Genomic DNA, 72,089 nt, shown 5'->3' on the forward strand with positions numbered 1-72,089 from the left:
CAAGTTGGGTCTGTACAAGGAGGACGGGTTCCAACTTGATTCTCTTCTTGAACCACAGGCAAGCAAACTCTTAAGCAGAGAAAGGTACACATTCCTGCCTAAGAATCTCTTACCCAGATAGAGGGTCATAGTAATGGACTGAGAAACAGATGCCAAGCCAATACAACAGGGAGCTCTACCATACACACATATGTGTGGCCAAGCTAATCAAGTGCTGGGTCTTTGAAGGAAGAGTCTTTTTACTGGTAGTGGAGGCAACCAGCTGGCATGGTAAAGAGCATGCAGAAGCAGCAGAGTCAATTCAGGGGAAGGAGGGAGCTCTCTACTGAAGTTCCCATGAAAGGGGAACTATGAAAAGCCAAAAGTGTAGGATTCCTCCAAGATCCCCCCTATTAGAAAGTAGACATTTGTGTTTTGTTAACTCCAGAAAAGTTCTCCTTCACAAGAAGAAAATTCCCTTTTTGAAGGATGCCAGTATACTTTAGATATTTATGTGTTAGTGTCTCTAGTAATTATTGCACATCTTTTGTGTCAGTCTGCATTGTGCATGGAGAGAGAAAAAGAAAATATTTGCATCTCTATAACTTATTAATAACCCTTTCCCCCCACCCCCCCACCCCCAAAGCAATCTGGTATGGTGAATTAGAGAACTTGAAAAGCAAACTATTCCCGAAATGCACTCTAGCTTCCTACATATGTTGATGACAATGAACAAATCACCCACATTCAGTTAGTGAAACTTAACATGCATCACATGTCAATATCTGTCAGGAAAGGAATGAGTTTGAATATCAACTAATGAGTTTGAATATCCACTAATACAATTTTTTTAAATTAAAGAATTAAATTGTGCAATTACATAATATATCCTAGAGAGGTCGATGTGGTATTGACCATTGATTAAATAACAACCACAATCCAGTTGCAGACTGCATAAAGCAATCATTCTTGATGGGCTTTGGTAGCTTGACATTACTGGGTTGCATTGGGGCCATGACCAAAGCTGCTCTTAGGATTTGCTTAAAAGATAGAGTGGTTATTAGAGCTGAGAGTTTCTATAGATTTCTGAACTAAATTATACAGGTAGGGTCAGAAAACTATTGGTATTGATTGAGAAGCATGTTGCATTTTCCATCAAAATATTGCTTTTTCTTGAATAGACCTGTCATAAGAATTGTGGGTGTTGTTGGTGTGTTGTGTTACTTTCTAAGGCAGAAAATAAACTAGAGGAAAGGTGTTAATGTTGAAACGTACACATCTGTAATCACATATCTTCCTCTCCCTGCTCACCTCTAATGCTTCAACCCATGCAACAATCAGATGTTTCAGTGTTCCTGCCTTTTTGGCCTTTCTTCCAACCAGATATATGTGAATGTCAGAGCTTCTACAAATCAAGTCTCTCTAGGCTAGTAAAACTGTTCTCTGGAACCTTGTATTGGACAGTTTTCCAGTTGACTTTTATCCAAAATTATTGTAACCTACTGTGATATAGATGGATGCTTCATGAAAACAGATTGTTCAAAATTAAAGTTTTAATTAAAAAAAACAGAATCCTCTAGAAAATAACCCTTAAATAGTATTGTGTACTAGTATTATAGTACTAAGTCTCTACTGTATAAATTGCAGCATTTCTTGGTTGTAAGGTTGGAGAAACTCAGATTTAAGTTTCTGGCAGGGCTGGTCTTGTGGTGCTTTTGGCACCAGAAGATCTATGCTATCCTGCCTGGTGGGTGTCATCATCTGGACTAGGGCTGGATTCTGGCCTTTGGCCTCCTCTTGGTACTTATGGTCTATCATCTCAGACTTGTTATGTCTTGTTCCCCTTTGGAACAGCTGGAGAGGACTTGGGTTGACAGGGTATCTGTGCCATCCCCCCCCCCAAAAAAAAAACCTGTTGAGTGCCATGAAATAGATACAAGCTGAGGTGAGGTCCAAGGACTGCTGCAAGGGCCAGGGGTAAATGGGGTGTGTTTGGTTATATGTTTGGGGTGAATGTATGAGTTGATGGGACCAATAAGTGAGTGGGGGAGGAGAGCACAGAATGGGAGTGAGATGGGAAGAGGAGGGAGGACACTCTGTTGCTGGCCTGCCCTCAACAAGAACAAGATCCACCCCTTTCCTATTCCCTGCCCTCAGATAAGCTTAATTGACCCTCCTTCCCTTCCTTCCTCTCACCGTGTGCTATTTATATATAAAATATTTGTTTCATATTTAAAGTATGTTGTCTTTTATAAAATTGTAATTATACATTGTTTTAATGTTACAGCTTTGCTCTGCAACTACAACTGGCTCCAATTTGCTTCTGGGTGCAATTCAAGGGGCTGGTTATTACCTATAAAGCCCTACATGGCATGGAGCCAGACTTTCTGAGGGAACTGCCTTATTGCTATTGTTCCTAGTTGACCCATTAGATTGGGCAGCATGCCATTGCTCTACATACCACCAATTGTTTTGTTTTTTTTAATCTAATGCTTTTTCCTTTGGAATATAAAATAGCCCAAGATCTGAACGACCCCAACTCTGCTCACCTCTCAGAAACCTTGAAGACTTGGCATTTTACAATATTTGTGGGATTCCTACCTTCACACTGGATCAGATATTCCTTTAATGTTCCTTGAATACATTTAGGACTCTGTCTAATGTATCTCAGTGCTTACATTAGTATGGTGGACTGTTGTGGATGGCTTACTGTATTAATCTTACTATTGGGAACAAAATCTCCACATCAAGGTACAGTCAAATGATCTGTCCCATTGGAAACAGCAAATCGGTCTTTTAAAAGCCGACTGTGAAATAGCTAGGTAAGAAATTCTGTGCAGTATTAAAGTAATTCCATAAGTAAAATAGATCAATATCTAAACCTTTAGATTGCTGGCTCCAGAGTTTTCTTCTCACTTGTAAGTGTATGGATTGCACTTACAGAAAATGGCAGTTGATCTAACTGATTGTTCAGCCAGAGTTTTCAAACAGACACAAGGCTGGAGGTTGCTAAGCCTCCTGCAGTCCTTTAGAAATTGGTATGAACAGTTGCTGGGGGAGTTCAGGTTGGCTGCTAATTATTGAGTCATTTACAATGCACACACGCTGTTCAGTGTTCCTATCTCTCTCTTATCCCAGATTATTTTCTGTAGTTGCTATTTTCTAAAATGTAATTTTATTACAGATTTTTTTTAAAAGGAAGATACACTAATATAAAGCAGGAAAAAGGATGAAAGAGAAAACTAAAAGTGCAAAAAATAAAAATAGAAAAGAAAGGGGGAAAAAAGATACAAAGAAGTATTTACAGAGGCTATAAGTACAATCATAAATTTGCCTCTTACTCTATGACTGCATCATACCTCTTCTTTTTCTATAATCTATCCTGTCTAAACATCAAAACCATAAATCATGAGTTCATTACTTCTTGTTTCATACCAAAAAAAAAATCTAAAAGGGGTTTCCAGTCAGCAATAAATGTAGATATTGCCTTTTCTCTGTTCAAAAAAGTCAATTTAGCTATCTCAGCAAGTTCTATTATCTTCACCATTCCTCCATTGTGAGTGATACTGAATGTTTCCATCTTTTTGCACTTCAGAGATCATCTTATGAAGTTGCTATTGTTCTGCAACATTCTTCTCAAAGCAATATTAGTATGTTTGGATTTCTGGAGAAAAGAAACCAAGCTGTACCCGTGATTCTAATCCAGGGGTCAGGGAACTTTTTTACCTTTTACCCCCCAAAAATTTATAAACGCCCGACGTTACCCCTTGATTTGAAAGGAAGGTCCTTGTGTATGTAAACTATACAAACAGAATGTCGGAAATAAAATGCCTGGGGGTAATGAGAACTGGTCGCGCCAGCGCGACCGTCCTCATTACCCCCAGGATTTTCAGTTTTACCCCATTTGGGGTAATTTACCCCTGTTCCCCGACCACTGTTCTAATCTGTCTTGTGAAGCAGGAAAGGGTTAGAAGAGCCAGGGAGGTTGTTTGGCATGGTGGTGCTGCCAAATGCTAGGCCAAACAGACAGCATGGAAAAATATGTTCCTTTTCCAAAACCAACTCTCTGTACCATGGAGGAGGATGTTGTGATGGTCTGGCAAATAGGAAAGCAAAACTAGAAGGTTAGACAAATCTGACCTTTAATTTTCTGCTCAGCCATTTGCTTGCAGAGTAAGATCTTCACAGACATCACCGCCAGCCCTCTAGGCCCAAGTCCTTTTATTCTGGTCCAGAAAGAGGGAAACTTTGCATTGCCCAAAATTACCTGTGTGCCACTGAATTTCAGAGATATAGTCTCATGTTTTGGAGGCCATAAAAATGGGCCATAGATTGATAAATGTCCCAAAACTGAAGTCAGGGGCTAACAGATCTATCTGTGCGCTCATACATATAAATAATGAAAATGTAAATGCCTAGATACACACACTGATTCATGACTTTTTGTCTTCTGAAGATTAATAAGTCAATGCCAGAGGAAAAAATTCAGAATAGCCCCCACCTTGACCTTGTTGTCCTTGAATGGGGGCAGTGAAAGTTTGGGATGGGCTTTCTAGATTTTGTTAAGGTACACACAATGATTAATTAGCATTCCTGGAATCCTCCCCATGTCGGTTTCTTAACTTTGATCATCCCCCTGATTGGCTTGACACGTCAACAGAAAAATCTGCCAGGAATCCTCAGATTGTGTGTTCTTAGATGCACGTACAGACATAGACCTTCTGAATGTGCTACTTCAGAAAGAGGCCTATCACAAATCTAGCAGAGCTTGGGCCATTTTTATGGTGGCTGCAACATTTTGGAATTCTCTTCTCTGATTAGTGTGATCTGCTGTTTCTGTTATATATTTTCACATTTTAGCCTTCCTCCCACAGATGCTGTTTCAACTGCCTAAACTTTATGTTGAAGTCATGCTTTGGATATTATTTTGATGTGTTTTATATGTACCCACATGTCCACATACATATTCATGTACATACTACCAGGGGTGGGATTCAAATTGTTTAACAACCGGTTCTGTGGGCATGGCTTAGTTGGTGGGTGTGGCCAACTCAATATCACTCACATCGAGGCACGCATCTCCTCACCTGGCCTCTCATGACTGTGGGGATGCTGCAACAGTCATAAGTGTGAAAAATGGTCATAAGTCACTTTTTTCAGTGCCATTGTAACTTTGAATGGTCATTCCACACAAGCAAAGTACCAGCAAAGGAGGGTTAAAAGACTCCAAAGAAGTTCCTGAGACAGGAAGTCTAGTCCTGCCAAGAATGTAATAAGGGTTAACGGAGAGGCAGTTTCTGTAAGCAACACCAGAATGTTTCCTTCCTGCCTTCCTTACAGGATTAGGCCAGTAATTTTTTTTAACAACCGGTTCTCCAAACTGCTTAGAATGTTAACAACCTGTTCTAGCGAATAGGTGCGAACTGGTAGAATCCCACCTCTGCATACTACTTTGATAATGCAGCAAAATGCTGTTTAGCAATAGCACGGCATAGTAACAAAGCATCTTATCTTTACACTATTATAGGACAGCTGGAGGCAATGTATAATTTAAATAATCATTACCTGAACCATATTTGCTCTGTAAAAGAAAATGTTTTCAAGACAAGTTGAACACCCATGAAGTAAACCTATTAGCAATTTATATAATAGTTTTGTTGGTGAAATACATTTAGCTTCTAAACCATGGTTAGCCAATTATATTAGTTATGTTCATACAACATGCTTAGCCAAAAATAACAAGTCTTGTCACAGTTCACCATGGTAGATGGATTTATAGTTTATACAACACATTACAACACAAGGTAATTGGGACTATTCGTATTTGAAAAACAAAGATTTGTGGTTTAGCATACTGCATGAAAATGGCTTATATAAAATTTTCTATAGGCATAAGATGTGCAGTTCTACATATTGTGATGAAACTTTCTCTGACCCACAGAACTTATACAGTGACAGTTTTACCTCAAAAAGCCCTACTTGGTTGGGTAAGACATAATTCCCTTACTCTAAAATTATATTACAGGTAGTCTTCAAGTTACAACCACAACTGAACCCAAAATATATGTTGCTAAGTGAAACATTTGTAAAGTGAGTTTACCCCATTTTATGGCTTTTCATGCCCAGGTTGTTAAGTGAATCATTCCATTTGATAAGTTTGTAACATGGTTGTTAAATACATCTGGATTGCCTGTTGGCTTTGCTTGTCTGAAGGTTGCAAAAGTTGATCACATGACCCCAGGACACTGCAGCCGTTATAAATATGAACCACTTGCCAAGCATCTGAATTTTGATCATATGACCACGGGGCTGCTTCAAAGGTTGTAAGTGTGAAAAACGGTCATAAGTCACTTTTTTCAGTGCCACTGTAAATTTGAACGGTCACTTAAATGTACCGTTGCAAATCGAGGACTGCCATATTTCCTGAATTATCCAAAATTGCTGCTGCCTCCCAAACCACTCTCAATTAAAAAACATTTATGGATCATCTTACAAGCTATTTAAAAGTCAAATAAGTCAGTTAATGTTATAATTCCCCAAGTCTAAAGAGCCAAAACTGCTTTTGAAGGTTTCAGCTTCAGAAAACCTGAGTATTTTTACAGTCCCCAGAGCTCCTCCAGAATGGGAGAGATCACTATTTTCCATTTTATTTTGCTTTTAAGAAGTTCCCACAGGAATTATAAACCAATTATATTTTGTTTTTCTTTTTTTAAAATCAGCAGATGTGCTTTCCCTAACAAGGAAGTAAGTGTAATGCGTATGGCTTTTAAGAACGTGGGACATCAATTGGAACAAGTATAGCCTGAACCTTTTCTCTGATCAACAGAGACTGAGTGGTTCATATCATAGGTCTCTGTGTGTACATAGAAAGCAACAGTCCCAATCTAGTCAATCACACACACACCCCTTCTTTACACTGGAGCTTGGTGAATGACATGAAGCTCAGCCATTGAACTTCTGCCCTAACAAATTCAGCATTGGAAATGGCTCTGATAGCAAATGTCATGCCCCTATCGGAGTCTGAATCCAAGGAGGAAGCTGAACAGCTGACAGGGAGTGGGAGTGTGTGCTCCGTTGGCTGTGGAGGAAACTGGGGAAGGGCAAAGTCCAGCTGGGCAGAACAAGGGAGAGGTAGAGCAAGGGAGAGGGAGTTCAGAGGAAGACCTAGGTCCACCCCCTTTTCATCCTAGGGCATGCAGGGAGGAACGGAGAAGAGAGCAACATGGGTTGCGTGGCTTATGGGGGAGGAAAGGGCCCTGATTCCCTTAATTAGCTGCAGCTGGGAACACAGTTTATAAAAAAGGCAAGCTACGTTCAGCAGGCTGTTGGAAGCAAACATGACTTTATCTTGTGTTGTCATCGCTTATCTGTGTTCCTGGCATCTTCCCAACCGTGTGAGTTTTGCCATGCTTTCAAGTCTGAAATTCTTGCTCCTGCCCTGCCAAACTAATTACTTCAGTTTGGCTTATTTGGACTTTAAGTTACAGTTTGTGTTTACCCTGTTTTGGACTTAATTTCCTACAGTCAAAGGCTGTTCCTGGGAGAGTTTTTCTCCAGCCAGAAGGTAACCTGGACATTGGGGGCAAAGTGGGAGATAATAAAGGGACTCTTATTGATTATCTGACTGTGTTGCCTTTGTGCCACACCCCAGGTCATCACAGCAAATTGCAATCATCTTTGTTAAGTTTTCCTCTCATAAATCTGAATTAGAGCAGACTCCTCATATTGACTTTACTTGTTTTATGAGCAGGAAAAGACACATCAGGAATATTGAGCAAAGGCGCTGAAGATGTCACTGTATTCAACATTTCAAACAGAACATGGGGGCAAAGAAGTATTAAGGAGTGTTTCTCAACCCAAAGATGTACAGGTAGTTCTCAGCTTACAACAGTTCATTTAGTGACCATTCAAAGTTACAACACTGAAAAAAGTGACCTGTGACCATTTTTCACACTTATGACCTTTGCAGCATCCCCATGGTCACATGATTTACATTTGGATGTTTGACAACTGTTCCATATTTATGACGGTTGCAGTATCCTGGGGTCATGTGATCCCCTTTTGCAACATTCTGACAAGCAAAGTCAATGGGGAAGCCAGATTCACTTAACAACCAGGTTGCTAACTGAACAACTGCAGAGATTCATTTTATAAATGTGGCAAGAAAAGACTAAAATGGGGCAAAACTGATTTAACAAATTTCTCACTTAGCAACATAATTTTTCGGCTCAGTTGGGGTCATAAGTCGAGGACTACCTGTGGAATTGAGTGTTGTTAGCCATGGAAGATTAATTTCTTCTTTCAAGTGAAGAGTAGTTGCCAAATTAAGGGGCAAACGAACCACCTCTCAAATCAAAGGACAATAGAATAACAATGCTAGGGCTTCCCACCATTACCACTGCTTTCTCTTTTCTGCCCTCCACAAGCTTTCACCCATCCCTGAAAAAAAAATGGCATTAGTCTCTAGTTTGCTGAGGCTAGATGGCAGAAAAAAAGCAGCCTCCCAACAGAACACTTTTCAACTTCCCGCACATCTACTGTCTCCGTGGTGCAGGACAGTCACCAATCCCAAACTAAAAGATTGGTGGCAGCCAGTGATGGGATTCCATTTTTTTTACTACTGGTTCTGTGGGCGTGGCTCAGAGGTGGTATTCAGCAGGTTCTGACCAGTTCTGGAAAACCAGTAGCGAAGAACCGGAAAATACCACCTCTGACTGGAGATTTTACAGTAACCTTCCACTGCTATGCCCACCAAGCCACGCCCACAAAACCGGTAGTAAATTTTTTTGAATCCCACCACTGGCGTGGCTTGGTAGGCGTGGCAGAGGAAGGATGCTATAATATCTCCAGTCAGAGGTGGTGTTTGCCGGTTCTCCGAACTACTCAGAATTTCTGCTACCGGTTCTCCAGAATTGGTCAGAACCTGCTGAATACCATCTCTGGTGGCAGCCGTCTACTGAATGGAAAGGGGACCTTCTTTTTATTCAGGGGCGATAACAAGAAAAGACTGTCTTTTCCTCAGACTGCACAAAATCTGGATTTGATGGTGTTCCTCCCCCACGTGCTTCAAAAAAAAAAACACCTCTGCTTTTCCAGCCGGTAATTTAACCGACATCCATGCTAGATTATTGTTGATGGTTTCTGTAATACATTTATTATATGACCATGTTAATAATTCGGTTTTTTTTCAGCCATACAAGGGATCAGTGCTTTTCATGTTATAGTTCATGAATATGATCCTAACACTGCATTAGTGAATATCACAAATGGAGACAAATGGAGGGTTTGACATCACTAGTGTACCAGCAGCCTGGTAGAGAAAACTGCAGGCTGCTGACACACACTAGTAGCAATCAGTAAACTGCTGTTGATTATTTGCCATTAAATCAGTGTCCATTTTTAGCAACCACATAGCTACTCTTCTCCATGACAATCTGCCTTAGTCTAAGACAATTCCTACCAGATCCTTCAGTATTCCAAAAATGCACCCATCACCACTGCAACCGAGTCCATCCACCTTGCTGCTTGTTGTCATCATATTCTCTTAAAATTAACTGCTGGCTATAGTTATTTAACAACTATTACAAAAAAAAGTAGGACAAATTCTGCTTTAATGCTATAAGTTGTTTTTCTTTCCTTCGTTTGCATTTCAAGAGGCCTTGGCAACTAAGCAGCTCAATAGCAAAGACATTCAAGTGTTGCGGGGCAGCGGTCTCCAACCTTTGAAGCTTGGGGGCCTGAGGGGGGGGGAAGAGGGGATCCAGGCCACACATGCACGTGCCCCAGCCTGCCGTTTACGCAAGTTGAGCTGCGTGCGCGAGTTGAGTTGCACACTCGTGCATACTAGCCCGCTTGCCACGCTGCCTGGTTCTGAAGAGGTCAAAGTCGGATAGTGGGCCGCGACCTAGGGGTTGGGGAGCGCTGTTGTGAAGGGTTCTGTGTGTCAGACCATGATAGGTTTCCCCTACCTTCATTCAACTAGGATAAGCAGAAGATGGTCTACATATTAAATGGAAGCCTTCTAGGTTCTTTTCCTTCCCGTAAAGGGTGTGACAATGGAAACTTTACTGAGAATACCAGACTGCATGTTTTCATAGGCCCACACTAGGGAAAGTCTGAATGGAACAGATCCCAGACAGCTGTTAAAAAAATACTCACAGAGGGAGTGCAAAAGGGAAGTGAAGCAATGCTGAGCTTCATTCAAGCAACCCACACTGCAGCTAGTCCATTAATTCTTTCGGTGGTCAAACTACACATATAAACCATTTATGTGGGGAAATTATTATGGTGGCTCTTAAGAAGAAATGGGGCAAGGCCAGAGTGGCACAATCCAGAAAAGGAGACTTAAATCTACTCTTTGTGAGAATGAAGTAAGCATTCCAAGTTTACTGTTAGTCATGGAAACTAATCAACTGCATATGCAGTTATGTGTGGATCCCATCTCTTGAACTGATGCAGATTTATTTTCTCTGCTGGAACGGCCCAGAAAGAAGATTTTAAGCAGATGCTAGGAGAGAAACATTCTTCCCCGACTACAGATTGAAACAAAGAGCCCAGTGGAGCAATTTAACCCTTCTAACTTAAATTTGCAGAATAACACATTCAATGTTAGGCAGGTCTCCGCTGAGAGCGAACGACCCAGCGGAGTCCCAGTAGTAAACAGCAAATCCAGCCTTCCTGCTCTAAGCAGTGCTTAACTGTGCCTGCGTTAAATTTCCCTGACAAACCATTGCTGCAAAATGCCATAAGAGAGTAAAATGGCAATCAAGTCCAGCTATTTCCAGTGTTACTTAGCACTCTGTCTAGGATCTGTTCAAAATGTATGTTACTCCTGCCTCCATCTTTGGTAATGTTTGTCTCTATAAGCATTCCAAGGGAAGCCATTATAAAGCATACCTGTTATAAATCTAATCCCATATCAAAAATTAACATTCAGAGGGAGTTTCCACACTAGGGGAATAGTTGCCTGGATCAATTTTTTTGCTCCTTCTAGGCAAGCCCATATTGTTAAAACACATATGATTCATTATTCACCCCAAACACTTATTTGAGTAAAAAGATATATACCGTTAAAACAACGGTAGGAATGAATTTTTGTAACTTAAAAGGCTATGTTAAACCCAGAATTTAAAGCTGACTTAGAAAATGAGAAACTGAAATGAACAAGAACTCTGTATTTAAACAGCTATTCTTATCCATTCTTGGAAATGTATATTGAGACCAATTCATGCATATTACATAAGTACAAAATTACTGGTTATCCCTATCAGAATGAGCCACGGAGGCATATGGAAATTAAAAATAGTTGTGCTCACAGTGACTGTGGATATAGAACAAGAATGCAAACAAGTGCTTTCAGTGCTTTCTCTTTAATTATAAGGCAACTTTCTGTAACCAAGAGTGAAATTATGGTTAATTATAACAGCGATGATCGTATTGCCTACTCCACTTTTCCACAATTTAATGGCTTCCAAATAGTGGAATAACAACTTCCCAAATTTCAACTACACTTTGAGTTGGGGAAGGATGGCCGAGCCCCATGATGGCAAAACTATGGCACGTGTGCCGGAAGTGGCATGCAGAGCCAACTCTCCAGGCACGCCAGCTGTTGCCTGTTGCTCTTTCGGGTTCTGGAATGCGCATGAGCACCAGCCAGCTGGTTTTGTGTGCACATGCGTGTTAGAAACCGGAAGACCAGGTCCACGGCACGCATGCGCGTGCTGGGAAATTGAGCTTCCAGTTTCTGGCGCTCCCATGCAGCACGCCAGGGAGCTGCTCTTCCAGTTTTCAGCACACGCATGCACGCACGCACTCCCGATTCAGGTTCACCACCACTGGCCCTAGCCATTGAACATCAAAATATTTTTTCATGGTAAGCCAGAATGGCCCTTTACCGATAATCAGTTGGAAGTGAGATCAATCAACACATCAACTAAAGCTATAAATTCTAAATACCTGTTGGGACTGAAGTAAGCAAAAGTAAAAGCTGAATTAGATAAAGAATGAAGACACTAGAGTTAATACAAAATGGGGCTTCATATATTACTACCAGATTACATTGTCATTGTGAGAATGGGAGTAGACAAACTATATCTCATGCTGGATCACTGACATGTAGTTTTCCATCCTTCATATGGAAAGAAGTATACAGCACTATATAATTACAAATTAACCACAACATTGCTTTAGTTTAAACTCCTAGACAGGAAGGAAAGTGGGCATTGCTTTTTTTCACTGTATTTGAGTACGTTTTAACATGTTCCATGCCCACAAAAGCCAAAAATATTTCTTTGCTTCAGGCCCTAGGGAGTTTTCCAAATGAAAAGAGCTGTTACTAAAAACTTTAGTGAGGTCATATGTTTGGCAAAGTTAATGACAACAAATTAAACTGCTGTTTTAAGAATTTGGCTTAGCATTGGCCTCTGAGATGCCAAAAAAGTCCCTTAACTCTTTGTAATCTGCTCCAGAACCAGCCACAACTCATTTCCTAAACTGTATATATCGATGGAGTACTTAACCAGGAATTTGCATCAGACAACTATTGAGTTGTTTCCTGAAAAAGCAGTTTGAAAGATGAGGAATGCAGCTGTTTCATGAAGTTACATGCAAGGAATAAGTATTATTTGTGATCCTCCGATTAAGAATATTATTTGAAGCTACTGATGTACTTGGTTCACACATCGCAGTAAGTCAAAATGCAATTTGATCCTGGGTTTAGTCTGCTGTTTGAACCTTATGGCTGATTCAACGAACTATAATTAAACCGCAATTTGTCAAGATATGTAAACAAACTCTGTGAGTACCAATTAGAATTGTGACCATAATGCATGAAAGTTATATTGATCAGACTGCTAAAAAATTAAGGAGAATCATTTTTAAAAGGAAACCTAGAAAAAAAAGCACTATCAAGAGATTGTCAAAATAATTGGTAGCAGATCATCAGCTTTATATGCATTCTCACTAGCAGGTTTATTGCGACTTCATCTACAACTTTGTTACTTTAATGGGCAACCAAGAGATCAAAGCAAGCCTCAACAAACTGAGCAACATCTTCGTGAGAGCTTCAATTCCTTAGGTTACAGCTATAGTGGTTGGGCTTCTCACTTGGGTGTAAATTGCTTGGGACTTTTCAGTGCCTGTGGTTTATTCTCATTGCAAGTTTGAAATACTGCCCAGCCATTTAGAACATCCAAGGTACACCAACAGATGATTTAGATGAGGCCTTTCAATGAACGTATGGATATTCAGAACCACATAAAAATACCTCCCTGGGCAGAAGGGCCACAAAAGTTAATATATATCTAGTGTAGAAATATCACTTTAAACCACTGAGTGGTTTAGAAATAAAAATAAAATAAAATGGCAATTAGGAAAAGAATGAGTGAATATGTAAATATGTAAATATACCACGGAGAAGATTGATATGTAAGGATAAAAGATATTGATTTATAGTAAGATGTAATGGTAAAGGAATAAGTAAATACATATACTGAAAAATGTGAAGAGATGCAAAAGATGTCTTGATGTTGATAACAATGTATAAACTTTTATGTTTTTAAAATTTGGAAACTTAATAAAATTTATTTTTTTAAAAAGACATACCACTTTATGTGTACTTATCTGGAACAACTGAAATGACAGACTACAAAAATGATATGGAAAAAGTGTTATATTGGACATAGAAAAAAAAAAAACCAGCCGATATTTTAATAATTCAAGGTGATGTAAAAATAACAAATCAAGAGAGTGACCAGGATAATTTTATTATATTGGATCTACAAAAGAAGCTTATTAAAGCTTTCAAGAATTTTGTGTGTAGGGACAAAGAAAAAATGGGGGGGAGGAAACAAGTTCTAGGACCATGATGGTGAACCTATGGCACACATGCTGGAAGTGGCACGCAGAGCCATTTCTGCCGGCATGTGAGCCGTCGCCCGGAACTGATCCATTGCGCATGCACGCACGCCTCCCACCAGCCGATTGTCGGATATCTGCCGTGCATGCGCGGAAGGCGGGGCATGCAGGGGAGATGCACACACATGTGCAGGGGGCAGGGCACACGCAGGGGTTCATGCATGCATGCAGAGGGGGCGCATGCATTGCATTTTGGGTGCAGGCCCGCGTGCGCGCGCACACGTGCACTTTCGGCATGCAATGACGAAAAGGTTAGCCATCACTGTTCTAGGACCTTATTTGAAAGGAGTAAAGATCAAGATTGTTAGAAATAAAAGGAAGGAATATAAAGTTGGTTTATTTGATCAAGGCTGAAATAGATATGTTGTTACCAGTATCTCTGGTAACCCTTAATGGATTTTTGCTGATATGACTGAAATGATGAGGTTTTATGGGTTTGTTTCCAGATAAGAGATAGATATCGGAATATCACTTTTTTGTAATTTAAGGTGATTTTATTAAAATTGTTTATACTTGTGATGAAGGCGGGAAGTCATTTCTGTATACATTTATTTTTACTACATTCTTCTTTTTTCCTTCCTATTTCTCTTATTTCCTTTTTCTGTACCTTCTTTTTCTTTTCTTATTTCAGTTTCTATTAGCAGTTTCTTGATTCTTATATTTAAAAAACACCAAATTAATGAATGTTTTGGGGGAAGGTAATTACAGGTACCATTTGTAAATAATAGAAGTATGGCATAGGCCTGTAATGGCAAACCTATGGCACGCATGCCACAAGTGGCACACAGAGCCATTTGTGCTGGCACGCGAGCCGCAGGCAAACTTGCCTCACTGTGCATGCCCATGCCTCACAGATGATTTTTCGGCTGGTTTGAGGGCTTTTTCGGCCTCCCAGAGGCTTGGAAAAAGCCTCTGCAAGGCTTTTTAGGCTGAATTATAGGCCCATTTTGTCACTTCCTGCACAGGCCTATAATTTGTCCTGAAAAGCCTTGCAGGCCTATAATTTGTCCTGAAAAGCCTCTGGGTGGCCGAAAAAGGCCTCAAACCAGGCGAAAAATCAGCTGTGAGGCGCAGTGCAGGTAAGCGGGCGGCGGCGGGGACTGCACGCGCATGCACAGGGGGCGTGGGGAGAGGCATTCGTATTGCATTCTGGGTGCTGGCACAAGTGTGTGCACGCTAGTGCGCGCACAATTTTTGACACAGGAGCCCAAAAAGGTTAGCCACCACTGGCATAGGCAATTATGGCAAACAAGTTTATAGCTAGGAACAAGCATACAGATCTGAAATGGACAAATAGAAAAAATATACTAAAGATTCTGAGGTTTGATAACCAGACAAATGTTCAATTGAACATTAAAATACAACAGCAATGTACTTTTTTTTACAGAGAAATATCAAAAATATGTGAATCAGCATGGTGTATTCATTTAGAAGTTGAATAGGATGAAGAAGATCCAAGTCCAAAACCACCCTCAGCCACGGAAGCTCAATGGATGACTTTAAACAGATTGTCTCATTTCTCAGCCCAACCTACCCCACAATTTTCTTATATTCGGAATAAAAGGAAGTGGTGGATGGAACACTCCACTAAATAAAACAACTAGAATTCCTGGGAGAAAAAGCAAGCAGAGACAAAAGACAGGTATAAACCATAGACCTCTCTGTGTAAATAATATTTCAGATGTTCTTCTGGCATTTGAGATTCCAAGCAGAATCTCCCCAAAGCACCAATTATGTTTTTCTTTTAAAAAAACAACTTGAACTATATGCAGCACATTTGTAATTGAGACGTCTTCTATTTTTTAATGAAAAACTCCCACAGTGTGTCATATGCATGAATGCACCCACACACAATATTTCAACAAGTCTTCTTCAGGTTCAAAAAGATCGGTTTCAAAATAAGAATATCCATTTCTACTTTCATTTCAGTCTGTTAGATTTGAAATGTTTTTGCTAAATAAACCTTGGACATCAGAACAGTAAAGCCAAGCAACACATCTGGCCATTTTTAATAAGAAAGGAAAGTTTAATCTTAACCAAAATGTATTTACAAACATTATTAGCTATACAGTTTATTCTAATAAAATATGTAAAACCATTCACACAAAATGTATCCATCAGTTTTGGGGGAGAATCAGGTAGATTTACTCTGAGCAATTTTTTGTTGATTCTCAAGACATTCCTTCAGCTTGTCTTCTGTTAATGTTAATCTCTGTTCTAGAATGGACACAGTCTGCAAAATGAGAAAGATAATGACATAATGACATAATGTGCTATATGTTTAGTATGACAACAATGTTGTTTAGTGAAAATGACCAAACAAACTCTAAAGAAGAATAGGATACAGGAAGTATGTGTATGTAAATATATATATATATATGTATGGTATTCAGCTTTGTTCAGGTATTTTCCCACGTCATAATGACATGGAAAATACCCAAAACAAAGCTGAACCATACATGTAATACCAGTGAAAACTTAAGAAAACATATATATATATGTTATATACATATATACATATGTTTTTTTTACACATATATATATATATGTTTTCTTAAGTTTTCGCAGGTACTTACATGTATGTATGGTATTCAGCTTTGTTCGGGTATTTTCCCACGTCATTATAGTCGTGCTTTTAAAGTTGTAGCAACGTTTCAGCAGAATTTCATCTGCCATCATCAGGCTTCTGTATAGTGTTCTTCTGTGAGTCAGACTTTCACAGCCGTTTCTGTTTTAAATTTGGTGCTAGCCTACGCTGTGCCAGAATGGTTTTTTCTTCATCCTGATTGGTTGGGAGTCTTGGTCTGTGTTTATTGGTCTTGGAGTTTGCTGTGTTCTGCTTGATTGGTGTTTCTAATATCTTCTGTCTGTTTTGTGGCTTTTTTTTGTCTTGATTGGCTGGCAACATTGTTTCCTGTATTGGAGGCTTTTAGTGAGGCTTGGCTCACTAAATATATATTAAATATATATATATATAATATTTGTTTTCTATATATATATACATACATATATATATATATATATATATATATATATATATATGTAAAGTAATGTAAATAAATAAATTTAATAAAAATATAATAAGTAAGGACTTAGTAAACAAGCAATATATTTCTAGTAAATGAATCGAATTGCACACTGTTATGACAACGCTGTAAAATGTAAGAACTTGTTTCTCTTTTTTAAAATTTCTTGAAATCTTGAATAAACAAATATTTTTTAAATGTAAAAAAAAGACAACAATTTTAGGTAACTACTTAGAACAAGTCAGATTCATGTGAGAATTACATCTGAATAAATATCTGTAAGATTAGGCTATGCTGCCCATCTTATTTAAGGATACCATGGGCTGTTTTTTTCTAAGAAAGGAGTGCAATAGAGTAAACTACTAAAAGCAATAAACTCACAGAAAAATCATGCACCGGCAAAAGCACAATATTACATAAGAAAACATTTCACCACATTACATATCAAATTTGCTGGCCACTTCCTAGAATTTAATGGAAAATTATTATCCAAAATAGAAATGTATATAATCTGCTAAATAATTCATTATCTTAATCATTGGGAAAAACTAACATGAAAAGAAAATATGGTGTTAGTTCCACACCAAGGCCAGCAGGTGGAAAGGATGGAGAATTATCCTTTTTTCCAATGTTGCTTCTTCTGTTAGTTGATCTTACAGCTTGAGGAAGAACAAGCTTGCTCTTTTATATATTTGTTTCACTTCTCCAGCACAGGTATTGTCGACAAAACATTAAACAATATTGCACCCAATCCCAAACTAAAAGAACTCTCTGATCATCAAGTATGGAGAGAGACTCTTTGAGAAATTTAGTGACTTCCCTTGCAATTCAAAAGCTTCCTTGAAGCAGGAGAAGAATAGGATTTTCAGAAGTGGCTTGTCCTTACCTGCTTCTCAGGGCTGAGTATGTGACTGGCTCAAGGTCATCTAGTTGGCTTTGTGCCTACATCAGAATTAGAACTCATGGTTTCCCACCTTTAATCTGATGCCTTAACAACTAGACCAAACTGGTTCACTTTGCAAAAGTCTAGCACATAATAAAGCCAGGCTCATATATAGTACCAAGAAAGCTAAATTATCATTTTTCATTAGATACCAAATTATTACACACTTAGCAATTTATAACATCTGCTTAAATATCTTACTGTCATGAAGCCAAAATAATAATGGGAATATGATTCCTATTACTTCCATGTTGAGAGGCTGATGCTATAAGAATGCCATAAATCCCTATAGGTAATCATCAATTTATAATAATTGGCCCTGGAATTTTGGTAACTGAGCAATGCAGTTGTTAGGGTTAGTGAGTCACCATGTGGAGACCCAATTTTAAAACTGTTCTTACTACATTAAGCAAATCACATGGTTGTAAAGTGAACCACAAAGTTATTAAGCAAATCTTTAAGTCCACTGCAACAAATTAACTTTGCTTGTCGGAAGCTGGCTGAGAAGGTCACAAATAGCAATCATGTGATTGCAACATGCTGCAATCATCGTAAATGTGAGCAGTTTGATAAGCCCTCGAATTGCATTCATCTGACTGCGGGATGATGCAATGGTTATAAATTCGAGGAAGAGTCGTAAGTCATTTTTTCTGAGTCCATCGTAACCTCAAACCATTTTTAAATGAACATTTGTAAGTTGAGGACTAGCTGTAGAGAGGAAATGGGCCAGGTACAGCTTGGGGAAATACTATGCAGGAATGTTTGCTGAATGATACAGAGTACTACACAATGGGATTGAGCAATCTGGCAATGGTTCCATTAGTTTCCTTAATTTCTTTTAAGCCTTATGACTGATTAAAAAAACACATATTTAAAATGATAGTGGCTATATAGTTCAGACAGATTAGAAAATAGAGTGATGCTTCTTCAGTGTAACATGGTATGTGACTAGATCCCTCTGCTGTTCATTCTAGGGTACTAATCAAAGGAATGCTAAAGGTACGATATAGTTCTTGCTTGAAACTTTTTCAAGTTCATTGCAACAAAGCTATTCTTCTGGAACTTTTCACCATGGAGGAAAAATTCTTACCCGACCCAAAATATCTTGAAGATTGGGGCCATCAGGCAGTAATGAAGCAAAATTTTCAAGTCAAAAAACATTTTTATAGGTACTAAGCATAGACTACTACAGATTGTATTTTTTTAAATACTGCAAATAATAAACATTACATACAATAAACACAAAGTAGTTTTGTGTACATGAATAAAAGGACTATATAAACTGATCAGAATATCATTTCTCTATTACACTCAGTATTTTTACAATGTTTTTTTCAGGGATGGCACTACATATGTTCAGTAATACTCAAAAGTCTCCTGGATTACACCTAACCACATCCAGAATGGGCAGATAGCCATTTGTAATGTCACTGTCTTGGCCGAACTAAAAGTTTCTCCATCCCTAGGCCACGTGGCTTTGGCCCAAAAGCGGGCACCATTCATTGCGGCCACTCTGAAAATAGCACCTGTTTTCAGGACGCAGCTATGAAGCCAGGGATGCCAAGGCACATAGAGGCCTGTTGTTCTTCCCTCACACAAGGCCCTTGGGCCCTTCTAAAGATAAATGTGCGTTTAGTGACTGGGGTCGGGTAGAAGGGTATGGGACCCAGTTGAGTGGGAAGTAGATCCAAGTCTTGCAGAGGCCCTCAGGGGCAGGAAGCGGAGCACAGGGCACCTCAGTGTTGGGGAAAGCCTGGGACAGGCAGGCCTGGGCCTGTGCTAGCCCTCCTATGGCCTCCCCCATTCCTGAGGCACCCCATGCTTTACTTAATGATCTGCACGGTCATTTGATGACTACACTGGGGAGAGTAGAAATACCTCAAAACAGCGAATGCAGTGCAGAAATAAAACGTTGGATTGCGCAGACATGATGAAGATGAGCTAAATATGAAAAAGCAAGGACATTAGTCTGGCAACCAAATCAGGTTAGTCTGCTCTATTGTGTCCCCCATAGCTGCCTATGGTTGTGAAAGCTGGACCTTAAAAAAGCCTGACAGGAAAAAAATCGACTCATTTGAGCTGTGGTGCTAGAGAAGGCTCCTTCATATTCCTTCGAAAGCAAAGGTGGCTAACAAACAAGTACTGGACTGCCAGGCATGTCACCAGCAAGCAAAATCATAATACTACATCTCAATTCTTTAGCCATGTCATGCGGGGGAATTCATTGGAAAAAGCAATTAAGTTTGGAAGAGTTGGTGGTAAAAGGAAACCAGGAAACCACGAAGGGTCACGGTGGCTGGATACCATCAAAGCGGACACCAGCCAGAGCATGGAAAAACTCAAAGAAGTAGTGCAAGATGGGTAGATGGGTCGAGACCTGGCCCATAGAATCACCAAGAGTCGTACACAACAGAATGGATAACATCCTCATCATCATCATCATCAAGTGATCATTTTGCTTAATGACCATAACAACTTGCAAACATAATAGGCAGGCTCCATTATGGTCATAGGTTGAGAACTACCTATAGGGCCATATGCCTCACGTCAATCCAAATGAATTCCCAAAGCAAAATTCTTTTATGAAATTTTCTCTGAACTCATCTTTAGGCCAACATTTCTAAGCATAAGAATCATGATGGAGCCTTGACTGTACTATTCCAATGTGCTCCTTCCCTAAGACTTTTTAAGACTGAGATCTGATATTGGGAAGACATTCTTTTTTCTTTATCTGTAATCCAGATGTGGAAAGTATCACACCATTCCAGCCCTCTTATTTCTACTAATTACCATCTGCATGTAAACACTTTCATATGTGCATGCATATATATATACTGTGTATATATACCTGTATATATTTATTTAAATGTAGCAGAAGATATCTTCCCAAAAAAGCTGGTTGTGGCAAAAGTTGAATTAATTGAATTAATGACTACCCGACCCACGTATATCAATTATTCTCTTGACATGTTATACAACATACCCTGAGAAGGGACCTGAGCATTTAGAAGTTTCCAATCTGAACTAGCTCTATGCCAGTTTTAAAAAAAAGCAAAGAAATGGGAAGGCTGGTAATCTCTTCTTATATAAATGTACTAAACTTTTCCAATCAGACAGTCCAACTTTAAAGAAAAGTCACCTCACAATTTTCCAAATAGGGGCATATATAAATCTATTACCACCACCACCACCCACAGTATCTGTATACGGAAAATACTGTATAGGAAAATACTGAAGGCCACGAGCCTCTGTGGCATGTTGGCCAAGGTTCACTATCTCTAAGCCAAACCTATCTCTCCTGTTGTGGGAAAAAACTGGATAAAAGAATGGCATATATGCCCCCTTGAGAAAAAAATGAAATACAAATGAAAGTTAAAATGTCAAGCATTTTGCTATGGACACTTATTTATTAGATATGTATACCATCTGTCTTGTTTAGTGGCAACCAGCATATTATAAGGCAGGAATTTGCTGGCTATGAATTATGCACACAAGCTAATTCCAAACATTAGCAACTTACAGGCAAAGAAATGAAAAATGCTATGAATCAGAAAATTCTGCTTTGCCTTCCATCACTAATCCATTACAATGCAAGGCAAGTATAAAAAGCATTTTCTGTTTGTGACCTAACTAGCTCGATACCCGTGTTTCGCTATGAAACTATGCGGTCAGGCTTAGTTTTTGGGGAGGAAAATAAAGGGGGGAAATTCTGCCTCTGCCTGTCAGCATCCATGGGTATTCATCTGGCTAGCGTCCGGTCAGTGTGTGAGAGAATTGAGGGCTGTTTGGAAACTGAAACAGTATTTGCAGTGTGAGCAAGAAGAAGACAGCAAAGAGCCTGGGTGTGTCTTAGCACAACTGTTCTGTACTAAAGCTGCTTGGTGCTGTGAAACTAAAACTGAAACTCTTCTCCTTTGCTTGTGTTTTGCATTTGGGATAGATTTCTTTTCATGTGCGCAGAGGGAGTAGAATTCCTTTTATCAGAGCATCTAATATACGTAATACTAATGCTCTGACGATCATTTTGAAAAATATTTTCTTAGTGAGCACCTAGAAGCCAAGAGGAACATATGTGGCAAATTTCAAGTTTGTAGGCTTTACGGTTCTGGAGATTTTGTGATGATGCATGAGTGGTATTTCGCTTTTATATAGATAGATTTTCATATGTAGTTACCCAGAAGTTTCTTCATCATATTTCTCTCACTGATTTTTCCATAACAGCATGATTCCATTGTTATAAAAACTATTTATAATATTATGACACTTCAACAAAATGCCAAAGTCTTCTTTACCTGAGTGAGGACATCCAATTGTCCCACGATGTGCTGGAGAGTAGTGGTAAGCCCAATCTCATCAATTTGTACTTGCTGTCTTTGCATTAGTTCTGCCGTTCCAGCTTCTTGAGTTTTTTGTCTAACTGGAAAATCTCCAGAATCCATCCCCACTTGCTGGAGGATGAGAGATGCAATGAAGGTAATGAAATAAAAGACCTGTCACTCTCATGACATACATATTTAAATTGGCACATTGGCACAAACATGTGCATAGAAGCTTAAGACACAGAAGAACAGGTGCCTAAACCACAGAGCTGTGCCAATGTTGCCTTCAACCTCCATAGTCGGGGAACAATGATCTGAAGGAGGAAGCGGTTTTTGCTACATATCTTCTCTTTCGGGTTACTGGAGGAAAATGGCGGCAGCTATTACCTGCAACTCATGTTTGGGACCTCCAAGAATTGAAACAGCAAAAGAGAAACCTGAAGCAAAGTCAATGGCAGAAAGGTGCAAGTCCCAAAAAGCTTGCCAGCCAGCAGGCAGGTAAGTGACTGCTGTGGTACAAATCTGTTGTGGGTGCACCAAAGGTGGGAAGACATGCAAATGGCTGCTGCAGGCAAGCACAAGTGCAGTTAGATGCGATGGGGAGGGATGGTGCGCAGGAAAGTGGCAGGAACTGGAGCAACTTACTGGGGCAACTTGAAACCTTCCCTCTGGCTTCCCCATTGACTTACCTGCGGAAAGCCAGCAGGAAAGGTTGCAAATTGCAATGACATGACGATGGAAAGCTGCAATTGTAGTAAGTGCAAGTTAATTGCCAGGCGCCTGAACCATGATCACATGATCATGGGGTGCTGGGACAGCTCTAACTTCAGGGACTGGTTTTAATTACCACTCATTTAGCATCATTCTAAGTTCAGTCACTGAACAAGTGATCATTAATTGAGGATAACCTGTATATAAATATGAGAAATATGTCTTTATGAGTTTGTGGGTGAGCTTTCATCCGTATTCTGATGATACCCAGCTATGTATCTCCATCCTTGGTGGGACACAAGATTCAGCAGATGAAGGAAAATCCACATAGGTTCATTTTTCACTTTGGGCATATCCCCAGAGAGAAAATAATGAAAAAGAGACAGAGAGAGTGTGTGGGCAATTATAAACTGTATTAAGTTAAACTAAATTTAGTTTTGTCCTGGCCCTGACCATGTTTGGGAGGTCCAAAGAATGTATGTGGCTCTCATCTAATAAAAGAACATCCTTTTCCTGTTAGAATATTGTACTGTAAATATTTTTCATTTTAAAAATATTTTTCAACGTATTATAAACAAACCAACAGTGTCCTAATAACTAGACATTCAATTTGGCTTACCTTTTCATGTCTGTAATTTCCAGCTTTTTGTTGCTCGCTATAGCCAGTGTCCATTCGTTTCTGCAATCAAACATTTGAGAAGAATCTGTGTTATTCTACATGCTTACAATTTCGCTGTAAGCATCCAGATAATCAATCTGCTTTCCCCAAATCTCAAGTCGCATACCATCCCTTACTTTAACAAATGTCCCATCAATTAAAGAATATCATCTGGCAGGCCTGCCTGGTGGAACATCATCTCCCACCCCCAGGTCAGACTGGCTCTGACCCTAATGGACTTTTCCAAGACCCTGAAGACATCATTGTGTTTTCAAGCAGGGGGAGTCAGTTAAATGGCTATACTGATGGTTCTTTGGGTGTCAGCTATTTATTTTGTCTTCTTGTTGGCTTTGCAACAAGTGAACTTTGATGAGACGGGCAGCCATTTAAGTCCTGGCTGGCCTTTTCCTCTGTTTATAGTGCAGCCATCTTGATAAGTCCTGATTTTAAATAACCCATGCTGGACTCCCACTGTCTCCTCTGGTTTTTCAAACCAAAGCCTCTCCAACTTTATACTCCAAATTTCATCATTTCAGTGAAGGAAATTGATGCCTTCAGACCCTGAATCAAGGAAATGTTCAAACTTGCATAACAACAAAGTGACTGTTTGGTTATAAAATGCTTCTCCAGATGCACTTTTTGAGCTCTACAGTCAATATTTAAAAAACTACATACAAACTATTTGGAAGGGAAACTATGTAATTTATACTGGTGAAGAGATGACACTATTTTAGTTCAATGTTCCAATTCAAAATTTATTCAGCACAATGGAATGTTTAAAACTAATCGGAGAGGGAATCAAAGCCAGAAAAATGTTAAATGGAAAGATAGAGAAATGAGCGTTAGTTCAATTATGAGAATCCTTATTACCTAATTGTTTGTAATCTCTATTAAAATATTGGAATTGAAACAGTTGTCAGATAGAAAGGAGAAAAAAGCAGTCTTTCTCTGAAATTTTTATTATATGTCCATCATTCTTGCTAATTAGGTTGGCCAAATTAGACAAAACAATGTATCTACAAAAAATGTTCAAAACATCTATGCACTGAGGACTGAAGAAATGTTCTTTACAGAAGTGTAAATTCAACAATAATCCTGAAAAACAAGTTCTAATTATTTTATTTATTTATTAATTTGTTTGCCACATCTCACCAAAAGACAATTCTTTTATCCAATATTAAAATATTTCACATATTTTCTACACTATAATTTACAACGAGTCTACAAAATCTATCTGATAGGCATTAAATCCATTTATTGTAGTATCAATACAATAGGTGTATTGTAGATGCATCTTTTCTCTCAGGTAGAAAGCTGACAGGTAAACAAAGAATGGAGTCAAAGCTTCTTTGGTCACTTCAGATTCAAATGCTCTTTACTCTTTGCCTTTGAATGTTTCATATAGTTTCACATTCTAAAGTTATTAAGCTGTCCTATCAATTATTTTTATTTTTTACCCATTGTATTCTTTTTTTAAATCTATCTGTAAACTAATGATAATTATCAGTGACAAAAAATTATGTGAGAAATGCTAAGTAAGGGACATGTTAAGAAAAAAGCTAAAAATACAGAACACTAGACCTATTTTATGTTGCAATTTCTTTCAAACAGAGCTAAGAATTAGATCACTGTAATATGGTTTCATGGTTCAAAATGGCAGAGTGTATCAGAATAAGATTACTACAATTACTACCCACCTGCCTTCAATTGAGAACCTGTATACTGCACGAGTCAAAGCACTGCCTGTACCCTATTAAATAAATATATTAGTCTTATTATCTAAGTTTGGTGTAATGATTAAGGCATCAGGTTAGAAATGAGACCAGGAGTTCTAGTTCTGCATTAGGCATGAGGTCAGCTGGGTGATCTTGGGCCAGTCACTTTGTCTCAACTCTAGAAAGAAGCCAATGGCAAACCTCTTCTGAAAAACCTTGTCAAGAGATCTGCAGAGACTTGTTCAGGAAGTTTCTGAGAAGAAAAAAAAAATCTAGGAATGCAGGATATAATGTTGTTTCAAACCAGAACAGGAAAATCTAGAATACCAATTCCATCAACTTACCATACTGTTAAAGCAGCCATTCATATGCATAATGGCGTTCTGTGTTTTTAGATTATTACCACAATCATTACCATTTGCATTCATAGTATATTTCTGGGCTTGTATTGTATCACCATAATCAGCAGCATCAAAGTTTGTCTTCCAAACCATTACCTACAAAAGTAAAATTTACAGAAATATGTAAAAATGTTTAAATAACCCACTCAGGATTATAAGAATAACACCTCCAGAAAGGGGAGCTAACTAATGTGTACACTTTTTACTCATTTTAAATATTATATAATTCCACTTTTCACTCATTTTAAATATTATATAATTCCGGTTTTAACAGAAATGGATTTAAAAGATTTCAATCTGAGATCCTAAATAAATTTGGTATTAAGACTCTCTTGGATAAATATTATATTAAAAACCATGGTATAGGTATAATTGCTATTTTTTTAATCTCAAAATACTTTTCTGTCTCATTCTTAGTCCCGGCTTCTCCCCTCTTATTAAGAGTGCTAATTTAGTTTTTAACAAGCAAAAATTAAGTTACAAGTGCTCCTAGAATTATCTGTGCTCTCCTCATACAAGTGATTTCTTTGAGAATATCTGTAAATGCAAACTACTTCTCATCCAGCTTCTCAAAGGAAAAACTGTAGAGTATGCAAAGCCCAAGCCACCAGAATTAGAAGGTGAATACTTCCAAATACTGGCTGTTTGGGAGTTCTGCTTTTTCCATGTAAAAATAACTCCACAGAAGTACTTAAGATATTAATTTTGTTTTAGGCGATGCCCTAAAAACGTGATGGCGAATCTATGGCATGCGTGGCACTCAGAGGCATTTGTGCCGGCATGCAAGCCGCAGGCAAACTTACCTCACTGCGCATGCGTGTGCCTCACAACTGATTTTCTGGTCTGTTTGAGGCCTTTTTCGGCCTCCCAGAGGCCTGAGGAAAGGCTTTGCACGCCGAAAAATAGGCCCATTTCGTCACTTCCTGTATTTTCGGAAATACCGGAAGTGACTAAATGGGCCCATTTTTTGGCCTGCAAAGGCTGCACAGGCTTCCCTCAAGCCTCTGGGAGGCCAAAAAAGGCCTCAAGCAGGCCAAAAATCAGCTGGGAGGCACAATGCAGGTAAGGGGGTGGGGGAGATGATTGGGGGGTGCACACATTGCTTGCTGGGTGCTGGCACGCGAGCTGGGAGGCACAATGCAGGTAAGGGGGTGGGGAGATGATTGGGGGGTGCACACATTGCTTGCTGGGTGCTGGCACGCGAGCGCAAGCGCACACACAATTTTTGGCACAGGAGCCCAAAAAGGTTAGCCACCACTGCCCTAAAATAACAAACATTCATAAGAAATAATGGGAATTGAATGCTTCCACCATAACGACATTTTCTATGCTGCGGAAACAAATTCTTTCTGAGAGTTGAGGACTTGGAATAAACTGATAGGCATGAGACTCGGAGCAGAAGGCCAGGCATGGCATCAAAATGATGGATCCTATAGGCCTGATATACTACTTCAAAGAGTCATCACTATCAGCAATTCCAGTTTTCTCTTTCTTAATATGATTAAATAATTTTTATTTAGGAAGTTTCAAAAATAATGGGAAAAGGATGCAGATTTAACTCATTTTTATATCTGCCACATGAAGTATGTAATTAAAGCTAATAAAATATTCATTTTGTCACATGTGAATGTATCTTCTTCCCAGGAAAGCCCAGAACCACTAATAATAAAATGAGGAGCTTTAACATTGACACTTCTAAAGCATTTAATGTAGCCCTTTCCATATGTCTACTTCACAGAATTCCCCACTCTTTTGAATCAACGGGCACATTTTCTAATTTCAGAGTAGGGCACAAATGCTCACAAGCACTGGTTGAGGAGTGGATGGTTTTCTTGACAATTCACAAAATAATTGCCACAGCAGGTATAATCTGTTATAAAATAGCAAATGATTAGGTTACTCCCTGATGCACTCTCTAAGACAATTACTGAAGGCATAATTAGATTGGTTAGCATGGGAGTGTTAATGGAGCATCTGTTTGCAACTCCAAAGCCAAATGCATCTTTTCCTGTGGGTTCAGTGATCACAGGAAACAGCACAACTGCTTCAAGGAGTTGCAATTAGAGTACTATATAAGCACACTTATGCATTCCAAAGAGCCTTTTTGCCTTGGAATCAAACAAGTTGTCAGGATGCCTGTTTTAAAATTGCCACAAGTTGCACAGTACTTGTGAGCATACACCATTTCTGTCCTAAAGGTATACCTGTTACAGAATTATTTAAAAAAGCAGTACCTGCTCATCAAAACCTCCAGATGCAAAAAAATCTCCTGTTCTTGAAAAAGAAACACAGGTAGCTGGTCCCTATAAAAAGAACAACCATTTAGTATAGATTGGAGGTACTAAATATCCATATGAAAGCCTTATGTGGATGGCATATTTTCCCTATTACAATACCCACACCAAGCTATTTGAATAACAATATTAATTTTGATTTGATCTATATAGAACTTGCATATAAATAGTACATACAAAAATAGTGCTGTTTTTATTCATGGTAGTCTGCATTGTATTCTTTTTAATTCTATCTTGTAAATTGCCTTGAGATCACTTTATTTTGAAAATCTGGCATGAACTCATTTTAATGAAAATAGTTAAATACAATTGTACTTGATTTTCCCAAGAAGTCTTTGTTGTTCCTAGATCACTTTTATATCTAAGTCATTCACAACAGTATCCACCATCCCACTGAACAGCAGTAATTTCCCTAGCAGATGATAGATGACTGATACATAAAGCATGAAACATAGTTTTCCTACTAAACACGTATCATTCATTCCAAGCCTTGTTTATAGTTTAAGGGAAAAGTACTCCACAAAAGGAGATACTGTACTTAAAATTACAGTCAGAATATATATATATATATCAAATTGTGTGGCTGTAAATGTCAGCAATTAAACTCCATCTCCCTAACAAGCTTACTGGTTTGAAAAATAAGCACCATTATAAAAGACGGCAATGTAAACTTAGCAGTATTCTCTATGTAATCAACTGGCAACTTATTCCGGTACAGAAATACATTACGTCAAAGTACATTTAAGACATCTTGGCCTTTTCCTATGAATAAACTTCCCAGAGAAGTAATCAACTGTTAAGATTATAAACCATAGTAGAGCTAAGCAATGTCTTTAGTACAAACGTGCAAAGTGTAAAAATTTAACAAGCTCTTAATCCAACTGACTAATATTACTTGCATAATTAACACTTAATTATTAATACTTGTATCTTTAAATCTACTTTTATCTATTGTTAGAACTTGCTAAAGAGAACTTGCTAAAGTCAACTATAATGCAGATGACAGATTTCCAAGTACACAGGAATGAAAACTGGGAGAACAGGCAGTCTCAGAAATGTTAGATTCAAGTATCATAGATAAACATTTACAACTTTAATCAACATTGAATCAATGGTTAATTAGAGCTGATAGATATAAAAACTGCATTCTATCATTACACCACAGTACAACAAGAATTATGGCACAGATCCTTACGCACTATGCTTTTTTCAAAGAATTCTCCCCTCCAAAACTCAAATAACCCTCCGTCATAATGGTTTCTTCATGAAATACTGCCACTACACCAGTGGTGGGATTCAAATTTTTTTACTACCGGTTCTGTGGGCGTGGCTTGGTGGGCACGGCAGGGGAAGGATACTGTAAAATCTCCAGTCAGAGGTGGTATTTGCCGGTTCTCCAAACTACTCAAAATTTCCGCTACTGGTTCTCCAGAACTGGTCAGAACCTGCTGAATACCACCTCTGCGCTCTACACACACACACACATATACACACCCCACAAAGTTGCCTGGTATCAATTTTTATATTTTTGATGCCCAGCATTTCATTTTTTATATAGTATTTTTTTCTCCAACATACTTAACTTGTTTTAGCTAGGTTTTAATGGGTTTTGTGCCTTTTAAAATTCTACTGAATTTATAGTTGCTGGGTTTTAATTGCATTTTTATTATTTTATTTGATTTTATTAGAATTTTAACATATAATTTTTTGTGAGCCCTGAAGTTAAAAAGAAGAGTGATCTTTTTTAGAATGTTGTATGCTATTAATCAAACTGCTACATGAGGTGGGTTTTTTTTAATGGTTCTTGGGAAAATCTGAAATTCTGAGAAAATGTTGGAGCATTTTTTTAAAATCAATACTTAAAATCAATTGATTTTCAGTTCAAACATAATCACATCAAAATATGCCTAAAAACAGTTGATTTCCTATGACTTTAGAACAGGAGCCTTGAGATTGTTCAATATGTAATCTCCATGTGTTTCAGAAATGTCCCATCTGAAAATTGTGTATTTTTGTAATGATACCTGTATGTAAAAGGTATAAATGAATCCATGTGTAATAACTTCTGCTATAGAATTGTTTACATAGTTATTGCATGCACAAATGCAATATATTAGTTCCGAACCAGCTCTCCTTACCTGGTGACCATGTAAGGTATACAATAGCCTGCCTTCTAATAAATCCAATATTTTTAGTGTTGAATCATTAGAAGCAGTAATGAGGTAGTTTCCAGAGGAGTGGAAGGACAGACAATTCACTGAAGCACTATGAACTACAGAAAAAGGAAAAAAAAATGCATGTTACATTAAAAAAAAAAGGAAAGTAGTTCCTGCGGATTTTACTCCACTGGTCATTACCGACTATAGGGGCGGTGCTCATCTGTTTCAAGGCCAATGAGTCAGCATTGCCCAAAGATATTCTGGTGGTCATGTGGCCAGCAGGAGATCATGGAGTGCTGTTACCTTCCCACCGAAGCAATACCTGTTTATCTACTCGCACTTGCATGCTTTTGAAATTCTGGATTGGCAGGAACTGGGGCAAGGACAGGAGCTCACTCTATCACATGGTGCTCAGGTTTCGAACCTGGGCTGCTGGCTTTCCCAGCCAACAAGCCCATCATCTTAACTACTGAACCGCTATGCCACCTTATGTTACATACATTCATTTAAATTAAAGATCTAGAGAAAACTGAAAGACTCATTCTAACAAAAAAGAATTGGGAAAAATTAGCTCTTAATTTGTTACAGAATAGCTTAGCTCTCAAGCATCCTCACATAGAAAAAACACTCGTGTAGTTTTATGTGAATAGTAACAAAGGTGAACTTTGGACAGATTAATGGCACTGCTCCTCAGAAATGTCCCAAGTACATCAAAGAACTGTGAGTTCTAGGCTTCTTTTAGGCATGGAAGCCCCGAGTGACTTTGGGCTAGTCACTCACTCTCAGACCAACCCACTTTACCTGCTTAGCTCCCTCCCCACATAACTGCCCTTTTGGCAACGCTGCACCCTGACTTGTAGCCCCGAGAAATACAACCTTAAACACTGCAGCAAAAGTTTACCAGAGAAGCTGGGTCCGAAAAGGAGACCACAAAGTCAATGCAGCACTGGGTGCAAAAGGAAAACAGTTGATGCACGGAACTGGGACAGAAGGCAGCTGGGGAAACAAATACATGCTGGTGCTTTTTAAGGCTTCCCCCTGGAATTAATTTGAATTGGAGCGGGTACTCTCTTAATGAACTGTGAAGCCCAATTAATGTCTGCAACAGGGAAAACTGGGGTTGGCATCATAAGTCAATGAGATCAGGTGATGCCTCACTTTGTGACTGCACCAACTTACAATGGAAATCCCAGGGCCAATTGTGGCTGTAAGTCAAGGACTGCCTGTAGTCATGCTTCATGGTGAAATAAACATATACACTAAAGACATAATATTATTACTTTTCAAATATTGAACTGCCTTAAGTTAACAGTACTATCCATACATAATAGTACAATCAGAAAGGAATTGGGGGCTGCATTGTTTTAAAAAAGTATGTTTTTATATAAAAATGACGTCCACGTACTGCTTAACCTTCCAAACAAAATTCTTCATGCAGTCAAACATGAAGTCCTTTCAAAGGTTCATTGGGAAAAATATCAAAGCAGCATGCTTTTTTCATCATTGGGAGTTTATTGTTTGTCTGAAACTCTTTCAATAAGCTTAGCAAATATTCTGTTCACTGGTTACATGGGTTATGTTGCTCCCATAACTACAATGCAATGAATGAATTAGAATGGACAAAGTGTACAGAAAGCACTAAGCTGGACTCAAATCAAATCACACTATGGTGTGCAGCAGTGAGCACAGCCAGTCTAACAGTGCACAGGTTGCTTACCTTGATAATGTTGCAGCAGCCTGTTCATCCTAACGTCCCATACTTTCACTGTGTTGTCAGTGCCAGCTGAAGCAATGGATGTACCACTGGGATGAAAGTCCACGTGTGGGACAAACCTGCAACGATTAAAAATTAGGAAAAAGATCTAAACCAAAAATGAAAAAAGTTGTCTTAAAAGTTACATGATTGTTCTGTTTCCTATAGAGTTTTTTAAAAGTGCTGCTTGACAAGTGAATACTTCTTAAACTTCCTGATAAGGCAAAGCAATCAGGGAATTATCTCGCTAAAAATATGTATGTGACAGTAGACTTCTTACCCCTTTAGAAACAGAGAATCTACAGAAAGGGTCATAATATTTTTGTTCCTCCATTTTCAGATTTGAAAAGCTTCCATTGGTTGATCTGATCTCCTTGAAGGGAGGCAGGAGCAATGCTCCTCCCAGGGATCCTAGCCTTCTTGTAGCAGGGCAAAGCTACATTACCACAATGGGTATGCAGCTTCTTTACTTCATAAGGCTCAATGCAAGGGGATGGCTAAACCAAGGTCCAGCATTTAGTTCTTACATGTTTGGCTTTGATTCCCATTTAGAACTGCAAAAGAGTCTCGTGGTTACATGATGCTTTCTACCTACCCTATTTATTGTCATTAGAAACCTAAACAAGAGTTAAGTAGAAAGTCAAGTGTTTGATTAGGTCACCACAATAGCTTTAATGTTGAGTCTTATATAACCACAATGATTCCAACAACTGGAAATAGCTCCCAATCCATAGGAGCATTAGGACAAACTGAATCCCTGAATCAACGGTATGCACAAAGTCTAGTAACTTTTACTGGGGATCATCCTAAATTATGGGTATAGCTGGGTTTGACATAAATGTGTGTAATGATGTGAGGTTATGTTTTAAGCATTTTTATAAGGATAAAATAATAATATTTATAATAAAATAATAATATTTATAATAAGCATTTTTATAAGGATAATGGTTGCACACAAGACTACAGTCGTTCATGAATGAAGGCAAATATACGTGGTCCCAGGATAATGTTGTAGGATCCAATCTGAATCAGTCTTCGGCACCAGAGGTTTTATCTTCTGAGCTTTCAGACTCATGCTGGAGCCCACCCTCAAGGATCTTCTCTCTAGCAAAATGTGTTAGCAGAATTCTGCTAGGGGAAAGTTCCCTGAGGATGGGCTCCAGCACGAGTCCAAAAGCTTGGAAGACGAAACCTCTGGTCCCAGTGACTGACCCGGATTGGATCCTACTACGGTATTTGCATAAAGTTTCACGCCTGAACACCCTGAAATTTAGATGTAACTTTATGAAAACAGCTTGGAATAAAGTGTACTTCTGTGACCAGTCTTTAGTGCAATTCGCTCAATAATTGCTAACTCTAACTATAAAATTTATATTCAGAGTTCTATAAATCACAGTAAATTCTTCCATAGTTTTTTGAGAAGCTTTTCTGGTCACTTTCTTATTTCAGCCCAATAGTCTTTTGGACTAATTGTACCTCTAAGCTACCTTTATTATCTTTATCTCCAAGTGCCTTTTATGCCACTCACTAGTTTGGAAGAGCTAGGAAAAACTAGGGTTTTCATCATGTGTGGGTGGAAGGAAAAGCCCAGCAGTTCCACTAGTTGTAGAAATTGTTAGAATTTAACTTAAGTAATAATGCTTGTGGACTACTGCTTTGGTTTTTTAATACACCAAAGTACATAAAATGCATTACAAAAATTGTTAAATTGATATGCTACCTGACTTAAATAAATGGTATAGCATTATTTTTAAAGAAATATTTCTTTATAGGCTTTAAAAAATATAAGACAAGCCCCAACAAACTACAATTGATACTTGCCCACCATGCTCACAAAAAGAATGTATACATTCTCGGCTTGCTTTATCCCAAAGTTTGACTGTTTTGTCATCACTGGATGATACAATCAATCTTCCATCAGGAGAAAATCTGCAGGAGAAAAGACATTTGTGGAAGCACATTCAGTAATAGCCAATGGAAATTATATCTGAGTTATTCTCAGAGGAAAATTACTAGAATGGTGGCGATGTTACCTGGTTATAAGGGGCTCTGTGAACCATTCAGAGTGATATTTCACAAGCAACAAAAGCCCCCATCCAAACCCACTGCTTAAAACAGTGAAGCTTTGGACCCTCTCCAAAGTTCACTGTGACCACTTTGAGGGCCTTCCCACACTGTATATACATATATAAGCATCAAAGGCAGGGCTGCTACTAACTCCCCGCCTCCATCCAAATGGTTTGCACAGCTCTAATAAATAATAAGACACTTGTTTTAAATCTTTCTCTGGCAAGCTATTATTTTATCTATTCTATAACCAGGACAATGGATTTCTGTTTTTTGACAGCTCATAATATACATTCTCAATCAGAGCTTTTATTTTTGTAAACATGTTTCCATTTTTCCCTCTCCTGTATGGTCTAAAATTCTAAGTATTAAATTGTATAAGAAAACAAGTTAGCAGTGAAGTTCTCATCATACCTATTTTAAAATTAAACTTATTAAGTTCAATAGTATTTAGCTTCAGTTGAAATTTTTCGAAAGGCCTTCAGAAAAAGCATATTACACAACAGAATACATGCTCTATTACAGATCTTCACAGATATTGCTTGAGAAAGCCCTAGTCAGAATCTTTTTCTGTTTCTGCAAATAGCATTGCACAGAGACAATGAGTGTGTGCACTGTCGGCCTATCCTGCCCTCACATTTTTTCTGTCTCCCCTTAGTCTACATATCAGAGGAAAATCAGCAACAGTTTTCTCCTTCCAGAGTTTCCTCCAATGGATAAGCAGAGTGAGGCTGCAGAGAATTTAAGAACAAGGCAAGGTTACTGCACCTAGCTTCCTATGCAATATTAATCTCTAAGAAAGACTTGAACCCAGCGATATCCTATACATGATCACAAAATCATTTTTTTAAAAAAAAGACTTACTTAGCACAACGAACCCAGTTTATGTGCTGATTCAGGGAAAACAAGAATTTTTGCCTGTGGACAGCCCATACTTTGATTGTTTTGTCATCAGAGGCTGTAACCAATGACAGGCCGTCGTTAGAAAAGTGAACGCTTCTGACTGTTGCTGTATGAGCCTTGAATGAAGTTGATTCTCCCTTGCTTAGTTTAGGGAAACAAACACAAAAAATTATGATACTAACTTCTAAGTCATTCAGTAAATGTACACATTTGTTTTCATTTACACTTTTACATTAACAGAAATTTGTTGAATTTAGATTTATACAGTACAGTAAATCAAATATGAAAAGATAGAGGGAGGGAGGGAGGGAGGGAGAGGGAGAGGGAGAGGGAGAGGGAGAGGGAGAGGGAGAGAGAGAGAGAGAGAGAGAGAGAGAGAAAGAAAGAAAGAAAGAAAGAAAGAAAGAAAGAAAGAAAGAAAGAAAGAAAGAAAGAAAGAAAGAAAGAAAGAAAGAAAGAAAGAAAGAAAGAAAGAAAGAAAGAAAGAAAGAAAAAGTTCTATTTCAATTTATAGGCTAGAATAGGTGATTAGTTTAATAGTGCTGCAAAATAATCAACACTTGGGAGTAATAAAAGTGACCTACTAAAACTGCGAAGCAACAAAGAAAAGTAGAACATAATGTTAAGCGTTTTCATATAAAAAGAAGGATATATGAAAACTGAGCAGCTCTGTAATCAAATGAGGAAAAATCACAATCAGGAACATATATAATTTCATCTCAAGAAAAATAAATTTATTGTGTCACTAACTAAATTTTATTTATGTATTTATTCCAAGCACAGATACCGAGTTGCCAGCTCAGTGTAAACCGAAATAGATTTTCATGCAATAAGTAATGTATTTATCTTCTTACCATAGAGTTACAAACAGCAAATAACACATAAATCTTCCTAGTTCAGCATACACTTGAAAAAGTGTCTGCTACAGATCTTTTTAAAAAAATCTTAAAAATTCATCCTATCTTCCCAGGATGCATCCTGGATTAGAGGAGATAAATGAATATTTTTCTATTTATGTAAGAATGGAAATCTAGAAAAAAGGTAACCAATATAATTTATTATACTTACACACTTGGAACCCATAAACGAACTGTTTTATCTCTAGAACCTGAAGCAATCAGGTGGCCAGATGGTGAAAAATTAACACACATTACTGCATCTTTGTGACCCACAAAGCGATAGGCTCTCATCTGAGGTTTCATACTCCAGATCATCAAGCAAGAATCCATAGAGCCACTTACTAAATGAAATAAAAATAATATTTTTATTATATTTTTAATGACTAGAAATAAATCTCTTATTTTACAAAGTCAGTGGAAAAAAGGAGTGGCCAGTTTCATCAAACTACCTGCTCAACAGATTTTCCTAATGTACTTCTGGAGACTCTTCTTAAAAGTAGACAAAGAACAAATTGAAGAATGACAAGCACCCATGTCATTCCAAGTGAAATTACCATTATAATTAAGACAGCAGTCTCCAAACTTTCTGGCTTTGTGGATAGGCAGGGGGAGGAGATGGTTCTGTGTGAGCAACAGGCGAGCGCAGCTCCATTTGCGCAAGCGGCAGGCCCACCACTCACCCAAGTGGAGCTGTGCGCACATGTGCGTCACTTGCCACTTCTGCTGAATGGGCCTCAGCCCAGTAGTGGACCATGGACTGGATGTTGGGGACCCTGAAGTAGGAGGCACCTCCAATTTATCCTTTATTAAAATCAAAATAATCTGTAGTATCCTTTCAATTCTCTGACACATATGACTTTGTGCCTAAGATTAACATATTTACAAACTGCTCTCCTCCTTTAAAGTTAAATGAAATGTTTTAACAGTGTACATGCATGTCTGTGTGTGTAATCTGCTTATTTTAGGAAATAAACCTGAACAAAATGATGTTCAGAGAGTAACTTACCTAGCTGTTTCTTGTTTAGACTGAAATCCACGCTAGTTATTGCATCCCGATGGCCTTTGAAATTCCTCTCCAAAGTTGGATCTTCCTATATAAATGTTATATTGAAACAAATGTTATCTAATAAGAATGCAAACATATTCTTAAAAATTCATGTATCTTGTGATGGGAAATGCAGGGGGAAAAGCCAATGCCAAGAATCAAATTCTGTACTCTGAAGTACTAAACTGTTTTATATTCTTAATTTAAAAAGTTATGTTCACTGAGTTTTAACTGGATCTGATTCCGATGAAAATTAAATCAACTACTTCAGATTCAGATTTAGAAAACAATTTTGATTTTGCCACACAGCTTATGGAACAGAGCATGAAATACTTACAACCCTTCTTTAGGAAACAAGAGAGATGCTATAATTTAGAAAATACATAGACAGTGCTCTAAATATAGAGTACAAAACATTGCGGTCTCTCCATGGCTCAAAAAAAAAAAGCCCACTACCTTTCAGGAATTTTATTAAATATGTCTTAGAGTCCTAGGAGCCAAGAAAAACTTTCTCCTCTCAAACACTTTCTCCACTTCCTCCTGCGCATTCTTACCCGGCTGCCAGCTTCTTTGTGGCGGCCATTACGGACCGCCGCTGCAACTGCCCTGGGAAAAGGGGGTTCTGCCGGCCGGGAGGGGTCTGCAACACCCCCACACCCTTCTCCGGATCCCCTACCTTCAGCTGCCCCTGCAGGGCAGCCTAGCTCGCACCCGCCTGGGTCGGAGCCCCAGAAGCGGCTAGCGGCAGGGATCGCGCAGCCGCAAATCCCTGCCGCTCATGCGGCCGACAAACCGGAAGTATGACTTTCTGAATAATACCTGCCAGAAGAGGAAAAAGCGGCTGTTTGATGGTGCTGAAAGGATAGCTTTCCCTCTTTTCCTATGGAATAAATAACTGGATATTAAGAAACCTATTTTTTTTAGGTGAAAATTGGTTTTAAGCGATGAGTGGGAAGAGAGAGGATTAAAAAGAAAATATTTGTATGCTAAGACTTTGTTGGAGCAGATGCCTTAAGGATTTGAAGACTAGAAGATATTGCAATAAGATTTTAAACAGATTTGGACTTTCTTTCTCTTTGATTGATATTACCCCAGAAGGAGAAAGTGAGAACTCTGCCTTGGTTTGGACTGACTGATAACTTTGGGACTGTTTTATTTTTATTTTTTTATTTTTTGAATATTCTGGTTGTTGTAAGAAGAAAGAAGGGGAAAAGAAAAGAAAAGATTTATAATGGCTCTTTCTGTTGAGGAACTAAGAAAAGAATATGAACAAGCAAAAAAAATGGCAAAGATGGTGTGGAAGAAGCTTTCCTTTTTTTAGAAATGGCGCTTACTAACTATCAACAAACATTACAACAGATGAAGACAGCAGAGGAACAAGAAAGAAAGGAAGGAGCCATTTTTAATGAATCTCAGAATTTGATCAAGAAAGAAGGAAGAGAGAAAAGAAGAAAACTAAAGGACTTAAGATCTAAAAAAACATTTAAGAAAGGGAAAAATAAGGTGCAAAACCAATATGATGATAGTAAACAAAAGGGAAAAGGAATACGACAGAGAAGGGAAGCCGGTAAGGCAGAGGTTAGAAGAAGGGGGGTAGAAAGGTTTGTTGGGAGAAGAAAGAAAGGGAAAAGGTGGAGAAAAGCTACAATGTTTTGAAATTAAATGGAAAAAAGAAATTTTTTATGGATAATGGATAAAGTATAATTTAAAAAAAAAAAAAGATTTTGCAAGGTACATAAGATGAGATGGTAGTATTGTAATGGTTTAAGAGTTGATAAGAGATTAAAATGTTAAAATGTTTAAAAATGATTGGCTTTAAAATTTAATAATAGGGGGGGGTTTAGAATACTGTTTTAATTAAAGAGTTTAATAAGATTATGGTATTGATGTTATTATAAAATTTTTATTATAGTATTTTTTTTTAATATTTGGATTTATTGTCTAATTATGTACTTAATTATTTTGGATGTATTAGTTAGATAGAATGTACCAAGCAAAAATCGGATTGGGTATTGGATATTATTTTAAAGATTAATTTGACTAACTTAGGGGGAGATAGAAAGGCATCATACTCTGATTAATGATTTCAGGAGAAACTTATTTTCTTCTTTTTATAAGGAATGAGACAAAGGGATGATAAAAAATGGACAAAAGATACAAATATAATGATTCAAACTAAGATGATTAATTAAGATAGAATTAAGAAGGGTGAAATATGTGGAGAAGTTAATATAGAAGGCTTAGAATGGTAAATAAAATAAGTAATGATATGTAAGATGAGCATGAATATAATTGAAGTCCATGAACACCTGGGTCCAAGTTACTTTCCAAAAAGATTTTTTTATGTTTTGTGTGTTGTGTGTATATGTTTTTTTGGGGGAGAATTAGTAAAAACTTGTAGAAATATAGAATGAGAATAATGGTAACTAAGTCAGAAAGAAATAGATGAAATAATAATAATGATATTGAATAAGAGTAAAGAGAAGTAAAGAGAAATTGAATAAGAGGTTTTGGTATGTTAAATGGAAATGGTTTAAAACAGAATCATAATTTATCTGACTTGTTAAATTTACAATGAAAAAAGGTTTAAACATGTAATGAACAATGATAATTTGTGTGTTTTAAAAATTAATAAAACTTGTTTAAAAAAAAAAAACCACTACCATATTTAAATATTTGTTTAATGTGATTAATTAACCAAATTCTGAATTTAGCTTTCCTTCCACAAAATCAATATCAGATATTTATTGAGGGATGCTGTTAAAATCATTGTTTGAATATAAAAGAGAAAAATAACAGAAAAGTAACCAAATATGTTAGTTTTGGATTCTCCAATCATACTAGTCTTTTGAACAAACTACAATGTCTTGAGTTCAGATTTCGACTCATATGGACACAATGATAACTAGGATTATACCCTACATTAAGCGAAAACCAAAGAAGCTATCTTTTGGCTTAGAACAATTAATAGACTCAGCCTAGGATTTTGTTGCTGCAAGTCAAATGAAGCTGGGCTTGATATTTATTATGTCAAGGTTTGAGCTAATTTTACCTCATCTTTAATAGCAGTATTTTATGAAATACAGATACATGAAATCATAACATTACATTTTCACACCATACTTCCAGAAAAGATATATTCTAATTAGCAGCTCTTACAGCACTCTCCTAATATTTAGGATTTTTTAAAATAAAAAATATTTGGAATCGCAATATTCCGAAATTCATTTCTTATAACTGTAATAGTAAACTGAGTTGTTAGAGATCACAATTAAACTGGCAAGCCAAGAAGCACCCATACAATGTCCAAATACTACTAATAGAGCAACAGGAAAAACATTTCTGAAGTATTTTCCCCTAAACTTCTGATTATGTACTTCAGTTAAAATGAATAGCTTCTATTCAGAAAGCAACTTTGTCATCATATATAAAGTAGTTATATTTCCGAGTAACTTGTTTTTTATCATATATTTAGAGAATGGTTCAGCATCAAAGAAAAGACTCTTGAAGCTTACAGCTATGTAAATAAAGGAGTCTTAGCAATTATGATCAAGACATTTAATTTACAATAAAATCTGAAGCAAATTGATAGGGATAATTTATGATTCAGGTATAATTTGCTCAACATTGGAAAAACTAGATGCCATAATAATTGAGATGTGGATTAACAAGATGTCTTCAATTGCCACTTTAGAAAAAAAAGTAAAAATAAGGAGACATCAGAGGCAGGAATCACAATTTCATCAAGCTTTGACAGATGGTATGGTTTACCTCACTAGCAATAAACTGTAACACAGTAATATTTTACATACAACTAGTCCTCCACTACAATAGTTCATTTAGTGACTGTTGAAAGTCACAACGGCAATCAAAATAATGACTGATTATCATTTTTCATACTTATGACCATTGCAGCATCCCTGTGGTCATGTGATCAAAATTCAGATACTTGGCAACTGACTCATATTTATGATGGTTGCAGTGTCCTGGGGTCATATGATCCTCTTTTGCAACCTTCTGACAAGAAAAGTCAACTAGGAATCCAGATTCACTTAACAACCATTACTAACTTGATTCACTTAACAACTGTGGCCCAAAAAGCTGTAAAATGGGGCAAACTCACTTAACAAATGTTTACTTAGCAACATAAATTTTGGGTTCAATTGTGGTCATAACTCAAGGACCACCTGTATATGGTAAATTTGTATATGTACCCATCCTGCCTCTTTGTTTACATTTTAGTAAAATTTTAGCATTTCTCGTATCATTTTTCTTTGTACATCTTGGAATTATGTTAATTTAGTTACTTGATAATGTTTATCATACTTCAGTTTAAAAAGAGAGAAAAAAATCTGATTCAGAAAGTATTTTTTCAAATAATTTACATCCATTTTTTTTACAACTGTCACTATTCTATCTGAGTAGCCTGCTGATACTTATTCTTCCCTCCAGGGGTATAGGAGAAAAGAAGGGAAGGCTTCCTACAATTTTAATAGTAAAGATGCACAGAGATACAGGAAGACGAATCTAGCACAGGGAATTTGTTAAAGAGAAAATCTTAACTCCTTGCACACACATAGGTGTTACTAATAAAAAGAAATGGGGGGGGGGTGCGTTCTTCCAGGCCCAGAAGGACAGGCCGGGCTCGACAAGAGGGTGGACTAGAAGACCTCCAGAGGCGCCTTCCAACTCTTGTTCTGGTATTGGCAAGCAAGCACAGTTAAACTACTTAAATCATCCAGAGCCTTAGAAGATGGTAAAGCGGGGGGCGGGAGGGGGGCTTTCCACCCAGATCTTTTTCTTCTCTTCCTAGGCGGAACCTCCCCTAGTTTAGAGGAACTTTAGACGCAACACTCAAGAGCGCTGCTGGGATCTAGACTGATGTGGCGCGACTTCAGGATCGCCCCCTCTTTCTGCGCCGAGGCAGCAGTCCACGATTTGGGGTCTGTCACGTCGGGTTGAGGCAGCCTAACTTGGCTCAAATCACCGGCCCAAGCGCGAAGTCTGGCTTCTCGCAGATCGGCGGGCCTGGCTCTCTCCGCAGAGTTGCTGCCGCGGGGCCGGCCTCGCCTCGATTTTTCCGCCGGCTCTCCCCCGTATCAATCCAGCCCCACTTTCTCCCTGCCTGCGCGTTGCAGCCATCCGCCCCACAGCCAACGCCGACATCACCTCAGCATGGCCCCTTACCAGGCAAGGGAAGGCCATCGCGCCCCGAGAGCCGCAGCGGAACCAAGGGCCTCCCCGACTGTTGCCGCCGGAGGGATTCAGTTTGCCCGCTCCTCCGACCGCCTTAGTAACGGCGTTCCTGCCTTAAAGGGGAAGACGGCGTGGGGGTGGGGGGAAAAACTGTCTGCCGACGCAAAAGGGCCCATCTCGAAAGCGGCGCTTTAAAGTGGTCAGAGCCAGCGGGAAATTAATCCCCTCTCGGTTTCTGGTATAGGAAGGAAGTGAGGGAGACATTTCTCGGGTAATAGCCGGTGAAAGTTCCTGGACCTGAAACGTTTAAGAATGTCAGCTAAAAAGCCTGATCGTTGAAATGAGTTTATGATAGGGCTGTGCCCATATAAGAGAGTAAATCAGAAAAGGGGCTGCTTATTATATAGAAGATATCCAGAATCTGCCAAGGACTGGGTCAATGTTTCTCAACCTTCGCAATTTGCAGGTGGATGGGCTTCAACTCCCAAAATCCCTCTATGAACATACTAGTTTAACCATCCACTTTAAAGTTGCCAAGTTGAGAAATTCTGGCCTAGATAAGTGGAAGAAATTCTATCAGCTCTTTGAAATAACTGATTCCGCTTTGTCAGTAAATTTTTGTAACATTTTGGTGGAATCTTCTTGCAGCTTAAACCCTGCTTAACAAAGTTAAGTGTTCCACGTGAACACAGCAACAAGGCTCTATTTCATAGTAGGCATTACATTTTCCTTGAAATAACCTCCTTGTATAAAAATGCAAGTAGAAAAATAGGAACCACTTTGGTGGGAAGGTAACAGCGTTCCGTGCGCCTTTGGCATTTAGTCATGCTGGCCACATGACCACGGAGACGTCTTTGGACAGCGCTGGCTCTTCGGCTTTGTAACAGAGATGAGCACTGTCCCCTAGAGCCGGAAACGACTAGCGGACTAGCACGTATGTGTGAGGGGAACCTTTACCTTTACCCTTAGTCTCCATTTGAAAGAAGCTATAAACTCTTCCTTAAGCTGAAATCAATCAGTAAACTGACACCAACAAATTAGCTCTGTGCCTCCTGACCTCTTTGGGTTACTGCGGGCACACCCTCTGCATACAAATCTTATTTTCCTCCGCTACTAGTCCTGGTTCTCTCCCTCTAGAAAAATATTGGCATAGCTGTGAGGCTACTACTGTGTTTTATGGCTGGCATAGGTGCTGGATTTTGAAAGACTACTGAGAATGAAATAGATCAGAAAGATCTATATATCTGTTTCCTGGGCTTGTAGCAGTGTGGCGTTCTGAAAACGCTAAACCTGCATTCTACGAGTAAAAGCAGAATGCAGTTTAAGCCATCTTTCAAAATTCACCCCACTTACAACCTTGCTGAATAGCTATTTAGGTTGCAGCATTTGGGAGTAGATACATCCTTTCTTGTTTTGCTGTAAAGGGCTAAAGCAGGAGGACATAGGTCAAAACATATGAGATCTCTGAGCTCCATTTTCACGTCACTGTTAAGATTGACTATGATTATTTTTATAATACATATATTATCCCCCAGGGATGGGATTCAATTTTTTAAACAACTGGTTCTGTGGGTGTGGCTTAGTTGGTGGGCGTGGCCTGGTCATGTGACTGGCTGGGCGTGGCCAACTCAACATCACTCACATCAAGGCACACATCTCACCTGGCCTCTTATGACTGTGGCGATGCTGCAATAGTCGTAAATGTGAAAAATGGTCATAAGTCACTTTTTTCAGTGCCATTGTAACTTTGAATGGTCACTCTACACAAGAAAAGTACCAGCAAAGGAGGGGGAAAAAACCTCCAGAGAAGTTCCAGAGACAGGAAGTCTAGTCCTGCCAAGAATATAAAAAGGGTTAATGGAGAAGCAGTTTCTGTAAGCAACACCAGAATGTTTCCTTCCTGCCTTCCTTACAGGATTAGGCCAGTAATTTCTTCTAACAACCGGTTCTCTGAACTGCTTAGAATGTTAACAACCGGTTCTAGCGAATAGGCATGAACCTGTAGAATCCCACCCTTGTTATCCCCCCATCTGAATACTGATAAATATATTACAACAATAATAATTTCCTCCCCTTGTGAATTGGGTCCAAAATATATAAACTTCTACATCTGTTTGTGTCCAAGTTGATCTGTTGTACATTTAACTATTAAATACTGTAGGAAGCCGCCTCCCCAGATTAAAATATTCTTTATTCTTAATATTAAAAAGAGGCAGGATAGAATATTTCCCCTAAAGGAGAAATGGAGAAAAATCTTAACAAAATGCAGAAAGCGGCCCCAATCTTCCTGCCATAAGAAAACAGCCACAAGCAGAAGTTTGAAGAGGCTGGCTTTTAGCAATGGACATTTTGTATCCATTCAAAAAGACTAGACCAAGTAAGCTCCAAGGAAGCAAGTAAGACTCCAAGTCTTACTCTAAGTAAGCAACACAATAGGCAAGCCAAAGCTGACAGGATTAACTCAAACGCCTAGGATTTGTGTTTCCCTTTTGGCTATAGAGCCAGCCATGACCCCTACATGACCCCATAGGAATCTGACAACAGCCATTAAAATTTCGAAGGACATATTCTTGCACAGGAACAAGCATCTCAATCACAAAGCTCTAAAGAATGTATAAAAACCAACCTACTCTCAACCCCATTTTGTCAGCCACCCCAGAAACATGCTGTTGTCACTATTTTCTAGCTACCAAATAAGCAGAGACTTTCTTTCCTGCAGCCTGCCTCCATTTTATTTCCAGTGTCTTTCTTCCAGCTTGGAACAAGAACAGATTTTTTTCCAACAATACATACACACAACAAAATTAAACTTCAAAGCCTTTTATTAACAATTTATTATTGTAATTAGCTCGTAGAAAATCTACAATGGCTTCTGATCTACTCCATCATTATCTCTGATCAGTCCAGGATAAAATATCCACATTGGTTTCTTAATAATGAAACTATTCCTTAAAATTTTAATTGAGAACTTTCCAACAATTAAATTTGATCCCCCTGAATCATATATTACCTCTGTTGTAAATATCTCTGCAGCACCATTGTTCCAAAAGTATCTCTATAGGCAAAAACATAGCAGTTTTTGTCAGTTGTTGTGTGATTAAATATAATAAATCCATTCTTCAAATCCATCAATCCATCTTGCCAAGATACTCCAGTCCATCACTCATCAATTTCATTATGTCTGTGTTCTTTGTATTCACACCTCTTCCACCTTTTCCCATCAATAATGTCATACTCAGATGAGGCTCTTTTTCCTTCACATCTGGTAGCATCAAATCAAATTCCAATCCATCAGACTGAAAATTTAATCCAACTGTTAGTCTCTGCCTCTGAGTGTCATTGTGGGATTGATTTAAAACTTGCCTGCTCTAGAAGTCTTTTATTCAAGTTTTTGAATAAAGCTTGTAAATTAAAAAGCACTTTTCCCAAAAGCTTTCCAGAGAGCTTTATCGCTTATTGTAGACATTATGAAGGCAAACACTTTCTTTCAAAGAAACAAGAGAAACTAATATACCATAACAAAATGTCCACAGAGAGAAGATACAATTTCCCAAAATAAAAAATGATTTAACAAAAGAATTTTCCCATCTAAGTTAAAAAAGACACTAGAGCTTTTCAAAAAAACTAATAAAAAGACTTATAGTAAACTCCAGCATAGATCTAAATCAATCAAATACAGGAGAGTAAGGCCTCTTGCCACTGACTTCCTGACAACAAAAATGAAAGTGGTCTAAAATTCCAAAATAAAGAGTAAGAAAATGAAAAAAGTTTATAAAAATTCAGCAAGGGGTTATAGGATAGATTGGCATTGAACCACTTGATTAAAGTGTAAATCAGACAGTAAGAAAAGCTTTTTAAAATGCGGTTTAAACCCAGGTGTGCTTTTAAAAAAAAAACAGCTGAAGAGGAAAAGATGATAAAAACTTGATCCTCCAATCACTCCTACCAAGAATTGTAGTCATTAAGATCCGTCTTCTCTGAAGTTACACGATTATCCGAGGGCCATCCTGGGTTGTTCCTAGTGTTCCCATTCAAATCTAAGGAGCATAAGGAGTAAATAACCAGCTTTGGCAGCATAATCAGCTATTTGTCAGCAGGAAAAAAGAGATTGATTGTTCAGCATGCCATTTGTAGGAAGTCCAAGATTGGCCAATGGTCATGATTCTTCATCAGAACGTTTAGAAAAGAAAAGAGTAAGAAAGAAAGGGTTTGACCCAGTGTGTCTCAATCTTACAGTAGCAGCTTTTAAATATCTGAGAATTCCCCAGCCAGTTTGCATTGTTGATGCATCCTGTATAATCTGGGCAATAAAACAGAAGCAATAGGAGCAGCAAATATTATGCTGATATAGGTGAATATAATTGGAACATGGCAGTGGTGATAGGCCCTAATTATTTATAATGAGTATATCTATAGATTTCTTCAGCAGGTGGCAGCACCCGACTGCCTGCTTGGGATCAGAAGCAAAGCAGTCTAACCAGGTTAGAATTTGATGAGAAAAATGGGCTCATAAGCTACACAGAGAAATTCAAAAACATCCCAGAAGAAGGCAGTGGGGAACCACTTACGCATGATTTCCCAAAAATATCACAGATGTCCCTGTGAAGGCATTGAGAGTTGAGAAAGGAGATTTTATCTTTACTAGTATACCAGTAATTTCTTTTTATTATAATGCTTCTAGCGTTATTCTAAAAGGCACAATCAAAAGTGATAAATATCTATGAAGTCATGTGTATGAAATGTCAAAAAATAAGCAGGTATTTATCACAAGTACCTTCAGATTAAATACAAATAGCATTGGAGTGGAACGTTGCAATTAAGAAATTCTCAATATTTATTCTGTTCGTTGGGCCATTTTGACTTTTTATAGAAAGACTTCAAAAAAAGGTTGGGAGGTGGTACATCTCCATTTTTTTAGTTATTAATATAAGAACCTTGCATACTAATAGTCTCTTTTAATTTCTAAATGAACGGAGTTATCGGTATGTGTCACTTTTTTCTATATTTATTATTTTATCCTCTACAAGTCTGGAAACCTGATGAGGCAAAACTGGTTCTCATGTTTCATGAGAACTGGCTTGAGCAATGTTCAATTTAATCAAACTTTGTTATACTGACAAAGCGACATTCTATAGGAACACTTTTTTCCTGGAACTGAGCAAAAAGCAGTATTACATAGAAAAGGTAAATTACTATCATTGTTCAATAGTTGCAACATGGCAAAGTAGGTGAAGGTATAATTTATCTGCTTCTAAGAAAAATGGGGGAAAGTGTGAAATGTAAATTACCGTGAGATAGAAGTACATTTTGAAATTTTAGCTAAAAATCTGTTTGAGAAAGAAAATCATAAGCCAATAAAGTCAACCTGACAGGTGATTTTATAATCTGTTGCATTACCAACTTATTTGTGTTTTTTGTTCTTTAAAAAACTATGAAATTGCCAGTCGCATAGTTCTCCACTGAACCATTGAATCCATATTTGTATATCAGGCATGTCCAACCCTCAGTTCAGGGGTCTAGGCCCAGGCAAGCCTAGAGATTGCACATGCCTGGTATATATTAAGGTATTCATAGCCAAGAAGTCACACATAGAGCCTTTGAAAATTAAGAAAAATTAACTTTTATCATAATTATTGTACTTCTTAGAGTAAAATTAATTTAGAATTTTATTATTTGACATATTCAGTTTGAGAACTCCATAGGCCTGAAATTGTTTAGAGAGTTGATGCAATCCTCTTCCTTTCCCTATAAGGTTTTTTTTCTTTTCCAATAGCATCACATAACCAGTTCAGAGTTGGGATATGTCTCTTATCTGCATAACTTGGAAATTCTTTTCAGGAATGGTCAACTGTGTTTTGTTTTGTTTTTACTCAATGCTAGTAAGATTACAAATTCTGGATTACAAAAGTCTGAATGACTAGTAGATGGCAGCAAAGAGGTATAGAAAGTTCTAACTCTTTGCTAGAACCAGTAGCCCCAATGGAGATGTATGCAGGAAATGGCCTGTATGATATGTAGATTTTACATATTTCCCTCCATAATAGAAATATTGAAATACTCAAAGCAGCTTATATGACAGTTCATAAAACACATTCTTTTCTTGGGGGTATGGAAACAAAATTGCTGTAAGACAGGTCAAACTGGTTTTCCTTATACAGAAATAAAATATAAGAGAAAATATTCTACGTATACAATCTCTCAAATTAAATCCCTGTATTTCTGTTTTGTTTTTATTTTATTTTCCATTAGGAATGTTGCTGCGGTTATGGTTGGGGAATATAAAGCAATCATCTAATTTTGTATAAAGAAGTTTCTCACATCAGAATCAAATTACTCCTATCTGAGATACAGAGTATTAATACTGTTAACTTTGAAGAGAAAAATATGATGAATGCCAAAAAGAATTTTATTGGAAGTGTAAGGGAACAGGTACTTTCTTCCTCAAGCCTTAGGCATAGCATTTGGTGGCCTTACATACAGCTGAGCTGTTTTCTATACTATACTTTCACAAAGCAGGTTAACTTTCATTGAGTTATACACAAAGAATATTTATTTATTCATTCATTCATTCAATTTCTGCCCATCTCAGGCAAGTTCTGTGCATGAATGTGTTGTATAAGTGATACATGCTAAATTCAATAAATAAATGTATTAAGTTGGTTGAAAAGGAATCTGATTTTCTTTATTATAGCAATACTTTCAAAATACAAGTAACTTTATTATTCCTTTCTGCTATTATTTTAAATTTGTTGGACTCAAGAAAATGCAATGGTTTTTGAGTAAATTAATCCACCAAAAATTAAAGCTCAGAAGCTTGCTAAATATAGACGAGCGATTGGAAAAGGGACATTAGAAATCTCTAGACTTCCTGCCTAGTAATGACATTTGTGTGGGAAAAAAAGGTTGCTGGAATTATGGAGAATGTGAACAAAGAATGTCCTCCAATATTTCACTGGGTGTTTATATCTCTTCTGAAGCTCCAGGGGCATCAAAATCATTGAAAGGGACAGGGCCATATTAGCTAAACTGGTAAAGCTATTCCTAAGAAAAGGTTGATTTTGCAAAGTCTGGCCATGGTCTGTACTATTGGTTTCAAGTTTTTCTTTCTTTTCTCCCTCCCTTCAACCAAGCTGGAACTTTGCACAAGGTTAGAAAAGTTCATAGCCTTCACTGTACTCAGGGACACATGGGCACAAATAACTTTGATGTCAAGATAATATCACATGAACTGATTAGAGGTGATAGAAGTTCACATGCAGCTCTTCATAAAATACCAGGTCTCTTTCCCTGGTTTTTAGCTATAAACTGTCTAATGTGGTCCAACTGCATCAAATGTTCTTGCACAAACATTTGTGGTCATAATTTTGATGGCAAGTTTTTTTGCAATCTGTTGTGCCCTTCAGCTTCTCTTGGAAACAACTCCAGTCCCTTACTAATATCAAATAGGAGATATATTGTGTTCTTCTATGATGTGGAGTCATCTAAAGATATTCTTGGGTTTGTATAGATTAGATAGTTCTTACAATTGTTGCATGTTCATCAAAGGTAAGTGTGAATGAGGACACAAAGTGATGCTATGCTAGCAGCTTTTATGTGCTTTTGAGATGGGAATATAATAAAGGATACATTGTTTCCTTATACAGTACAGTACTTATTTCCAACTCATTACATTGAATGGGAGAAATATATACATCTGCTCATATAGTGATATTGAAGTTTGAGTAAGTTTAAATTAAAATTTTCTTTATGATACCTGATGTTATCTTTAAATAATCATGTGTGAATCCGTCTGTTTTGATTGGAATTGGAGATCAGAAGGGAATGCAAGATTCAATTTCAATTTGTGGTTAGAGATTCACAGCCAAAATGATTTGATTCAAACTGTTTGGAGATTCAGTTAAAATAACTTTGCCCATATGCTGTAATGAAAAACCATCAAAACTGGCATCTGCTTCAACTTTTGGCAGAATGAGAGGAACATAGCAAGGTTGGCACTGTAAATTGTTTCAATGAGGTTTAGTTTCCCAAGTTTCAGTCCAGTAAATTTGAGGGCTATGTCAGAATAAAGTTTTGAAACATTCCCTTTGCACATTTAAATTGGACAGCAGACAAGAGGAAAAGTCAGCACAGCTACGAACAGCAGAAAACAATTGAATTTTCCTCATCTTTTTGGTCATAAACTCAAAATAATCCACTTTCCCCCCTTTTCTCCTTGGTTGCTTGAAAATAATTAGGTTAGATGAATTAGTTGTTCTCTAAGTGCTAAAGCCTAGAAATGTAATTGTATAATGATAGTAGCCACTGGACAAGACCACAGTATATTTCTAAGTCAATGGAAATGGGGAGAAAATTAAAGGAAACATATAATAGGAATAAGGACATTTGGAATAACTATGACCTTTTAAATGTTATCTAAACTCACTCGAAAGGCATGGCTATAAATGTGCCTAATATCTCAATCCAAGTATTTTGCAGACACTTTTGCAGTTAGTTGCAACCAAACAAGGAAAACTTTCCAAATCATCTACTTGACTCCTCCATCCACAAACATATACTGTTAATGATTCAGCTAAAGTAAAATATTGAACAACAATCTACTTGCGATTTAGTTTACAGGTACACTGAAAGAATCCAGGTTTAGCCTAGGATTAGTATGTTTGAAAATTTGGATATATCCATAAAAAGCCACATGCAATAAAAACATTAATTGCCTGATTCTGGAACAGGAGATAAGCTAACAAATTGATCCTTTCAATTATGCCATCAGGTGTGAATCTCTTTCCATCTTCTATTTAATTTACATTCAATCTGATGTAATGTGTTGGGTATATCATTTTGTTTTTGTTTTTACTATAGTTTTCAAGGATGCAACACTTTTAGAACTTTTAAATTGATTTAGGGAGTTCTACTGCTGTTGAGCATTGAGTTTGTACTTTGTTTCACTATGGTCTGATATTACTTTATATTTCAACTTTATAGTGGTATTAGAAGCTATTTATTGAAAGTTGTTTATGATGTAATGTTATAGCAAGTATTAAATCATGTTTTTAATTTTTGGTGCATGTGTCCTAGGCAAAGGCTGACATTTTTAAAAAAGATAATAAAATGTATTTAATATTTAAGTGTGTAGATTTCAATTTAATTAAGAAAAGTTTAACCACATACATGCATACAGACTGTCTTGATTAATGATACACTTAGACTTTTGTGAAATACATATATTATTTTGCTACATAGCACATATTCACAAGAGGAGAGAAATTTGCTTAATAGCTTGTTTCTAAAATACAGTATTATTTTGACTGAAAGACAGGAAAGAACCCCTTAGAGGTAGATACCAAATAATGATACCAAAATTCCAGAAATATTTTTGTGCAAAAGGAAAACAAATGAAGCACATAGATTCTTTTAAAATGCTTCAGGGCAGTTTGTGTGTCACCGATCACTGTCAGTGCTGGACTTTAGAAAAGAGCAACATGAATCGAAATGAAGTATAACAAACTTTTTGAGCAACATCCCTGATCAAGTTTTTGTCTAGAGTGCCAATAACTTTATTAATTTAATTATCAGGTACATGATTTACACCACAGCTAAATAGGGGAGAGGGTAATTTGTATTATTGAGAAGATACTGCACCCTGTTCTTACAAAACAATGTTTGGATTTCCAATTACAGCACTCACAAAATGGCCGTCATGGAAACATGCCAGTTAGAAAGCAAAGAATTAACCAGAATCCCTCTTGCCACTCCCTATGAAAGAAAAATAATGGCAATCACAAAGTTCTCCACTCTTCTATAACCTGGGTCCTCAGTGTGATTGAGGTTCTATTGGATTGGTTGTATATAGTTTTATAAAAATTAAATGGAAAGCTAATATGGAGCTAATTTCTAGCCCTTTTTGTGTACTCCAGAAAAATCGAAAATAAAATTAAAAGGAGACCGGTGCTTGATGTGTTTGGAAATATGCCATGTTGCCCTTCTTCCTCACCCCCAGTTTGGAGGATGGAGCAACTTTATCAGGTTGTTTTTATTTTCCACAAACAGGGCTCTTTTATTCCAGTTCCTGGATGTCCTCATGTGTGTATGTATATACAGATAGAGATCTATCTATCTATCCATCCATCCATCCATCTATCTGAGGACATCCAGGAGCTGGAATTAAAGAGCTGTGTTTGTGAAAATACAAAATCTTGCCCCCAATTTACATTCAAGCAAATTGTTTCCCCCACAGATTCTTTTTAGAGAACGGCTGAAATAAAAAGCTGTAAGAAAATAATTCACTACATAGAAATCTATGACAAATCTATTTAACCAAAATTCGTCAGGGCTGTTAAATGAACAAACATCATAGGGCAACTATTTTTGGACCAAAGTACCTCAAACGGGCTAACTTACAGAATGTGTCCAAAATCTGGAACCCATGACTCCCAAGGGATGAAATTTTTTGGGGGTGTGTGTGTGTGGAATGTGGCTGTTTTAGTGCTACTGGCTGCTGCTGTCCTACTGTTTTAGTCACATGATCTTCATATTCAACATACCATGACAGTTTCCCAGCCAATGTGGCAATCCCTCACTTCTCTCGCCATCCAGCAACAGCCACTTCCAGGCGAGCAGGCAGGCAGAAGATTTCTAATGCTCCCTGGCAGATTCCATCAAGGAAGCTCATTGAAGCTGGCAGAAACTCCAGATCACACTGATATTTTTTTTGCGCATTCTTGCCCATTCTATTCTGTCTCTGTTTAGGTAAGCAAATCTCACTGAAACGATAAGCCAATGGGGCATGGGTTGTCTAGTTTGTTCTACAAATAAAACTGTCCACTATGATATAATAGGGATTTGCTGCAATCGTGCCTTGTTTGGTGCTAAAGTTTATTGTTTAAAAGACACAATGCATTATCTAATCAACTACTGCTTCAGATTTTGTGGCCATTTGAAGCTTAGTGGTTGGTAATAGGAATATGGCCTTTTTGTAGCCATACTCACGCAGATTACCTTGAGATTGTTGATTCAATCTTAAAATATCTTCTATCTATCTTCTGTTTCTTTACTTTTGGGGCTCAGCAATGCTTGGCCCTTGAAAGGTTTCTATATTTTTTCAGTTATTTTCTATATTTTGGGATTCAAATATTAACTACTTCAATTAATTGTACAAGGAAAGATTCAAGGGAAACATATTGCTGGCAGATAATACATATCCCGACTGAAAAAGTGACATATATGGTTTGATAAAAAAAATAAATACAGTCTTTGTTTATACAATATCTTCAGAAGAGCAGAGAGCACTGATGGTAGCCATTTTTTCCTAGGAGATAGCACTAAAATGTGTAAGCCACCTTGATTGTTTTTTTAAACAAAATATATTTGATTTAATATAAAGTATTTGATTAATAAAATATTTCATATTTCCAAGTATAAAATAGCTTATAACCTACTTTATCTTGTTGGTGCTAATATCTTCCTGCAGTAAGATTTGCATGATTATAAGAAGTAAAATAAAAAAGTCCAGATTCAACTTTTTAAAAACAACATGTTCACCTTATCACAAATAGCAATAGCAATAGCACTGAGACTTATATACTGCTTCAGTGCTTTATAGACCTAAGTGGTTTATAGAATCAGCATATTGCCCCCAATAATCTGGGTCCTCATTTTACTGACCTCAGAAGGATCGAAGCAGTGGTGGGATTCAGCCAGTTCGCACCACTTCGGGAGAACCATTTGTTAACTTTCTGAGCAGTTTGGTGAACTTGTTGGAAGAAATCATTAGGGCAGAGAACCGGTTGCTAAATTATTTGAATCCCACCACTGGATCGGAGGCTGAGTCAACCTTGAGCCAGTCAGAATTTAACTCCTGGAGTGAGCAGTGAGTTAGCCCTGCAGTACTGCAGTCCAAGCACTGTGACACCGCAGCTCCTTAAATAAGGAATTAAAAATCAATCTAGTATATTCTAGAACTTCATTTCAAAATACAGGGCTTTATTTTTCTATTATATCAAATGATCAAAGTGAAATGTACTTCGTCTTCATGCAATATCCTAGAACTGAACTTCCCAAGCCTTTCCTTCAGACCTTTGTTTCTTTTTTTAAATTGCTTTCAGTATTCTCTGAAAAAATTCACTGTAAGTTTGTGGACACAGATGTGCCCTCTGCTCCCAGCCTTCAGTTCAATGCCATTTCTCAGCTAGGATGAGGAAAAGAAAAATAAACATCTTTAGAATCCAATGATGGCATTTCTGCTTATCACTCTGCCTTAATCCCCTGAGGAATGACTACAGTGCTATAGATGAAAGTGAAGCCTTGAGTTTTGGTAAATGGAAGACAATAAGCTGCTTGTCTGGACTATTGGTATGTTTTATTTATTTTATTTATTTATTTATTTGATTTGCCAATTGTTTACAAGATAATAAGTATAAATGTATACATAGTTGTGAATACATGAAATGGGTACATATAAGAAAAATAAAAGAATAAGAGAAACAATAGGACAGGGACGGTAGGCACGTTGGTGCGCTTATGCACGCCCCCCTACAGGCCTCTTAGGAAAGGGGTGAGGTCAATAGTAGACAGTCTAAGGTTAAAGTTTTTGGGGTTTGGGGAAGAAACTACAGAGTCGGGTAGAGTATTCCAGACATTGACCACTCTATTGCTGAAGTCGTATTTCCTGCAATCAAGTTTGGTGCGGTTTACTTTGAGTTTGTATCTATTGTGTGCTCTTGTGTTGTTATGGTTGAAGCTGAAGTATTCATTGACAGGTAGGACATTGCAATGTATGATTTTATATACCATGCTTAAGTCAGACCGAAGACGGAGTGTTTGCTAACATCTTTCTTCAACAAAGGGGAGCGAGGAAAAAGATGATTGAGGATATGGGGAACAGAACATGGTAACAAAAAAGAATATGGTCAACATTTTCAAACTGTCTTGTTTTTAATGTATTTCCAATTGTTCTTTTTCCTCCTCTCTCCCTCTCTAACAGTCAGCCAGTATTCATCCATATATACACAGCATCATTAAACTGTGACTGTGGTTCTTTTCAATGAAAAGCTTTTTTTCCTCCCAAAGGATCTTTGTAATTTCATAACCTTGGGATTCCTGTAATCTTATTGATACTTCCTTCCCTCTGCATAGATTGTGTACATTTGAATGGATAAGCAGCATTTGCACCTGAACACAAAGAAAATAAGAGCAAAATGATTAATTCACCTTCCCACATTTAGTGTCTAGGTGTTTAGGATTAACTGTCTTGTTTTTCAGCCCAAATTCATGCTTTCTCTGTGTTAGGGGAATTAAAGTATTATGCACCTGAAGGGCATTAGAAGCCTGGATTAAGTACTCTGGTTTTCATGCATCTTGTTGTGAACTATCATCCCTATGTTATATAAGTAAACATTATACCTGTTACCTAATACAAGCAAGTCACAAAATTCATCATTCCCAAGCAGCTACTTTCATTATGACACATCACTCCAGTAATTAAAATATGTCCTCGGTTCACTTCTTCATACTCATAGAAGTTTGACCTAAAAAGAAGAAATGCATTTTATACTGTCAATGAGTTACTCTGGATTCAAAGTAAGAATCCTTATCCCACAGTCTTTATATTATCCATCTGCTGCTGCCATACAAAGATTTTAGTTATGGTTGCTTAACCTTTGCTTCAGTTTGATGGGCACTTAGAGTAAAATCCTGGAGTGTGACAGAAGAAATGTCAAAACCACCCCTGGTTGCTGGCACAGGCAGCGTATATGAAAAGAACATAACAACAAAGCTTCCTTGTCAAAAACAGCAAGCTACAACTTAACATGTGAATCTTTTCACAGTATGAGCCGGATGTGTCGTGCAGCAACCATACTCAACAAAACCACTTTGCAAATAATAAATTGCAGTAGGACCACATGAACTGTTATGTACTGTGCTTTGTTCTCTTGAACATTGGTTGTAGTCATTTCTAGGGAGATGTTAAGGCAGCAATAGAAAAGAGTCCACTGCCATGCATGTATGTCAAGTAGAAGTGGATTTTATAAAGCTTAATCTTTCTCTTACCTTCAATTTTTCTATTGAATAATTCCAGCTTTATCTTTCCCTCGTGTACAAACCCTGTTTCCATGTTTACTGGCAGCTTCTTGAAAACTAGAATCCCTAAAGAGTTTTTAGGTATCTTAAAACTAACAAGTTTGATTGTGGCATAAACAGATCTGGACTGGAATCTGCTTCCTCAAATGCACAAAAATTGTATGTCATTTACACTAATATAGTACTTGTATATGCATATGGAGACCTTGATATATGATTGCCCTGAATTTTATCACCAATCTACCAAGTGTCAAGGATCTCAGTGTCATCCTAGTACTGTTGTGGCTAATGTTTTCATTAACATAGCCCAAATTTATTCCTTCTCAAGGCTTTACTTCTACCTTGAAATAGATTGTCCCTGATCAGAGAAGGATTTAAGAGATGGTTGGGAAAGCACATTCTTCAGTTGTGTCTGAGTAACACAGAAGAAGTGAAGTTTCAGAGAAATCACTGTTGAAAGAAATAGAAGTCATCTCTGCTCTAAAGAAACTGAAATTCAAAAATAAAAATAATCCAGTTACTTAACTTTCTGTAACTATACTCTTTATCCCTTCAATCAGCAGGAATGCAGTTTTTGCTTTTGACTATCAAAATCAGCCTGTTCAATCCAACAGGTTTTTCAAGTGATTTACTAACCAACAGCAGTCTAGAATTCACAATATTTCCTGGAGAGCTCAGCTTCAGTTATTGCTTATTAAGCTCTACTTGAATGGAGAAACTAAGAAGAGAAATTGGTATAATAACTCTTATTATAAGGGCTAGTCTGGTTTCAGGTTCTTTGCTTCTTTGTTTTATTGTACAACTGTACAATAAAACTACTGTAGCTGTCAGCAATTCTAACAGAGGAATAAGGCAACTTGGTCCTGTATAGAGGAGCAATGGACAGTTTGATGACCAAGAAGTGTAGAAACAGATTTTTCTATTACCTAACAAACTCTAAGATGGCAAGAAACCTTGCCTCCTAAAAAGAAAGAAAAGAAGAGAGAGAGAGAGGGAAGGAGAGAGAGAGGGAGAGAGAGAAAGAGAGAGAGAGAGAGATCTGAAATTGAGGCTGACTGGCCAGCTATTACCAAACAATAGGATTCGGAATAGGAGGAGGAAGAGGGAAGGGGAAGTCCCAATATGATGATGGAGCAAGGAGGAGAAATGTCCCTTTTATGTCACACTGTTGGGACAAAAAGGAACAGGGATCCCTGCTTCTTCCAGACACACAGAATGGGAAGTATTATAGAATGCAGAACAGGATAATTGAAAACTTAAATGCTTCTTAGAGCAGAGATGACAGTTTTGTCAACTACAAGGAGTCAATCATTCCATTATTCAATTTCCACCTGCCCAGTGATTCTGGGTAGCTTACAAAAGGATGGAAAAATAACAAAGTAGAAACAGACAAAAAAGAATAGAATCACAATAAAAGCAACCATGCCAGGGCAAAATTGACAACCATACACACAATATCCCAGCCTAGTATCTGTAGGAAAGGTAGGGCCTTCAGGGATCTCCTAGGAACAGCAGAGTATATAAATATCAGAGGGGAGAAGTAGGGGGTGTTATTGAAAAGAGGAGGCACACCAACAGAGGCGAGTCTGAAAGGTGCTTTTTCAAGAAGCAACTGCACTTTCTGGTTTTTCTTCGAAGACGTTTCACTTCTCATCCAAGAAACTTCTTCAGCTCTGACTGGATGGTGGGGAAGGGAAGGATGGATTTTGGATGAGAAACAGATTGTCTTCAAAGAAAAACCAGAAAGTCCAGTTGCCTCTTGGAAAAGAACCTTTGGACAACTATGACCTGGATGGCTGAGAATCTCCATAAACATTCAACAGAGATGAGATTGATTCATTGATGGGACCTTGATGGCCAACCCAGATCTATCTATACCAAAAATGGACTGCTTGGTATTAAAGTTGTTTCTACTACAAATGCCTGAGGAGATACATTCTCAGTTGAGTTTCACCCTGAAAGCAGAAATACAAAGTAGAAGTTACTTTGGATTTTCTAAGGTTTGGATTGTAATTCTCAGAAATACAACACCATGGGTAAAAGCCTCTGCAGCTTGGAAATAGAATCATAATCCTATTCTATACGGAAATCCCTCTGTATGAGAAATACCAAACAACCATTATTTCCTTAACTGGGATTTTTTTCCCCTCATGCATGACTGATTTGGTTTTTTGTTACATCTTCTTATTTGGCCAAACTAACAAAGACACAAGTTAAACAAATAAGTGATAAAAACAAATATATAATATATAAAGGAAGTAAATTAAAAAAAGAAAATTAATTTTTATAATGTTTACTTCTCATAAATATTAATAAAGAGGAATGTAGCATTCTAGATTTAGTGCTCTATGAAACTTTATGAAAATGTATGTAGGAAGATAACAAGATGTTGATCGATTGAAATGATGTGTTTGCATTTTAGTGTAAGGTACTTTCCAAGGAAGTGCACAATAAAAGAATAAAAAAGAATGAAATCAAAATGAATAACTAAAAACAGACAGCACTATAGAAACCACACACCTGCTACAATCCTAAATTATAGGTCAAGGTTGTTCCCAGCTAAAGTCATACAAATATGGGATTTAATGGAGAACAGCAAGAGGAGACTCTACAAGTACAGGAATGGGTAAAGCACACCCCTGGTTTTCAGCATCTGTACTTGGAGAGATTTCCAAAAATAGAACCTGGGGTGTCACCTGCTATACCAGAACAAAGGCAGGATTTGGATAAAGATGGGGGACTAATTCGAAATTCATATAGAGGAAAAAATGTGATTTTTACAGAAATATGCCATGTTTCAAGTAAGAAACTAAAACTTCTGACTTTTTGATATGGAGTTTGGGAGCTTTGGAAGATGCTTTTTAAAAATAAAATAAAATGCAGCTTAAGTTTTACATATCTCAAATTGGTGTTTGCATGTATATGGCCAAACAAAAAAAAACAAAAAACTCCAGAGGCATAGCCTTACCAATCAGACCAAGAAACCACCTGCCATGGGTTTTTGCAGAGGGCAGTTCTCTAGAAGGGCAGTCAGAGAACCAACCTCTGTTAAAAGACATTCAGGAAAAGCTGCCTGGTCCAAGTGTGGTTTTAAAGTAGCAGATCATTAAACATTAACAAGCAGATCATAGAACAGGCACAAAATACTGTAGTGACGTGCACTGTATTCAAACTGTAATTACTCATTGATTCATAGGAATATTTTTGTAGACTTGTTTCCTCTCTGGTTTGTTATTTTGAAGCTGCCTAAAGGGCTTTTTAATTGGGGAAATAGATCTGGATATATGTTAGCCAAGAAAAAGGTATTGCAGCAGTTTAAGTTTTTCAATTCAGAAAAAAGCCAATGTGGTGTATTACAGTGGTCAAGGTTCAAGTCCACTGTGTAAACACAATGGCCATCACTTTCTTTGAAGTCAAACCATTTTCAAGTTCTTGTTCTGGAGATAAAGGGAAATCTCATGTTAGCCACTTTGATCTCCTGTGGTAAAGGCGGGATATATGCATCTAATGCATACCTACATGAAAAGATAATGAAAATACCAAAATATATAAAATGTAGTGGTCTTGGGTATCAAATTACTGTTACATTTATGAATTGCTCCTAAAATAAGTCTAGCTGGAATTGTAACAAATACAAACATCATGCATTGTAGATATCAATCTGCTATTCCAATGCTTTTGAGATTCAACTGTTTTATGTCTGAATCCCCAATATTCTAGCATCATATAGACTTACAGTATTACTGCAATGCTACTATTTTGCATTTTTTATTTATTTTATAATACTGTATTTTAATAGCTGTATATTGCTTAAAAATTCGGTTTGGGTATAGGTTTATTTTTTCTTTTAGCTGCTTTAATTCAGCACACCAGTTGCCATGGGAATTCCAGCTGGCCAATACTGAAAAAAGTATTATAGCTACAGTGACCACACATCCTTTATTATAAAGGACAGTCCTTTGTTTCAGAAAGCTGTCCTTTAGATTGATTTTTCAAAATCTCACTTTATCCTTTATTTTGATAATTTACCATACAATACAATCTTTCACATTAATGTGAAAAATATGGAAATTGAATTATATTAAATTTCCTTGGTTTTACTCTTGAATTTTCTGTTGTAAAGAGAATTATAATCATAAAGAATACTTTTTTATCCTTATAAAAAACTTCCTTGACATTTGCCCTTTTATTAGGTTTGTCCTTTATTTTTTCCAAGAAAATATGTAATTATAGCTCATCTAATGACTATTTTGTAAATTACCTCCACAGTAGGTAAATATTTAATTACTACATCAAATAAATGGGACCTTTGTCCTATGTACAATTTTAAAATGTTCAGGAATGGGTTAAATTTATTGTATGTTTTATTCTGAGAAATGCCAAGCATCAGGTAATTCTTGCGTATATTTTTATTTCCGTGTGCTAAGGCAATAAGTACAGAAACTCATATGCTCAGTGAATAAAATTATTTTACTAAAAGTGGAGGCCAGACAGAAACTTCATGGCAGCAGGTGGAATATATCTATATATCTATATCTATCTATCTATCTATCTATCTATCTATCTATCTATCTATCTATCTATCTATCTATCTATCTATCTACCGTATATGCCGGTGTATAAGGCGACCCGGCGTATAAGACGACCCCCCAACATTTCCACTCAAAATATAGTTTGTTATATACTCACCCCCTCTTCCGCACGCCTTCCACTTTTGCACTTTTTTTTTTTTTTGAGGCACTTTTGTGCACCGTGGAAAGCGAATCCCGTGAAGCCGAAAGGAGCAGCCAGCCTTCTCCCAGCTCCCAAGGAAGCGAGGCTCGCACCGCCCGAGCTCCGCTGAGGTATCCGGCTGGGGCTGTCAGGAGTTGTTACCGCTGGCGCGGCTCCGTGCGGCTCCAGTCCCGCGTTGCCTCGGGAAGGGAAAGGCAAAAAGGAAGAGCCGCGGCGGCGCTTTGCAATGGCAGCAGCGGCTCCTGGTTTTGCCTTTCCCTTCCCGAGGCAATGCGGGACTGGAGCTGCGCGGAGCCGCGCCAGCGGTAACAACTCCTGACAACCCCAGCCGGATACCTCAGCGGAGCTCGGGCGGTGCGAGCCTCGTTTCCTTGGGAGCTGGGAGAAGGCTGGCTGCTCCTTTCGGCTTCACGGGATTCGTTTCCACGGTGCGCAAAAGTGCCTCAGCCGCGGGCAGCCGCAGTGCTTCCCAATTACTATTTGCCGGCGTATAAGATGACCCGGCGTATAAGACGACCCCCCCCAATTGGAGGCATGTTTTTCAGGGCAAAAAAGTCGTCTTATACGCCGGCAAATACGGTATCTATCATCTCTATATATAAAATTAGCTCTATATATAAAATATATATATGTATGGCATTCAGCTTTGTTCGGGTATTTTCCCACGTCATAGTAGTGGTGCTTTTAAAGTTGTAGCAACGTTTCAGCAGAATCTCATCTGCCATCATGCTGAGATTCTGCTGAATGAGATTCTGCTGAAACGTTGCTACAACTTTAAAAGCACCACTACTATGACGTGGGAAAATACCCGAACAAAGCTGAATGCCATACATGTAAGTACCCGCGAAAACTTAAGAAAACACACACACACACACACGCACACACACACACACACATACACACACACACACACATATATATATATATATACACACACACACACACACACACACACACACCTCCTGATAGTTGTGAGAATTTTATCTATATGCACTCTTTCTCAAGCTAATTTTATTTTATGGCTGACTGCAGAGTCAGCCAAACCTTTAGACTTGATTTGGCATTTTTGTGGTTCTGTTGAGTCCTTCCCAAGAACTTAGGATAGGCAGATGTTGATGTTTGATTGCGTTAAAGTATGTAAGCTAATCCAAATAAAGCTCCCTTTTGCAATTGGCAAATGGTGAAAGTTAAATCTGGTGTGTTGTAAGCCAAGACTTTATCAGTTTGTATTGAGACATTCCACAATATTTTAATCTGCTCATTTTCTATTACAGCTAGACTTCAATTTACAACAGTTCATTAGTGATCATTCAAAGTTACTGACTTTCCAGAAAACTTCAGATTATCCATACAAAGCAAATGTGATTGTTTTATTAGCATTTTTTTTACTCTTTCATAGCTAAGATTTGTTTTCGGTTGACCTATGCCTCATATTTCAGTTGAACTACAGATAACCTTTAGGACCAGCATCAGTTTTATTCAAGATCTTAAAGGAGAGTTGTCTCATTGTCTGAAATACTGTGTCTTACATCTCTTCATCATAGCTCAGAAGTTGCAGTATTTGTCCTGGACCAGCCTACCTTACCACCTGTACAGTATATGAAGTAGTAAAACTGAACAAGAGGCTCAGATTTTTAAGCATACCACACTGATCATCTGAAAGGATAGTGTGTGTGAGTGGGTGTTTGGATGGGTGTCTGAACAGCACAACCAACCCATGATTAATTTCCTGGTTACCCAGTCCTTTGTTGGGGTGGGTGATTTTGCAGAGAATTCTGGTGATCTCGTGAGAAATAATGGTTTTCTACCTGGTGTTCCCCAGTGTGGGAAGGATTTGTGTTTAAAGCTTTTGTATTAAGGAGACAGGAACATTGAAGGAAGAGTTTGGCGAAATGTGCTATGTACCACAGAGAAGACCTTGTATCTAAGACCAAGGCACAAGACACTTTGAGGTCCAAAGTGGAAAAGGAGGAATGGTTGCAGTTAGTTTGGGCAAGGCCATGCACCTCCCTCCCCTTTCCCTTTTCTCCTTCCAAGGGCAGCTGCAGTTGCTCACACTGGTGGAAAAAAAAACTTGCTGGGCCAGAGAAAAAAGCAAGGACAAGTGATAAGGAAGCAGGAAGAATTACAGTATACTGTAGTCAAAATTACTTGTTGCTTATTCAAACAGGGTCCAAAAGGAAAGGAGATTTAACCAAAGCTATGTTTCCACATGCATGTAACAATTCAGCAAAAAGAATCCAACTTTATCTCAATGTAATTGAAAATTATTTGGGGCTTTCCTTTCTTGCTCCATGAACAGTTTCCTTTGAAAGCCATAACCAAGATGGTCTGTAAATAGCACTGCTGGCCCAGCTCAAATACTACAAAGATGGCTAGTCTTCAGCCACAAAGACAGACAGGATGCCCTAAGCAGAGTTTCTGACAAAAAAGTGGGCAAATTCTAGTTGAAGAAGTCTTGGCTGTGCCTTTGTTCCACATTAGAATCATTTTTACACATTTTTATCATCATTACACAGGGGTCCTGAATGGCTGATAGTCTGTTTCCAAAGTGCCTTAACCAGTATATTTCTGACATTCCAATTCGTACTTCCTCTTTGTCATTAGCAAGACTCATTGTGTCACTTGAGGGTTGCATTTAAAGGAGTTGTTTTTTATTATTATTATTTCAAAGTATTCTTTAAAAATAAAAATAGCTACAACTGAATCTTTTGTTTGTTTGGAAAGGTGCTCAGTTGCTCCCAACAAATGGAAAAGGCATCATGGAATAGTAAGGAGAAACTGATGGACTAGGAGGAGTAACTTTTACTTCCTGTTAAATAGTAGGCTTGTGACTGGGCATGCCTGTCAAATCTAATGTTTGTCAGATAGAAAATATCAACCTGTCTGGAGTGACTACAATATGAACTCAAATTGAGGGAAGGTTCAAACCCTTGTGCAATGAGGGCTCATAAAATGTTGCTTTCTGGTAGTTTCTAGAGCAGGGGTCTCCAACCTTGACAACTTTAAGCCTGGTGGGCTTTGCTGGCTGGGGAATTCTGGGAGTTGAAATCTGCCAGGCTTAAAGTTGCCAAGGCTGGAGACCCCTGTTTTAGAGCAACAATGTTATGTAGAACATTACTTGCTCCAGTTGCTTTATTTAGAAAACTTAAGAATTCAGACATGTGTTACTAATTTACTGAATGTTTGACTAATGTTCTTTTACTGAATTAATATTTATCTTAAAAAATACATAGTCTAATTGATTTAGCACTATGGCTCAGTCACAAAGTAGCACTGAGCACAACAGAATTCTTGTCCACCTTCTTAACTGTTCAGCTGTATTAAAGAAACAGGGTGCTACAACTAAAATGAGAATTATTATTATTCTGGCCGGTAGCTTTGATTTCACAGTCCCAAAGCAACTCGCAGATGGAGAAACATTTTTTTTCTTTTTGGCAGGACAGAAGAGGAAATTCCCCTGCTGTTCTTCTCTTCTGGAGGCTTGTCTGGTCTTCTCCTTTCTGCCAAGTGAGGGATTTAATTGGTCTGTAACCTTTAGTCCCTTAGTTACAAGGAGGCCTATGTGTTTGCTTCTCCCTGCTTCTTGCTTCTGCTCTGAAATCTCAGGACAGCTATAGCATACCCAGGAAGCAGAAGTAAAGAGTTACACAGTACAAACATATTGCGGTGTTTAAAGTGTTCATTATTTTTTTTTTGAAAATTTAAATTTGAAAACAGTTTAGTGAGAGTACTGTAACTAATTTTTCATTCTGTGTGCTGCAGAATCAAATCATTGTTCCCATTCACACACAGGAACGTAACCTGAAGTGTAGGGATTGAAATGTTGGCATTAGACTCAAGAGACCAAGATCCAAGTCCATAGTGGGCCATACAAGTATACTGGATAATTTTGAATCAGTTACAATTTGCATCTCAGTCTTTCTCACAGTTATTGCTCTGGGGATAAAATTAGGGGAGAGTTCCTAATTTGTACTCCCCTGTGTGCTTTCAGAGAAAAAATGAACTATAAATGCTATCAATAAATCAAAGGCTCAGGATTAACTCACAACTAGACTGGAGTTACCTATTCTCACAGAGGTCTTTTAGCTAAAACAGAAGCTACAATCTGAAGAACGTAATAAAGAAATATAGTGTGTCATCTACACTCCAGGAACTGCAAAGTTGAGATTTGATTTAAAAGTGTTGGTCTAGCTCTATCCATCCAGGAATGTGGGTGTGCTGGAAACCACAGGCAGTGCTTTCATTTCGGTAGCAGAGACATCTAAGGGATCTTTCCCCTTGCATTTAAGAGGGATTTTAAGCATTAATAAGGACTTCAGCCATTTCTTGCAAGAAAAGAGAAACTGTAATTATGGTCAACACATAACACCTTAGAGACATGACTTCTAATAAAAAAATACCGTATTTGCCGGCGTATAAGACGACTTTTTTGCCCTGAAAAACATGCCTCCAAGTGGGGGTCGTCTTATACGCGGGAGGACTCCGACTCCCACTTGAGCTTGAGTTGCAGCCGGGAGGAGGCTGGGGGAGCGGTGTGTGTGTGTGTGTGTGTGTGTGTGTGTGTGTCACTGCGCAACCTTTCCCCCTCTTCCTTCCTTAGCGGTGGGGGAGGAGAGGATTCAAGATCCTCACGTGCGGCGTACTTTTCTTTTTCTTTTTTTCTTTTTGCACGCAGGTTTTGCATGCGGCGGCTGTAGGTTAAGGATGGGGAGCCCCGGGTGGGTTATCAGGTTTTACGGTGCTTCCAACATGTGCGAACGGTGGGAGAGCGGAGAAGAGAGCGAGCGAGCGCCCTGCTGTGTGAAATCCTGCCGTCAAAGCAACACTGGGGGAGGCAGGGTATAAATTTACCAGGTTAATGTAGCAATGGTGATTAATGCCCAGAACATTGTTTGCGGGTATTGGGGTGTGTGTGTGTGTGTGGTGGTGGTGAGGAGAGGCTGTCCTTTGAATGCGGAAAAGTAGGTGTGACCTTGTGTAGGAAAATAAAGAGATCCTTTTTAGCGTGTTTGGCTTCTTTGCCTCCCCTCGCTCGTTTTGACGTGGAGATAATGGCCTTCGGGCGGGAGGGGAAGAAAACGGTAGCTGGATCATTTCAAATTTCACTTACTCTCCTGCCTCACTTCAATATGTCTGAGCGACTCCAGATACTGGAAGACTTTTTGAATGAAAGTGTTACCGCCATATATTTTTTAAAGAGGGCCACTTGGGGAAAAAAAAAGATTCTAAGGAATTCCTTGTTTCTTGATTAAAGAGAAGGCATTGAATATACTGTTCCTTGGCAGCCTTTTCAGTGTCCGGGTTTTTGGTGTGTGTGTGTGTGTGTGAGAGAGAGAGAGAGAGAGAGAGAGAGATCAGCTGTATTGAGAAGAGAAGGTTTCCTGTGTTCTCATTTTATTTACAACATATTTTACGCTTAATGGTAAGCAATGAAAAATATTTTTAAAACTCATTTCTAAACTCCATAGCTATTTGCATATTCTTGGTTCAAAATTGGATTAGCTCATTTCAAAATTGTCCAAAGCAGAAAAGTGCGTCAAAAAAAAAAAAAAAAAAGTGCAAAAGTGGAAGGTGTGTGGAAGAGGGGTAGTCTTATACGGCGAGTATATAACAAACTCTATATTTTGAGTGGAAATGTTGGGGGGTCGTCTTATACGCCCAGTCGTCTTATACGCCGGCAAATACGGTATGTATGAAAACAAGTAAGAAACATTAGTAAGAAGAAAAACAAACAAGCCAGTACAACACTTTATAATTATTTGAACCCAGGGACTTAGAAAACATTCCCTCATAGAACTTTGTAAAAATGAATTATGCCATATTCAAAATAAATAGCCTGGGAAGAAATTATTTTGTTTTGATCCATGTGTCACCAGGAATTTGAAAGAACCACTCTTAGGGCACTTAAAAGTTTAAGGTCTATGGGAAATGCGTCAAGGGTGAGGGCACTGAAGCATATAAATACATTTGTACTATGAATTAACAAAACAGCTGGTTGCTGGTACCAGCTAACCTGGTTCTCTTGACAAAAATATCAGTGTTGTTAAGCAAATGGCATCCTGAAAGTTTAAAAAGTGATTAAGAGGTATTGGCATGCAAACATTACCATTACACTAGCATCTTAGGAATATCATAGACCAAAAAGGAGTAGCTGGGGGATTGTGCACTTATGCAATTATAATTAATAATAATAAGTCTTTATTGATTAGCCCTTGGGCCATATCAAAGTGCAAAGTTCCAGCAACAATTTGTTATTAAAATTTAATAAAAGCAATTCAAAATGAAATTTGATAAAATACTATTTAAAATGGTACTTGATAAAATACAATTTGAAATGGAATCATGACAAAATATGATTTAAGATGAAATAATAATAAAATACAATCCAAAATAAAATTGTAATAATGTACAATAATTTTAAGATATAGATAAAATATAATAACATTATATTTCGGAGTCGCCTTTGCAGTCTACCCCAATCAATCCCACATATGCAGATCTCAACCGAATCATTTTGTTTAAATACTGTGCTACTTTAAATGTTATTTTCAAGTTCTGGCCAGACATAAGGTAAGTTATTTTGATATGGGTATCCCAATGGGTCATTCGTCTGATATATAGACCAAGATACCTGTCTTTCATCCTCTTATACAGGCAACAGTCAAATAGGATGTGAGCCAGGTCCTCTACCTCTGCTGCTCCGCAAATGCAGAGACATTCATTGTACGGTATTGCATGAAATCTCCCGTATCTAACCATTGTGTCAAGCTGTTCAAATCTCACTCTCGTGAATATCTCCCTAAGATGTTTTGGAAGTTGTGACTTCAAGTAGCTATCTACTTAGAAAGTACATTTGTATTTACTCAACCATTTCAAGTTACCTACCTTACTAAGGATAGCTATATCAGTTTGTACCTCTATATCCTTAATTCTCTGGGCAACTATTTTTTTAGATTGTTCTCCTGTTGCACAAGAGATAGGAATACCACAGCTTCTTACAAAATTTGTTAGTTTAATGATCCAGGAGATTTGTGATTGTAGTTTTATTTGCTTTAGTAGGCATAATTTGGGTAGTCTATCAGTCTCCATTTCATTAACTTTGCACCAGTAGTTATAAGCTCTAATTTTAGATAATGCCTGAATTGTATAAATTCCCAAATCAGCTCTAACTGCTGCAGCAGATGTTCTTGGGTCTACACCCAAAATACATCTCAAATGCTGGGACTGTGTTTGTTCTAGGACTGTGGTTGAATAAAGACCCCAAATGTCTGCTCCATACAAGAGCATTGTGGTAACTTTAGCCTTATAAACCTTGATTAATGGGACTAGGGACCCTGGATAACTATGATTTTTTAGTTTGAGCAATAAATTCAAACAGGCTTTTGCTCTAAATGTACTCCATTGACAATGAGAGGCCCAAGATCCAGTCCTGGAAAAAGTTACCCCCAAATAGACAAAGGAATTAATCTGTTCAATTGGTTCACCATCCAATTGCCACCTATGTCTCTGATGGTTTCTTCCAAACACCATTATTTTTGATTTAGAATTACTAATGATTAGAGAGTTATCCTTGCAATAAGAGCTAAATCTTCTTAATAGCCTACGTAATCCTACTTGTGTGTATGATTATAAAATCATATCATCAGCGTAAAGCAAGCTGTTACAGTAAGTATTTAAGATCATCGGCATGTGTACCATGGTATCTTTCATTAATCCTGGCAAGTCATTGATGTATAAATTAAATAATAATGGGGCCAGGATACACCCTTGCCTTATCCCTTTATTTGTGCAAATCCTGTTAGTCAGGGGCCCGTTAACCCCATACTGCACCCTCAAACAGGTACTTGTGTAAAGGGCTTTAATCAAAGCCAGGAGTCTGGGTTCTATTTTAAGAGATGTCAGTTTACTCCATAGTATGTCTCTATTTACCATATCAAATGCTGCTGTAAGGTCTATGAAAGCAGCAAACAGGGGTCTTCTCTTATAGGCATATTTGGCAATTAGATGATTCAAGACAAAGCAGTTATCAATAGTAGATCTGCCTTGTCTAAAACCTGCTTGTTCTTCTGTGAGGATGTTGTTTTCCTCTACCCAGATTTCAATTCTATTCAAGAGGTACCTAGCATATATTTTTGCTATAATGTCAAAAAGGCTGATGGGCCTATAATTACTAGGATCCTTTTTATTCCCTTTTTTATATATGGGGACAATTATTGCCATCTTCCACCCATCTGGTATATGGCAGGTGTTATTTATGTGTGTAAAAAGGCCTGCTAATACAGGGCCTCACCTATTGGGAAATTTCTTAAATAGTTCTGCTGGTAGAAAATCCTCTCCTGGGGCTTTATTGCTCTTTAAACTTTTAATGATGGACTGTATCTCCTTTTCTGAGACTGGTGGCCAAGTGGGGGGGGGGAGTTCTAGGGTTTATTAAATCACTGTTTAAAAATAATTTCTTTACCGGTTTGGTGGAGGCAAACAAGCACTGTTAATAATTCTCCCAATCCTCAGCAGAGATTGGTGTGCCAAACGCAAATCTCTGTTCCTTCAGGATACCTGCTACAGAATGCCAAAATAATACTGAGTTATGACTTCTGGCAGCCAACTCAAGTTCTGACCAGATTGAAATGGCAAAACTTTTTTTCTTTAATGTTGTCGTTTTCTTCATTCTTGCCATGTTCCATTTGTTTCAGATACATATTTCTGCCTCTCAATATTAAAATTTCTTAGATTATTTTGTCAAAGAAAACATTTTCCTTCCTCCACAATTCATACCAGCACACAGTAGAAGAGAAAACCTTTATTTTGGTCATTGACCAATGAAAGTACATTCAACACAACACAAAACTATTCCCTAACAAGAATGATTGTGGAAGACGCTTACATGTAATGTAGCAAAATTTGGCTACTTTTAGAGAGAAAAAATTGTCTTGTTTAACAGACAGTGCAAATAAAAATCATAGACTGCCTCACAAATTTAAATAAAGAAGGGCAATCAGCTGGTGGCAAATGTCCCTGTAAAACTGGCAATACAGACAAGTGTGAGCCATGGTTTCCATGGTACCCATATCATAGTGTCTTTCATATGGGGGTTTCCTATATTTCCCTGCCAAAACAGCTGAAGGGAAAGCACCAAATCCAGCTAAAGATAAGGCTCTCCTGAATTTGAGGAGTACACAGTACAAAGTAAACTGGATTGTGCAAAACCAAAACCATAAATGTATCTGTAAAAACAAAGATATTTTTCTTAGTATTGTTGGGGAGATGAAACAAAATGTGCATGAGATTTGTACATTTCAAAAATAAAGATGTATTGTATCATGAATACCGAGTTTAATTTTGTACTACAGTATTTTAAAGGAAAGATATTAAGAATATATTTATTAATGAATATGTATGCAAATGGAAAGATCCCGTTAATAACTTTGACAGGGTTCTGCAACCATTCAGATTCAAAGGCAAAAACATGCTTCAGAGCATACCAATGATTTTTTTTTTCCATAATAGCCATGCCATTCCAGGAAAGCCACAGCTGGTTTAAAGTCACAGATCAATGCTACACAGTATGGGATGCCCTACATGCTGAATCTGCAGTGTTGCCCAGCCCCCAAAAAGACAAATAACAGGAATGACTGAATCTGGATTAAAAGCATTTACCTTCTGTAATTTCTAATGCAGATCAAAAAAATGCAGTAAGTGGATTCCAACTTGACAGCATCTTACAAAATCTTCAGTCAAGACAATATAAATGATACTGGCAGGTGAACCATTCAAACAGAGCAAACACGTCTAACCACTTTTCATTTGAGATCTGATGTGAAGGATGTAGTAACATTTGATTATTTTGCTGTTCAGGCATGACTCATCCCTTCAAGCCTGCTCTTTATGAATCCAGAGGGATAATTACACAGATAAAGGTTTGTGTTCTCCATCCAGAAAACCATTGCTTATTATATTAATTATATGACATTGTTGTGTAACGATTGTACTAGAAAATAAAAAATGGTGGAGGAAGGCTGTCAAATAAATTGCAAAATGGAGTCAGAAGCTATTTATTTCAATTAGCAAAAGTATGAGTAGTCAGCCTATACCTTCAAGGCCCTATTTTGCTTCAGAATCCTATTTTTGAGATCCCTAAAGTCAAGGTATGGTTGCATCGTTACATTTCATTAGTATAAGCATCAAAAATCAGTAGTGGCATGATCTCCCAGCAAAGCAGAAGTGAGAGATGTACACAAATAGCATATTTTTAACCTCTTCCAAGTTCCAAGTATGCGCTATGCAACCCCACCACTCTGCATGACTTCCCAATAACTACAACCCTCCTTCCTCCCACAAAATTACTATAAAGGTATTCCCAGCCACCGAAAATATGTCCATTTCTGGGAACAGAATAACTAATTAAACATCTATAATGTGGTTATAATTCTGTTTTTCTTGGCATGGTAACCACTGAATATTTGTTTCTTTCACTGAACCCATACAATACATATGGATTTGCAATAGTATGAATCGTTTTTCTCTTCAGTTCTATTAGAAATCTCTAAGGCAAGGAATTTGTTTTGTAAGCAGCATTATGAAACAATTAGCACTTCCCTTAATTCACTAAAGAATTCGCGTGCGGATTACTACCATGGTCCTTTGAGACAAGTAAACTATTTCCTGTTATGAAACCACTAAAGTAACTTGAATCCTATCAGAAATGCCTATACAAGTTGTGTATTTGAGGCACATTTAACTATCAGGGATGCGTGTGATGTTAGAAAAAGGTGAATCTCACCAGTATTGCTATAATTACACCTTTGCTGCTCATTATGGTGTTAATACTTCACTAACAGTATTTTTCATCGTGGAATTTTTACATTAGTTGAAACTTCCATGTTTTGTTTTCTTTTTTTAATCTGAATGCTCTTAAAATATATGACTATTTTAAAGAAATAGTACTGTAACTTTGGATAAAATGCTAAGGTAATTTAAATTCAGTGAAATCTATTTAAGATTCTATTAAGAAGATTATGGATGCCACAAAACATTTTTTCACCCAGACCACCCCTTAAATTTTAGACAACTCCCTTGCACCTGATGTAGCCTAACTGAGGCAGTTCAACTAAATTTTATGTTGATATTACATCACTTGTGATCATTTGTATCATTTATGTTCATATACATTATTTGTAAATTCAGTGAGTTTAATGCTCAAATGAATATGCTTATGACTGCAAGGTTCCTAATACTGGTTCAATAATGTCCTAAGATTCTGTGCAATTTGAACCATTAACCTCCGACCCTTAGAACAT

General features: G+C 37.7%; 1 protein-coding gene across 2 annotated transcripts; it reads right to left on the minus strand.

The window, feature by feature from the left end:
- Window positions 1-15,898: 15,898 nt before the first annotated feature.
- POC1A (POC1 centriolar protein A) lies at window positions 15,899-42,105 on the minus strand. Of its 2 annotated transcripts, none has more exons than XM_026683545.2 (12): window positions 41,974-42,105; window positions 36,748-36,832; window positions 35,911-36,082; window positions 34,804-34,983; window positions 33,694-33,801; window positions 31,837-31,952; window positions 30,099-30,232; window positions 27,901-27,969; window positions 25,610-25,762; window positions 23,512-23,571; window positions 22,155-22,310; window positions 15,899-16,126 (listed from the first exon to the last, which is right to left on the minus strand). In XM_026683545.2, the coding sequence occupies exons 1-12, from the start codon at window positions 41,989-41,991 to the stop codon at window positions 16,028-16,030; spliced, it is 1,350 nt and encodes a 449-aa protein (XP_026539330.2). In that variant the 5' UTR covers window positions 41,992-42,105; the 3' UTR covers window positions 15,899-16,027. The 2 variants fall into 2 exon arrangements, with proteins under 2 accessions (XP_026539330.2, XP_087811041.1); XM_087954915.1 differs by lacking the exon at window positions 41,974-42,105 and adding an exon at window positions 37,124-37,150.
- Window positions 42,106-72,089: the final 29,984 nt, after the last annotated feature.

The sequence above is a fragment of the Notechis scutatus genome, chromosome 2 (genome assembly GCF_049901735.1).
Source record: "Notechis scutatus isolate UNSWTSFEM ecotype Mainland chromosome 2, rNotScu1.2, whole genome shotgun sequence".
Lineage (NCBI taxonomy): Eukaryota > Metazoa > Chordata > Lepidosauria > Squamata > Elapidae > Notechis > Notechis scutatus.

What these genes read in the sequence shown, in the direction of transcription:
- POC1A (XM_026683545.2), bottom strand. An exon ending in GCTGCTGCAACATTATCAAG is followed by an intron (nt 30,233 to 31,836) that starts GTAAGCAACCTG and finishes CTTTTTCTGTAG; the next exon opens with TTCATAGTGCTTCAGTGAAT. An exon ending in ATGGCTGCTTTAACAGTATG is followed by an intron (nt 23,572 to 25,609) that starts GTAAGTTGATGG and finishes GTTTGATTGCAG; the next exon opens with AAACGAATGGACACTGGCTA.